Below are 72,089 nucleotides of genomic sequence, written 5' to 3'. Positions count from 1 at the left end.
TTCGTTGTAAAATCGCAGTAAGCAGAAAACACCAGGAATATCGTGTCATAGGTCAATATTGTAACGAAAGAGAAATCTTGGCCGACCGCCGTATAACAGTAAACACCTCGAGAATGACGTAATCGAATGATCTAGGCCTCGGCGGAGAGGAGGAGAGACTTCTCGAACGTACGTCCCGTAGGCGGAACAAGCTGATAGCTAGAGATGGGCGTCGATTGTTCCAGAATAACAACTGGGTATAAATACGGGCATATTTGTAAATAGAGTTTAGTCTTAAGCTAAAGTTTGTAAAGTAAACTTGTATAAATAAATAATAAAGTCGTAAATAAATACCCGAACGCTCGTTTTTGTTACAGTAAAATTATCGGTCACAGTGGCTCTGTAACGTCATCTGTCACTATTACGCCACCTGTCTTGACTAGTTAAGAAGCTTACGTCCGTTTATTTCCTCCCTACTACAGGTATAGCCGTTCAAAAGATAAGAGTGGGGGTATGGACTTTTGACTAGCACTGTATAAGGATATACACTGCGTTTGGATTTCGATTAGGTGTGCCGACTTGAGGTATCAGCACTGCCTGTTTTCCACATTTAACAAACTATGCGTTATTATTATAATTTATGGACATGTGATTATATACATAAGAGTGTAGCCGGCATAGTCATAGAGTGTCAATGTCATTTTTAAACTAGAGGTGACTATGTCTTTACTTTTTGACTGTTCTTTTAAAAATACTTGGATACTTGTTAATTGATTGAATTATTTATTAATTTTAGTTAATAGTTTTAATAACATACTGGTACTATCGGAACGAGTAGATAAATATATAAATTTTGAACATATTTGACAGTTAAAACACAATTGTAAATGTTTGGTAAAATGCTTTGAAACAAATGGAATTTGAGAAGCTCGTTTATTTAACCACTTGCCGGTAATTTAACAATCATATTACGTCACCTACTCATTGTAAATTAGTAATTTCATAACTTAAAGTATTATTTGTTTAAATCCGTCGATGGACGATTACGCATCGATATTATAGTGGAATAATAAACACTGTTGCCGATTTGAGCACTTGCTTCAATGTGGTATATCTGGTTGAGTGGTGATAAGCTCTGTATAAGCTATCCAACGTGTAGTATTGAGCTTATATTGCATTATTTAAGTTCGAGTGGTTGTTCAACGTGTAGCAACAGACTTCTCTCAATTCAACTTCGCAATTTTAATCGAAAAGCATTAGTATAAGTATGTATTATTATATTAAGTATATTTATATAAAAAGAAAACAAAAGCAATGGGTCGAAGAAAGAGATCCAGATCAAGTTCAGGGGTGTACAACGTGGTGCACCCTGGGTAACGCCAAATGATCCATCCTCCCAATCCTAAGGTGTAAGGCCCGGCGCAAATTAAACCTAAGCGAGACACAACCTGCACCGGCGGACTGCGTAGACCGTTCTGCGCATCCTACTATCAGTGCATGCGTTCGCAGGTCTAGCTTGGGAAGGTTTGTCATCGGCGTACAGTTTTCTTGGATCGTGGGACACGTGACTCAATTCTCAGTTGTGTTTTTGTTTGCGAGATGGACGTTGAAAAGGTGATAGAACTAGTTCGAAATTTTCCCATCGTATATGATACCAGCCACGACGATTATATGAGGACGAAATTAAAAGACGAGGTATGGGAGAAGATAGGAAACGAACTGAATACGAATGGTAAATACAATTTACTGTGATAAATAAAAATATTAGTACATAATAATCAAAACCCAACACCGCTTTGTCATTAAAATTCTGCTAACTTTATTAGGTACTCGTAGACAAAATAAACGGCGATACCAGATATGCCCTTACAACAACACATTATTAGAAAAAAGGTTACTTAAAACGAATAGGCCTGGATCCCGCGTAACAAAAAAAGTTGATTAATAGCAAGCTGAAAATTTGTTAATAGCGTAACGGTATCTGGTCGGCATAACAACTTTAATGTATGGAAACACTGGAACAGGGGAAGTATTAATTGTGGAACAAGTCAACTGTGGAACAAGATTTGGAACGTCAGACTACAAAAACCTCCCATGTATTTTATCGGATAGAACTTCCAATTGATTTCTTACTCTTTCATTAAACTCTCATGCAAAAATTAGACTGCTATTTATCACCTGTCATAATTCCTGTCATTTGACATGTTCTACGTGTCGGACTTATTAAAATGCATAGTTGGTGATAAATACCAGTCTGATTTTTACATGAGACTTAGGGTAACAAATCAATTGGAAGTTCTGTCCGACAAAATACATGGGACGTTTTTGTAGTATGACGTTCCAAATGTTTAACCTGTTCCACAATTAAAACTTCCTCTGTTCCAGTGTTCCCACACATCAAAGTTTGTCTGACGAGACACCGTTGAGCTATTAGGTAACAAATTTTCAGCTTCCTATTAATCAACTTTTTTTTGGTACGCGGGATCCAGGCCTAGAAATACAATGTCACAAATGATGGCGTAATCCCCTTTATTTAGGTATAAAATTTTTGTATTATTCATTTCTTAAATCTACACAACATTATCATTGAAAAATGATTCATTATTTAAAAACCGTTAAGGATATCTGTGAATATCGCATTACCCTCAAATAAAATTTGTCATAATATTAGGTATCTACATTTTTGTGTATGCTTAAAAACAAAATATGTAGACGAGATATAAATATTATAATAGGTAAGCAGTTTTGACTATAGAAAAATGCACTCATGCAAATAATGCGTTGTTGATGTGGTAGTTGGTAGTAATTTATTAGACAGTTAAAATCATAATTGGAGATATTACTAATATTTTAAATACATTGAAGATATAAAATTAAAAATTTAACGGAGGGATCATTAAACAATTCTGATTTTAAATATATATTGTGTGCAGAAATAAAATATTCAGTATAAGATATCTTTTTATGCGCCCTATTATGATCAAATTCGATGTTTTTGAAAGTCATGCCGCTACGAGTATTAGGGAGATGTTAGATATTTAAAACGTTACAAGTATGGAAATACGGATTTAAAGTTGCCTACTCAATTCAGTACAAGGATCAGATACATCAGTATTTGTACTCAAGTATATTCAAATGGGAAATAAGCCACAATTTTACCTAAAAATGATTTTATTAACGTTTCGACGCCCAAGTCGGGTGTCGTTGTCAAAATACAAAATAATACTAAATAAACAAAAATGTTGTTGCTTAGTAAAAAATTCTTCTAATAATTTATTTAATCTGACTCATTTATATCGGCAATTCAGACACGTATTATACATTGTAAAGTAGACGACTTTAAAATGATATTGCCAATATTGACGAGTTGCGTTCCTGGGACGACTTTACTAAAAGATAGTTCATTCGATTACATGAAATCAATCCCAACTCAAGAATATCCGCCACAAAAAATCATAGCATGTGATCTGTCTTTAAAAAGACAACCAAATGCAACGGTGGCACTGAAATTCTCGCGTTAGAGATTCCGTAGTAAATCACGAGGGAAAACCAGGAAAAACCTCGTGATACTATCCCGACATCGTAAGTATTTGGGTTTACATTTAGTTTACTCTCAAAACTAATACCAAATTCTGACTTGATATTTTAAATTTTAAATAATACTAAAATACTAAATATGTACTAATTCGATATGTTACTGATTTACTAATTGTGGTATTTTCTTTCTATTGACTTCCTCCTTTAATATTGGTAACCACATCCTACTGCATTCTACCGAGGAATTTGCGACACAATTGGTTTCATTTAGCATAATTAGAGCCGCTTCTTTGATGTTTATCTTTTTACTATCTGCTTCTTTTAGGACTATATTTGAATCTCTCCACTGAACTCTATGTTCATTATCCCATGCGTGTTGACATATTTGAGATCTATCAAATTCTCTATTTTTTATATAAGACTGATGTTCATTTACTCTAACGTCTAATGGTCTTGACGTTTCACCTATATAAAATTGTTCGCATTCACAAGGTATTTTATAAATACAATTCTTTGTTCTTTCTTGTTCACTGTTAGGTTTAGTTTTAGATAGAATTGTATTTATAAAATACCTTGTGAATGCGAACAATTTTATATAGGTGAAACGTCAAGACCATTAGACGTTAGAGTAAATGAACATCAGTCTTATATAAAAAATAGAGAATTTGATAGATCTCAAATATGTCAACACGCATGGGATAATGAACATAGAGTTCAGTGGAGAGATTCAAATATAGTCCTAAAAGAAGCAGATAGTAAAAAGAGAAAAATCAAAGAAGCGGCTCTAATTATGCTAAATGAAACCAATTGTGTCGCAAATTCCTCGGTAGAATGCAGTAGGATGTGGTTACCAATATTAAAGGAGGAAGTCAATAGAAAGAAAATACCACAATTAGTAAATCAGTAACATATCGAGTTAGTACATATTTAGTATTTTAGTATTATTTAAAATTTAAAATATCAAGTCAGAATTTGGTATTAGTTTTGAGAGTAAACTAAATGTAAACCCAAATACTTACGATGTCGGGATAGTATCACGAGGTTTTTCCTGGATTTCCCTCGTGATTTACTACGGAATCTCTAACGCGAGAATTTCAGTGCCACCGTTGCATTTGGTTGTCTTTTTAAAGACAGATCACATGCTATGATTTTTTGTGGCGGATATTCTTGAGTTGGGATTGATTTCATGTAATCGAATGAACTATCTTTTAGTAAAGTCGTCCCAGGAACGCAACTCATCAATATTGGCAATATCATTTTAAAGTCGTCTACTTTAAAATGTATAATACGTGTCTGAATTGCCGATATAAATGAGTCAGATTAAATAAATTATTAGAAGAATTTTTTACTAAGCAACAATATTTTTGTTTATTTAGTATTATTTTGTATTTTGACAACGACACCCGACTTGGGCGTCGAAACGTTAATAAAATCATTTTTAGGTAAAATTGTGGCTTATTTCCCATTTGAATATAATTGATTATAAAAATGCCACAAGAAAATAGCTTCAGAACAACAGTATTTGTACTCAGTACCACTGAGAACCGGTATCAAAAATAACCGTTACACGTCCGCACTGAATTTGCCCGTCTCTATTTGTTATGGCAACAGACAACGGTCGGGTTGGCTTGTGTTCAATATGCGGTGAGCTAGAAAAATAACTGCATGGGTCACCCGTCCCGCCGGCGCAGGTTGTGTCTCGCTTAGGTTAAATTTGTGCCGGGCCTAACACCATCGTGCCGACGGGATGAATGTACAGGGAGTAAAGTGTATCTGAAGCGATGCCCTAGAGAGCTGGAGAGCTCTAGTGGAATATAGCCTTGGTGCGGTAAGGGCGCACTGCCGTACTCGACATTTATTTCGGCCCTACTCGTGGGAACAATCGTGGAACCAAAGAGAAACATTAAAAAAGCGGAGAGGGAATCAGAAATGGGCGACCTCTCCGAAGAAACAAGAATGGAAGCTGCGGGAACAGCAGACCATATAGAACACACGGACAAGGGAGCTGTGGAAACAGCAGACCATGCCGAGGAGAGAGGTATGGAAGCTGACCAGCTAGAGACAAGCCTCGAGCCAAAGAGATCCAGATCAAGTTCAAGTTCAACATCAGAATCTAGCAGTAGTAGTAATGACTATAATTACAAGATAAAGAGGACAATATCGTCGACATCATCAGGCAAGTTCCAAGATTCCCAGATCTAGAGAAACGATTATCGTCCGGAAAAGAAAATTGAACAGTTGGGATCTATTAATAACTAGAACGATATTCCACATCTAAAGCAGACTAAGTGGATTGGCTAGAACAGGGTACAATAATTTGAATATAATATCAGCTTAGTTGAGTTAAGTGAATCTCAGATCCTACCAAGAGGCGTTAAGTATTTCTTCTGATATTGGCATGTGTTATTTAATTCAAATTTATCTGAGAAGCAAGCAGTAAATCTCCTTGACTTACTGAATCAATGTAGGTGCTGTTTTGCCCAAAACACTGGTAAATTGGGTAAAACAGATATTCTTAAAATGCAAATCCATCTTACTGATCATTGTCCTGTCGTGTATCGACCTTATCGTTTGTCTTACAATGAACGAAAAATTGTACAGACTATCGTAGATGATCTACAGGCTAAAAGAATAATTCAAGACTCTAGTTTACCATATTCAAGTTATATTCTATAAGTCAAAAAGAAAAATGGAGAAAAACGAATGTGTGTAGATTATCGAGCAATTAATTCAAAGACTGTTAAGGATCGATTTCCACTTCCACGTGCAGACGAGTTCTTAGAAAAATTAAAAAATTGTATGTTTTTCACAAGTTTGGATTTGACAAGTGGATATCACCAGATTCCAATGGAGGAGTCATAAATTCCAAAAACTGCCTTCGTCACACCAGATGGCCATTATGAATATTTACGATTGCCATTTGGATTAGCTAATGCACCAGCAGTCTTTCAACGAACTATAGCAAAGTTCTTAGCAATCTCCGACATGGTAATGCACTTGCTTAAGTGGACGACGTGCTATTACATGTCCATACTATACGCAAATTTTTAGGTTTGTCAAGTTACTTCAGAAAATATATAAAGGACTTTGTTACGATAGCAAGACCTTTGACACTTCTCACGAAAAAAAACATGTCAAATTTGTATTTTGTATGGGGTGACGAACAACGTGCAGCTTTCGAAAAACCTCAAGAGTATATAAAGGACTTTGCTACGATTGCAAGACCTTTGACACTTTTGACGAATAAAAAAAAGATGTCAAATCTGTATGGGGTGACGAACAACGTACAGCTTTCGAAACCCTCAAGAATAAATTGATGGTCTAGCGTACAAAGGTGCGAAGTGCCAATTATGGTCAAAATGTGTTATTTGGCACACCTAAACCGCCTAAGACATCTTGCAAACACATGTGGTAAGTAAAATATGTCCATATTTTTTTTCTATCGCCATCTTTCAAAAGGAATAAGTACTACGCACCTGCAGGTTTCTACAACTTCTGTGTCAAGTGCACTTTCATTTGTACTACTAATCGAAATTCGTGAAACCTTCAGAGTGAATTACTTAACACATTTGTGCTACACCAAACACAATTAAAAGTGAGGTTAGATTACGTCAAATTTGTCGGTAAACGTTAAGAAAAATAGTGGTCTTGATTGTTAGCAGTTTAATTAGTGATAATGAGTTCCAGAACCATTCGCATATTAAAAAATGCTCTTGAAAATCAATGTGGAACCCCAGAAGTAATGCAAGGTAAATAACATGCTTAGTATGTATAGTCGGTTTTAGTGGTAATTCTAGTTGTTTTAGTGGTAATTCTAGTTGTTTTTCGTAAGTTTAAGTAGGTATATGATAAACTTTTCCTTTGTGTTTACTTGTAGAAACCAAGAAAAACCATCTCAAAATAAACATTTTGTCTAATGTTGTATTTACACCAAGCAAAAGTGAAACTACACAAAGTTTGCCAGCTGCAGAGGGTTTTGGCGTAGGTAAGATAATTTATTTATAGTTTTAACAATGTAGGTGAAAAGAAACTTTCATTAGACGATACACTGCAAAAAATTCGTTTTGTGTAAATTAAATTAAAATCTTTGTAGGGCTCTTTAATTTTTGTTATTAATTTCATTTCAAAATTGTGAGAAAACTGGTTTGTCGATTTTGGCTAACTTCTACTTTTCCGATTATCCTAAAATTTGGTACCTATAATTTCTTTTTATTAACTAAACATAAATATTAATTTTGGGTAACTATTTCAGTACCTAATGTTACTAAGGATATTGAAAAAGAAGCAAGAAATGACATAAGTAACGAGTCTTCAGTCGTTTCACAAGAGGAAGAATGTTTTGAATTAGGTAACGTTATTTTTAGATTATCTTGACCATGATTGTTAGTCTCTAAAAAACTGTCTTTTTGAATTATTTTCATAAATTTTACCTTTTAATATTACTAGTTTTACGTTATAACATTTAGGTCGTAACACCAGTCGCGATGTGAATGAAAAAAGACCTAACAATAAGCAAGAAAATAATTTTATATAATAATTAAAAAATAATTTTTCTCAAATCCAAAATCACCAAGAGTATGACAACCGAGCCACATTTTCCGGCTTCTCATAAGGTGAAGACGATCCCTTCGAAAGTTCTTCAAGCTCCTATGAACCGGAAAGGTTATCCAGCAGTGAAGAGGAAGGAGAAAATCAAACACAAAGAAAACGCATAAGAGTTGAAGTAAAACACAAAAAGAACGACGAAAAAAAAAAAGAAAACGAGGGTGATGAAAAGCAGGTAAGAAAAAGAAGCAAGAAGGCGAACAAAGAATCGTGGAAGCAAACAATCAATAAAAAACTGAGACTAAGTGGAAAAAAGTACATTAATGGAAGTGCCAAAGAGTTACAAGAAAAAAGACCTAAAAAAGTTGACTGCAATAGATGTCGGTTTAAATGTCAAGAAAAAATAACGGAAGCACAAAGAGAAAAATTGTGTATGGAGTACTATAGTATGGCTGATGATGCAAAACAGAAAATGTACTTGTCTAGCCTTATGCAAAATGTTGCTGTCGCTAAAAAGAAAAATAGCCCCAAAATAAAAAATAGGCAAACGTCTAGAGTTTTCTTTCTTAAAAATGCAATACAGACTTACAAAGAGTTTGACGTAATTTTTTTTGCACCACTTTAGCAATTTCACATAGAATTGTAGAAAATTGTGCCAAAAACACCAGTGCTGATATCGGTTTATATACTGGTTTCGACAAAAGGAAAAACTCTTATCCACCACATGCTACATCAGAGGATGCAAAACTGTTAGTTCGGCAACATATAGGCTCATTTCCGAAAGTAGTCTCACTATTATAGAAAAGACACCAAGAAACTGTACTTGTCACCAGAATTGAACATTTAAGTCATGTACAGGCTGTATAAAAGCGATTTTTGCATGGAGAAAAAAATACAGCCCGTTTCACTTTTCGTGTATCAAAAAATATTTCATAAGTTTGAGCCAGGCCACAAACGGCAACAATTATTATCATTATTATTATTTCGGGACTCACTAACATTTTAAGGCTCTAGAACTTACAAAAGGTCTTCAGATGTCACAAAATATGTGAGCAATTATTAATAGGTACATGATAAAAACTATAATCTTAATAAGATTTAAAAGCTTAATTTTCAATTATTGGAAAACCAACAAATTAGCACTTAGCACATTTGCATGCTAGGCCATCGAAATTGACTTCGCGGCCTGTCCTTGCTGTTTACAATTCTGAGTTAGAAACTGAAGTACATACAGATGCTTCCAAGTGGGACATTGGAGGGATTTTACTTCAGAAACTTGTACTATAACGCCCGTTATGTATTTTTCAAGGCAGACCACAAAGGAAGAACAAAAATATCATTCTTACGAGTTAGAAACCATGGCGGTAGTGAATTCGTTAAAAGATTTTCGAATTTATCTCATCGGAATCCACTTTAAGGTGGTCACAGATTGTAATACAGTGCGGACAACATTGACTAAGAGAGATATAATTCCCAGAATAGGAAGATGGTGGTTAACCATTCAAGAATTCACTTTCGACATTGAATATCGTCTAGGTATGAAAATGCCACAGGCGGACGCTTTAATGGTAGGGGAGCAAAGTATGCTAAATATGCAGTCACTCGAGCGCTTTGGGGACCTATTGGGTTGTGAAGGGTAGGTCCTAAAACCAAAAAAAGTTAAGTAAAGTTTTCCATTTTAGTGGGCGCTTGCCATTTTTTAATTTAATTTTCCATTTCCAACAATCGTTTTTTCTGATTATAACGCCATCTATCCATAATTCGAAAAAATGTTTCGAATAAAAGTTACTTATTTTTACGTAAGCAATCCAAATCTGCAATAAAAAATGAGGGCTCCTATTTAAGATTTTAAAGTAACCCCCACCCCACCTCCGTGGGGGGTCGTGTTCGGTGACATTCGATAGATTTTTCAAAAATAATGAATAAGTGTATTTTACAGTTTTTCGATCTGATGTTCATTTCGCGAAATATCGCGGGATTCGTATTTAAAATATTAAATTTACCCCCCACCCCTCTCCGTGGGAAGTCGTGTTTAGTATCATTCGATAGATTTTTAAAAAATATTGAGCACATATTTTTTAGTTTTTCGATCTGTCATTCATTTCGCGAAATATTCGCTTTTTCCTTGTGAAACTTTGGGACTCACCCATTTCCTTACGCCCGGCTCAAATCGTCAGATTTTTGAAATATACACTCTTTTGCATGTACTTAACTTACCTTATCTTAATCTGACAATTTCGAGTTTTTTTAAGGATAGATTTTTTAAGGATAGATTTTTTTTTCGGGCCCCCCTTAACGAACTCCCCTGTGTTAAGAGCCAATATATGGTAGAGGTACATCTGCAGGGTACCAGATTTTTCCCCATATGATAATTTGACGCGCTCGAGTAACTGCAAAAATCCCCGCTTGGGCTCCCCTACCATAAGCAGAAATCCTGTCGCAAAAATTCCAGAGGAGGCACTCACGGTTGAGATAAACCTTGTGAACGTCGATCAAGAAGATTGGATCTTACATGCTTAACTAAAAGATGAAAGATGCAATACTATTATAGATCTGCTGTTGAAATCTCTGTCAGATAAGGAAGAAAAAGATATCCATTAAAAACTACTGCATTGTAAACAGTCGACTATACTGAAAAACTTCAGGAGGCAAAAGGTGGGTTGTTCCAAGGCAAGCCCGCAGGCAGGTTGTTTTGCATTATCATGATGGAACTGGTCACATGTCAATAGAAAAGACTATTTCGGCAATATCTCAATTATACTGGTTCTCAGGTATGAGAAGATATGTTAAGAAATACATTGGATGTTGTCTGGAATGCTTATATAATAAAGAACCTGGTGGGGAAAAAACCTGGATTTTACCGTTTGGTGTTGCAAACGAATGACTGGTGCAAACCAGGTCAAATAAACGCAAACATTTGACAAAGTGATTGAATTCGACGAAGAATTCACGGACGTCAAACGAATGACTCCCTAAATATTCTGGTCCTTATATCATTAGAAAGGTTTTAGATCATGATCGTTACGTAATGGAGGATCCTCAAGGTTCCGTGAGATCTCAACAGAAATATGAAGGTGTGACATCTATCGATAAGATGAAACCTTTCAATATTGACGTCAGCTCTGAATCCGAAGGGGATTTGGATCCTAACGAAACGGATCTCCAATAAGATAGCTGGCCACAAGAGTTCTAACGAAACGAACTTATAAGAGTCCTAACGAAACGGATCTCAAAGATAGCTGGCCACAAGAGTTCTAATGAAACTAACTTGTAAGAGTCCTAACGAAACGGATCTCCAAGATAGCTGGCCACAAGAGTTCTAACGAAACGAACTTATAAGAGTCCTAACGAAACGGATCTCCAATAAGATAGCTGGCCATAACAGTTCTAAAGAAACGAACTTATAAGAGTCCTAACAAAACGGATCTCTAAGATAGCTGGCCACAAGAGTTCTAACGAAACGAACTTGTAAGAGTCCTAACGAAACGGATCTCCAAGATAGCGGGAGAGATTAAATATCCAGCAAACGACGGCACTGTTGCCAGATTTACTTTTTATCTTTTAGCGAGAATTTTAAAATTTGTCTAATGCCACTTCGGTTTTAAAAGAGAGTTCTGTATTCTCGAATCTTAATATAGCCTTACTTTTACAAGTTATTAGGATTATTTTATTTATATGTAAATATTGAAACAAGTTAACAAGTATTGTACTGTGTCATTTAAAACCATTTAAAACTCACGTTACAGTCTTAAAAAAAATGAAGCTCAAAGGAAATATACAATACTTGTTTACAGTCCAAATTATTTTTTAAAGGCAATAGAGACTTGGGATTTCAAAAGTGGATATGTTGGATAGTATAGATCAGCGTTTCCCAAACTTATTTTTCCGTGGCCCGGTTATTTTTGTGTTTATCTTTCGTGACCCACTATTTACATACTACATACTCGCTACATACACTGATGTGTATGAGTGTGTGTGTGTGTGTGAATGAGAGGTGCGAGGTCCGAGGTGCGAAGTGCGAGGTGCAAGGTGCGAAGTGCGAGGGGCGATGTGCGATGTGCGTGATGCAATGTGCGAGGTGCGTGATGCAATGTGCGAGGTGCGTGGGGCGATGTGCGTGGTGCTTGGTGCATGGAGCTTGGTGCATGGTGCGTGCTGCGTGTTGCTTGGTGCGTGGTGCTTTGTGCTTGGTGCGTGATGCTTAATGCGTTGTGCGTGGTTCTTGGTGCGTGGTGCTTAGTGCGTGGTGCTTGGTGCGAGGTGCATCGTGCGTGGTGCTTCGTGCGTGGTGCTTTGTGCTTGGTGCGTTGTGCGTGGTTCTTGGTGCCTTGTGCTTGGTGCGTGTTGTGTGGTGCTTGGGGCGTGGTGCTTGGTGCGTGTTGCTTGGTTCGTGGTGCTTGGTGCGTGGTTCGTGGTGCATGGTGCGTGCTGCGTGTTTCTTGGTCGGTGCGTGGTTCTTGGTGCGTGATGCGTGGTGCTTTGTGCTTGATGCGTAGTGCTTGATGCGTAGTGCTTGGTGCGTTGTGCGTGGTGCTTGGTGCGCTGTGCGTGGTGCTTAGTGCGTAGTGCTTGGTGCGTTGTGCGTGGTGCTTGGTGCTTGGGGCGTGGTGCTTGGTGCGTGTTGCGTGGTGCTTATGGCGTGGTGCGTTGTGCTTGGTGCGTGGTACTTGGTGCGTTGTGCTTGGTGCGTGGTGCTTGGTTCGTGGTAGTTGGTGCGTGGTGCGTGATGCGTGGTGCTTTGTGCGTGGTGCTTAATTCGTGGTGCTTGGTGCTTGCTGCTTTGTGCGTTGTGCGTGGTGCTTGGTGCGTAATGCGTGATCCGTGTTGCGTGGTGCTTGGGGCGTGGTGCTTGGTGCGTGTCGCTTGGTGGGTGGTGCTTGGTGCGTGATGCGTGGTGCTTGGTGCGTTGTGCGTGTTGCTTGGTGCGTGGTGCTTGGTCCTTGGTGTGTGGTGCTTGGTGCGTTGTGCTTGGAGCGTGGTTTGTGGTGCTTGGAGCGTGGTTTGTGGTGCTTGGTGCGTGATGTGTGGTGCTTGGGGCGTGGTACTTGGTGCGTGGTGCATAATGCTTGGTGCGTGTTGCTTGGTGCGTGGTGCATGGGCACCTTCTCTTGTACTTTAAATACAGTTAATTGCTACCTTGTAATGTTATATTTAGATTGTTCGAGTAATAAAAAATACCACAAAGATAGGCTACCTTGATTAACCAATTGACATAATGAAAACTTGAAATATTGCATCCATAGCCGTTGGTGGATGTTGTTCTAAGAATAGTGAAATTTCTTCCATTAATTCAATAAGTCTTTTTAAAAAATTCTCTCTTGATAGCCAATGAACTTCGCAGTGTAAAATATGTTCATGTTCACTTGAAGATCTGAAGCGACGAGGCGAGGCGACCCGGCATTTTGCTTTCATGGCCCGGTACTGGGTCGCGACCCACCGTTTGGGAAACGCTGGTATAGATGAACACTTTTTTATTGTAGTATTAAGTGGTTACATAATTATTTAGATTATTAATAAAATATGTACTAGTAACTAGTAATTTATAATATATTAGTTTTAGTAGTATTAATTCTCATCATGTGTCTGGCTAAATAGCTAAGCGCTAAAGCCACAAAATAAAAAAAAAATGAAAAAAAAAACATTCTTAGTGGCGTAGCACCTTAACTTTACCTGGGGGCGAGGCGAGTTATTAAATTCTATTTTCTAATTGCGGTCATTTTGTGACGTCGTAAGAAGTTATACAGCGTGTCTACTTAAGTTGGAAACATATGGGAAACTTTTTTATTATTAATTTTACGAAAAAAAGTTATTCTTTATAAAAAGTTCTGCATGCCCCAAAACCTAAGATTCAATCATCAGATATAAAATTTTCTCAATATTATACGAGGTATGTCAAAAAATATGAATTTCGGTCAAGGGTAAAGTACCTTTATTTCTCTCAATATCGAAAAATCTTATGATAAAAAGTTGTTTGGAATTAAAAACTAAGATCAATATGCAATTACATGCTTCTAATTGAAAAAAAAATAAAAAATTTTTCTCAAATTTATGGATAGGTATCCAACGTCGTTTTTAATTATTAACTCTTTTATTATCCATTTTACGAAAAAAAATTATTCTTCATAAAAAGCTCTGCATGGTCTAAAATTTAGGACACAACCATGATATATCAACTTTTATTAATTTTATACGAGGTGTGTCAAAAAATATGAAATTCACTCAAGATTATATTATGTACCTTTAAATTTCACAATATTTTAATTAGAAAGATGTAATTGCATATTGAAACATAGTTTTTAATTCTAAACAACTTTTTTTAATAACCATTTTCAATATTGTGAAAAATAAAGTTACTTTACTCTTGAGTGAAATTCATATTTTTTGACATACCTCGTATAAAATTAATAAAATGTGATATCTGATGGTTGCATCTTCGGTCTTAGGGCATACGGAGGTTTTTATAAAGAATACCTTTTTTTCGTAAAAGTAATAATAAAAAAGTTATCGTATGTGTAATAAATAAAAACGAAGTTCAGTATCAATAAATTTGAGAAAAATTTAGAAAATATTTTTTTCCAATTAGAAGCATGTAATTGCATATTTGACCTTAGTTTCTATTTCCAAACAACTTTTCATAATAAGAATTTTCGATATTGAGAGAAATAAAGGTACTTTACTCTTGAACGAGGTTTATATTTTTTTACTTACCTCGTATAATATTGACAAAATTTGATATCTGATGATTGAATCTTAGGTTTTAGAGCATGCAGAACTTTTTATAAAGAATAACTTTTTTTCGTAAAATGAATAACAAAAAAGTTTCCCATATGTTTCCAACTTAAGTAGACACGCTGTATAAATGATGTCTTTCGGCTGTGAAATTTTAACCATAGAAAGACATATTTATGACGTATATTTACATCAAATTCAATTGGTGACATCAGGATATTGCTGGGTGTACACAACTAAACAACACTTTTTTGATTAAAAGTTTTATTTCATTAAATCAAAAATTAACTGGATACAAATTAAATAAGATAATAATAACAAATATGATTTGCTACCTACAAATGTGTTAGTGCTAAAAAATACATAAAACATGACATTACATAGGTAACACATTAACCGCCCAATTAAAAATTTTGTTTTGATCTTCAGGCTCCATAATATATATTATGGATACATAAGATAATATATGAGATATAATATATTTAAGTACATATAACTCCCCTTCAGTAACAAGTTTTAACACGTTCGGTGGCCATGACGCATGGGTAGTGTATCGAAGGGTTTACCAAAGGTACTGACGATGCATAAGTTGTGTCAGTAGTACTGTGTAACTAAATATATGATTTAAGTATGTGGTACCAGCCAAGTGGTGCTTGTTCAAGATGGGCACCGAACGTGTTAATCTGAGCATGCATAGAGAGCTATACTATAATATATGTTATATCTCATATAACTCGCTATAGTAATGAGTGAGCCTGCATACACGGAACTATACTATTATATTATGGTTCTGTGTATACAGGCTCACTCACTACTATTATAGTGAACGATATAGTGATACAGTCGAACCCGCTTATTGGAATAGCCTTCGTGCTAAGCAAAAGTATTCCTATAACCGTGTTATTTTAATAACCGATCATTTGTGGCTAGTAGAAACATTTTGGAGCCTCAAATTTCTATTCCTTAAAGCGGGATATTCCTATAACCGGTATTCTAATAAGCGGGTTCCACTGTATAATATATATTATAGTATAGCTCTCCATGCATGCCAAGTTTTAAGCTTAACTGATAACAACTGATGGATACTCTTTTATCCAAAATTTTATGAACATTTTCAATGGACATATTGGTATTAATTCCACAACCCTTCCCATAACAACAGGCTCATTGTTGGATGTTATTGCAGTAGTTCTACTGGAAATACTTATTAAAATTGTATGTATCTGCAGAATTTAGAATTCTACCCAAAAAGCTATTAATACTCTCTAAAACATCATTAATGCATCTTGTATACATAGGATTTTTTTCAGAATCAGATATTTTATTAAGATTTACTTGCCATGCCCTATCTATGTGCCAGGCATTTAACAGTCTATTAGGAACAGAACTCATTACATTTGACCAGGCATTGTAAAAGGCGTTAGTTATGTCTGATATGAAAACACTCGACTGTACATATAATACCAACACATACGTGTATTTAAAAAAAAATTGGTAAATAAAAGTAGGTATATTTTCTATTTGAAAATAAGAAAGCAGTACGAAATCCATTACCAAATTCATCTTTTACTAATATTGTTGTAAGTTCAAAGTCATAGGAATTGAGCCCATGAGTTCCATCTATTGCGATAAAGGATTTACCAAACTTAATTAACATGTCCTTTTGGCACAGCATTCATGAAAATAAGACAAAAATCATAAATGTTAAATTTATAATGAATATCCATTAGTATGCCCTGTTGTTTGTAAAATAATATTGGACATAAGTCTGTAAGCGTCCAACCCAAAAATGAACACTGGTTGTGTCATCTTTGTACCTATATCCATCTTTCTTGTACTCTTCCTGTACCATCTACACACTCCAGTAAAATCTACAAAAACAACATAATAGGTGATTAGATAGGCAGTTATAGTACTTATAGCTTACTTTGTATCTACTCTATTATCTAATATTACTCTATCTACCTACATAAAACTACCTTTGAAATCTAAATTTTTGATATCAAAATCAAACTTAATACTTAAAAAATAAATTAATAATAATGTGGAAGTTACAGCTACCTACCTGAAAGCTTTTGAATTGCAATTTTATCAACTGGAAAATACTGCAACAGCAACATAATGAGTTTTACATTATTACACAGTACAATAGTATTTGTTTCAATATTTACATGTAAATAAAATAATAATAATCCTAATCACTTGTAAAAGTAAGGTTAAAATTTTTGAGTCGAGAAAACAGAACTGTCAAATTTAAAACCAAACTGGCATTAGACTATAAAATTTTAAAATTCCCGCTAAAAGGAATCTGGCAACAGTGCCGTCGTTTGCTGGAAATTTAATCTCTCCCCAAGATAGCGGCCACAAGAGTTCTAACGAAACGAACTTATAGGACTCCTAACGAAACGGATCTCTAAGATAGCTGGCCACAAGAGTTCTAACGAAACGAACTTATAAGAGTCCTAACGAAACGGATCTCCAAGATAGCTGGCCACAAGAGTTCTAACGAAACGAACTTATAGTAGTTTTAACGAAACGGATCTCTAAGATAGCTGGCCACAAGAGTTCTAACGAAACGAACTTGTAAGAGTCCTAACAAAACGGATCTCCAAGATAGCTGGCCACAAGAGTTCTAACGAAACGAACTTATAAGACCCCTAACGAAATGGTCTCTAAAATATCTGGCCACAAAACTATAAGAAACGTGCTCTTAGACCACGGCTCTTCCAACCCAAGGTAAGGGGTTTGGGGAGCGTAAGTTCTAAAGAAACGAACTTCTAAGAGCTGTTTTCTTACTATAGGTACCTATTGCATGTTTTGCTTAATGGAATTTACTAAAGAGGCGAACTTATAAGAGTTGCTTTCTTATTACAGGTATTGCATATTTTAGAAGCGAACTTATTAAGTCTTATACTCTTATCTTACAACTCTTAGAGTTGTTGTCTTGCTATTGGTACAGCATGTTTACCTATTACATGAAATTTACTAACTGTAGAGTGCAGGTCTTAAGTTACTATTTCAGGTCCAAATTAAGATGAACTGGCTGTATGACTCCTGTGATTAGCTTTAATGTAAAATTATTAGATAGTAATGTTTAGTATTAATTTAATATGCCATTATCAATATGGTGTATGCCTTGTTTATTTCATAAGTCGTGACTTTTGAAGTTCTTCTTCTTCTTCTTTTATATAGGCAGTACTGCCTGTTTTTCTTCAACGGTGCCTTTCATTCTGCCCCTAAGTTGTCATTCCATCTTTTCCTTGGGCGTCCTATACTTCTCCTGCCTAACGGTGACTTGTCCCTGGCTATTCTTACTATTCTTGATTCAGACATCCTGCTTATGTGCTCATTCCACTCTTCTTTTCTGTTCTTTACCAGGTATTTATATTGTCTACTCCACATATGCGTCTGATTTCCTCACTTCTTACCCTATCCTGTAGTCCTTTTCCAGCAATCCTTCTTAAGATCTTCATTTCGTTGGTTTCCAGATGTCTTCGTGTTTTGCTTGTATCTGGTCTTGTTTCGGCCGTGTAAGTCATAACTGGCCTAATAACTGACTTATATATTCGGGCCTTTGTTTCCAATCTTAGGTGTTTGTTTTTCCAAATTGTGTCGTTTAGGCACCCGGCCGTTCTACTGGCTTTAATTATTTGGTCTTTTACCTCTTCTTCGATATTGTTGTCGGCTGATAGATTAATTCCCAGATATTTGAAAGTCATTACTTGTTGTATAATTTGATTGTCTAACTCCAATTTGCATCTTATTGGTTCTTTGGCAATTACTAAGCTTTTTGTTTTTTGGACTGATATTTTCATATTCATTTCTTTTGCGTTAATGTTGAACTCGTGCAATAATCTTTGTAGGTCGTCTTCGCACTCTGCTACTAACACGGTGTCATCAGCGTAACAGAGTATTTTTATCTCTCTATTGCCCATTTTGTACCCTCTTTTTTTCTTCACTTGTTTTATTATTGCATCCAATATTATGTTAAACAGTAGAGGGCTTAGTGAATCTCCTTGCCGGATTCCTGTGTTTGTTTCTATGGGTTCTGTTATTATTCCATTGACTTTCATCTCTATTTTATTTCTTACATATACTTTTGAAGTTAACACGATTATTTCTGATCTAGGTGCATCAGAGGCAGGCATGAAATCCACGGAGACGTGGATAAAGGAAGCGTGGCCGACTGTAAAGGATATCTGCTATGCCGATGCCTGCCCTGGAGGATGACATAAGGGATACGATGTTTATAATACAAGAATAAAAAACCGCTAAACGCCGTAAAAATGAGTGGCGCATACAATATTCCAACTACAAAAGAGCCTATATGAATATTACGTGGCGCGAAAATGTATTTTCATTTTGATGGAAAATAAAATTCTAGTTTTATTTTGAAAGATTTTTCCATAATTTTACTAAATTTGAAATAAAACGCGCCACAAAAGAGTAACTTTATTAGTTTGCATTTTGAGGCTCTTTTGTGGCGCGTTTTACTTCAATTGAACTCAGATTGCAGAATCAATCTTAGCGTCGTAACCACTACAACTACATAAACTATTTCGGCGATAATGGTTAAATAGATTATGCTATTGGAGCTCGATTACTTCTGTAATGAGTTTGAAACGTATTGACAAGTAGTATCTGATGCATCTAAGGTCAAGTATGATAACTGAAGGTATTACAGGAATTATTGAACTTACAAAACCGTTTTCCCCATAAGAAATAGATTTGATTATACTTATGAAGCCTATAACTTAAAAATTCAAATTTTCCCAGATAAGGTATACACCGTTAGAGGCGTCTAGAGTTCTCCTACAAATGCTCAGTTATTGGCGCAATTCGTAGGTTGAAATTTTGAATAAAAACCAAAATTTTCAAAGTTTAGTTTTTCAGTTTTTCGGCTATACCGAGCCGTATGTATATCTTATCCTAACCGCTTAGGCACCATTTGAAAGCTTAACTCAACGCTATTAATTTGGTGTATTTGCGGGTTTCCTGTCTCTCCTTGAACGTAAGATATATACACCCAAAAAATATGCCATTTTGAATCTACCAAGCCCTATAGCTGGCTTATGGGTGGTCAAAAGTCAAAGTACACCGGTTCTGAATCGGCCCTGACCCCCTCTTGAAACAGAAAAAAAATTTAGATCGGTGTAACTTTTCCACACACATACATACATACATATCCACAAACATTTTCCCCTTTTTAAATAAAAATTGAGTGATACTTCTGAGCTCGGTAACTTTTGAATGGTATTACCGATTTTCAAAATTAGACATGTGTTGGAAAGGTAATGGATCAGTACTATCAGAAGCCGCAAAGGCCAGATTTAAATTATTGAAATTTTTGGGGACGAGAACGAAAAACAGACCCTAAATGGGAAGGGCTGTAAAATCCACACCCTTGGACCAAAATGGAGAGTTAACATATGGATGGGCGAGTCTTTTCCTAAACTTTAAAATGGGATTTGGTCCGATTTTCAATTCAGTCAGATTTAGAAAATCGAAAATTTCGTGTATATATATAGTGTCGCATGTAGTTTGGTGGTTGTGGACTACTTTACAAAATTTCCACTAGTTTTTCCTCTTCGGAATGCTACTGTCCCTGCCATTGTGAAATATTTGGAGGAACAAGTCTTTTTGTTGTTTGGTGTTCCCCAAATTGTGTCTTGTGACAATGGTCCTCAATTTGTGTCTAAGGCCTTTAAGGATCTTCTAACTAAGTACAAAGTTCAGAAGATATTTTATAATGCTGCATACCATCCGCAAGCTAATCATAGTGAGCGAGTGAATCGCAGTATTGTAACAGCCCTTAGATCGTACACCTATCCAGATCACAGAGCTTGGGACCAGTATATCCACTCCATAGCTCAAGCCATAAGAACTTCGGTCCATGAAGTTACTCAATGTTCTCCAGCTTATCTGAATTTTGGTAGAAATATTGCTTTGTCTGGTGATTATTTTGGTTTAATTTCAGACAATTCCACAAATCTCCCTCAGATCTCTGAGAAACTTCATCGTTTAGATGATGTTCAGACTTTGCCCCCAATATTTGCAGACATCAGGAAGAAGTTAAAATCTTCTTACCTTAAGTCACAGAGTCAATTTGAGGAAAAGAGATTTGCGATTCTTTGTTGGTGATCGGGTATTAAAACGTAATTTTGTTAAGTCAAGTAAAGGTGATGCTATTTCTGCCAAATTTTGTCAGAAATATGTCCCATGTGTTGTCAGTAAAGTAATCTCTCCTTTAATATATGAATTAAAAGATAGTTCGTCCAACAGGAAACTTGGTCGATTTCACATAAAGGACTTACTACTAGATAATACTGTCAACGAGTTAGCATCTTCGTCGTCAGAAGAAGAAGATTAACTTAACAATATTGATCAAGTTAATTCCTCTTTCTAAATTTCAGAAATACTCGATTGTTCAATGAATAGGTTAATGATTGGATTTTGATTTTAGTCACCGGATAGGGACACTATGTTTATCTATTATAGTAATCTTTCTAGCTTTCCATATTCTATACATCTTAGATGTCATTAGTTTATTATTGAGATTTAGCTTAGTTTGGCTTATTATTGAACTGGTATGGAACTGTTAACACCTTGTATGTGATTATGCTTATATATGTCATCACTTGTAGATTAGTGTATCTACCAAATAGGTTTAGTTTTGTGTTTATCTGGTTTTGTGTTTGATATTGTAGTTTTACTGGAAAGTTTTTAAAATGCTTAGTATGATTCCTTGATACATTAGCTTCTTGTGGTCTAAAGAAATTATCGCGATATTTGTTTGGGTAAATGCAATTTTAGTATACAGTATGAGTCCAAAGTCATACCCCATTTGTCGAATATACAATTAAGTTAATTGATATGAAAGTTATGGTAAAGACTATGAAACCATTTCATTATTTATTGTAGTGAACATTTCTTAGGAAAATGGTTTACCTAGCTTGGCTATGCAAATACGTGGGTTCGAGACTTGTTGCTTATCGACTGTGCACCTGATAGGAAGCAGATTTCATTGCTCACAGTTGCCTAGTTCCAAGCCATACCTCAGTTAGTTCAGATGCTGAATCTTTATGATAGAATGTTTAATCATCATTTTAATCATGCACTAGGCATTCTTATTTGATTTTCAGTTTACATTCATTCTGAAGAGACTTAGTCTTAACTTGTATGTTTATCTATCCTTCTTAAGTTTTTTTCTTAAATGATGGCAACTTCTTTGATATATTGAAATATTGTAGCTTTTGCATTCACCAAGGGATTATTTTGTTCAAGCATCATCCTTCCGAGGAACTAATTTTTTTTTTGGTTCATATGTACCTTAGGGTCAGGATCAATATCCTGTTCTCTGTGAGTAACTAGGGAACATTTTCTTAATCTGCAGTTTCTTTAGAAATTGATTTACTTGTTCTCTAGTATTTCCATAATTGGTTTTATTTATAAGTTATTAATATGTGACTTCTTGAATTCTTTCATGAGAGATGACTTCGAAATATTGGTTAGCTTCTTCTGGCCATTCTTGTCAATCTGTTGTAGCTATAGCTATAGTTAAAGAATCCCAGAGTAAGCTAACTTCTGTTAGGTCAACTATTCGATTGGTTACCCTTAGATAGATCTTCCATTGAATCTGATACAAATCTGATGATCAGTTGAGTTAGGGTCATGGTAACAAATATGTAATCATCATTAGTACATTTAGTACTAGGTTGTAGCGTTGCTCAATTAAATCTGCCTGATTGTTCCACCTTGGATATGTTTCAATATAAATCTCTTGTCCAATGTCGGATCAATTTAGGATAAAAGGCTTGCTACAATAATTCCCTTTCTTGTCCATAACTCTTATATTTATTTTGATATACTATAGTCTACGTTTTAGCTTACTGCGAATTGGCTACGAAATCTACTAATTGTTCACTTTGGATATGCTCTATTTAAGTCTGTTGTCCATCGATAGAACAATTGGGACATTTTTTTTGAGATTGGAATTTATCCAAATTATAGAATTTAGCAAAGGGTTATAATAAACCTTATGTATGTATGTTGGTACCATATGAGATATATGGTTCATTAAGACAACTCCATTTACATGACTCATAATTTGCGGTTAGGTATAATCGATTGAGTCAAATGTAAGTGTGTATAAGTTAGTCGTTGTATAGGTTATGTTTCGCTTTGCATTTATGAATATGGTTGTTATGGTGTTCTTGTTGACTATAATTTGTGGTTTTATTTAAATCTACTAAATCAACTTGAACGCAATTTGGTCTTTAGGGTATATGTCACAGAGGACTGGTCCTACGAGTTTGGACGATGTCCTACGATAGGTTAGTTTAGGGTAGTGAAGTATTCTTAGGTTCGTAGTATATTTTGGATATTGGGTTTGTTCACGCCTGTGTTGGATCACACAGCGTGTGATTTTTCTCTATGAATACTTGTATTGAGTATCTATATGTGTATATATGTATAATAAAAAAAAATTGTTCATAAGATCAATTTTTTTCTCCAAGTAAAGGGGGAATGTAACGATAAGCGTTACAATCGTTACTAAAATATTTATTCTGATAGGAACTAGGTATACAACCAACTATGCAACGAGTAGTTTAAAGTGTTGCGTTGATTTTCGGTGCGACTTGATGGAATATCTGGTTACTTTGGAATTGTTAAGTTTACAATCTGTCAAGGATTTTCCGCCGAACGTGGTTGACAGAAGTGAAAGACTTCACTCTTTCGAAGGATTTGGTAGAAATAACATCTCCAATCTCCAATGGCCGGTGATTCTATCTAGAATAGAATTTGTGTTAAAATTTGGTTTTATGTGAATGCTGAATATAAGTTAGAAGTTGTGTTTTTTTTTTTGTTTTGGTGAAGTATAGGAGAGGAGTTTCGTTGCTTTTTACAGCATCACCGGGTATGTAAAAATATCTTTCTATTTTTTTTTCCTTTCTAAAAAAACCATACCATCTTTACCTTTTCCTAAGACGAGATTTATATCATATTAAAATAAATATTACACTACAATAAGTAAATTTTCCATGCTTCACTACGTCTAATCAATGTTTTACAGATTAAAAAATTTTTGAAATTTACGTTTTCACTCTAAATAAGTTTAAAATCCTGACATTTTCATTCTCTCATTTAGCTAATTCTGTAAAGCAATCTTTTATTACAATATTAAAATTTATTTGTTCAAATACATACTTCCTTACATGTGTTCAAAAGCCTATTTTAAGTGAAAGTCATACCAAGGTCAATGATATGGCACTTATACACATCCAAACGTCACTTTTTATTTAGTTTTTTCCTGTCAAGTTCTGATAAGGTTTTATACCTTTTTGTAAAGGCCCTCTGTCATGTGTACTAAAAAGCACCCAGCTAATCACCGGTTTTGTTTTCTTTTAGTCATTGGAGAAGATGATAGAGTCCAAGTAGTCATTAATTTATTCTTTTAAATGGAAAAATAATAAGTTGGGAATTTTGGGTCAATTTTGTTGGATATGGGCATGGAATTTTTGTGAGTTTCCGGTACTAGGAAGTACATCCTCGTCGAGACAAGTACCCTCCACCCCTAAGGTTGGGAAAGCCTGGAAAATACTGTACTTGGGTCTCTTCCGATCATCACTCTCGAAGGAGGTTGGATGAGAAACACACCTTCACTTGTGTAGAAGCGACAGGTTTTATAAGTAGAATTTGCATGTCAATTTATTTAATAATACCTTTAAATTTTACTCTTTTTGTCAATAACTGTTAATAATAATTTATCTTCATTTTTCTTAAAAATATAATTAACCTAATAACATTCAATATTTTCGATACATTTAATCTTTCCACTGTTCCTATCATTTGGTTACAATAGTTTGAAGGTTGTAAACCATCTTGTTGTAAGAGTGTTGTGCACAATATTCGGGGTTTTAGAACCTTATTTCATAACCTATTTAATAAAATTTATTTCATCGGTTAGGCATTGTCACCTCCGATCAGATACGGGATTGTCGGCTAATCGTGTATCCTTCCTTAATCATAAGTTGTACACACTGTTGGATAGAATTAATTTCTTACATATTTTCATGTTGTAAAACCTGTGTTATCGACAGGAGCGCACTAGCCTAGTACGTCCGGTAGGTAAGCTACTTTGTATAAAATTGTATATAGGGGTTATAGGTTTTTTTTTCATTAAATTTGTTGGTTGTACATACTTATATGTTTTATTATCCTACCATTTTAATAGTATTAGTTAGGTACAGCAATATAGGTCACGTGGAGAAGAATATATTCAATTTTTCCTGGCGCCCTTATAAATTCTCCATAATATCTTCTCGGTCAGTAGTTCCTTTCATTTCTTTCCTTATTTTAATTTAGTTTCTAACACTCCAGTACTTCATTAGGTACCGTCTTATTTCGGGCGTGCAAATACGGCCTGATCCTCCCCTGAGCCCTACTGTTTAGTCTCTTAAATATCCAGCTAGCCTAGTTTGAGGAAACTTCCATAACTAAGTAACTGCCCCTTTAGAAGCTATATCTATTCTGCCACATCAGATCCTCTTTTTGTTACACCATGTCATCATGATCCCAAAACCTGGCAAAAACCACACGTTCCCGCAGAACTACAGGCCAATCAGCTTACTCCCAGCGATCAGCAAAATAGTGGAAAGAATCATCCTCAGAAGACTGCAAGCGGAAACAAACAGACTAGAGATAATCCCAGAAGCTCAATTTGGATTCAGAGCAGAGCACTCCAGTGAGCTACAAGTACTCAGACTAACTGAGTACATAGCAGCTGGTTTCAACGATAAGCAGTACACTGGAGCAGCATTCCTGGACGTAAGCAAGGCTTTCGACAGAGTGTGGCATAAGGGACTCATAGCGAGGGTATGGGTACAGCGGGGCGATGACGAGGCTGATCTCTTCGTACTTGGGCGACCGGAGCTTCAGGGTTCGGATAGGACAAGTCCTGTCACCCCTACTGTACACAATATACACCGCAGACGTACCTAGAACTCCGGGTACCATTATGAGCCTCTATGCAGACAACACAGCGATAGCGGCCAAACATAGAAATGTAGACACAGCAGTGACTAACCTGCAAACAGCGTTAGAAGACATAGAAGAATGGAGCATAAAATGGAAGATAGCCATCAACTCCGAGAAAACACAAGCGGTATTATATAAGAAAGGAAGACAACAGCCCTCAGAACAACTGACGGTGCAGAACACCCCCATCGAGTGGAAAGACGAAGCCAAATATCTAGGAGTCATCATGGACAAAGGTTTAACCTTCAAGAAACACGTAGAAGCCACAGTCCAAAAAACCAACATGACAAGAGCAACACTCAGAGGACTAACAGGAAAGAGAAGTAAACTAAGAATGAAGACTAAAATAAGGCTCATAAATAGCATAATACTTCCGATATTAACGTACGCATCTCTCGCATGGGGACACGTGTGCAATACAACAAAAAAGAAGATACAGGCGGTCCACAACAACAGCTGTCAACAAGAGAAGCTGCCAAAGTCCCAAAATACGTTGCCGAGCGATTCCTCTTCAGAGAACTCCAGCAAGTAAGAGTCACGGAGATGATGAAGACAAGGCCAGGGTAAAATTTGCAGAACTAGAACACCATCCAAGTCCAATACTGCGAGAGATGCTAAGGTACGACGCTTTCCACCGGTGGAAGCACAAACGTCCAAAGCAACAAATATTGTAAAGTGGGATAAATAAATAAAATAGTGTAAACAGTGAACGGTTCGTAGCTCGAAAACAAGTGCCGAAGAAAACGTAACACACGTAGGTCCAATACCACGATGACCTTTAAGGTAAGTCAGAAATAGAAAAATAGAAAAAGGCGTAAGCCCCCAAAAAAATATAAAAAACCAAAAAAAAAACACCCAAAACAACTCGAGCAACAAGTCATTGGACAGAGCTCAATGGGGCTCGGTACAATGACTTGGGGCCCAAGCAAGCAAGCAATTTTAGTTCCGCGGATAAGTAATTAAGAAGATAAAGGCATAGAGCGCTTCACGCTGGCCTAGTTTTTTGCATTCGATTAGGGTACCACATGGAATCTTATTACCCAGGATTCCATTGTGAAGAGCATTTGGCTACGATAGTTGTGCCCTCATCGCGCATCAGCGTGCTCTGGGGGGGAAAGGGATGGCCTGGGGCATTGGAGCGAGGTGGGGGTGATCCCTGTTTGTACTCGAGTCAAAACACCTCGCCCCAATGAATTGTTACACCCGAATGTACTTTTTCGATAGGGTGGACATCTCCCACAGGTCGGGTTGAATCAAATTGCTTGCTTGCTTGCTTGTTTGCTTGCGAAGCTCTCTCTGACTCTCTAGCAGTGTTCTCAGACCTCCTGAAATTTCAGGAGACCTACTGATGGCGACCCTCGCCTACTGATCTACTAATAGCGTCCTTAAACCTCCTGATGAAGTGATGAAATTCTGAAAATCATCTGGTTTTGTTCCAACTCGATACAAAACCGTTAATGAATGATTACGAGGATGCGCAGTAACGAAAAATGTATTACTTACTGCGCAGCATTATTCGTCATTGCGCATGCGCGTAACGATTCAAGAACGGTTTTGTATAAAGTTTGAATTTTTCAGAATTGTATCCTATTTTATTTTTTTTTTATTTTTATGCTTTAGCCGCCATCTAGCGTTGCCACAGCCGTCCCTTACAGATTTTATAGAGTTGCATTTCCGTTTGACCCTTGGCTTGGTTGGTGAAACGTTGGCAGGTTGGATTTTGGATTTCCCAAATCAAAAAAACGTCATGGGGAATTTGGGAATCTTTGGTGGTAATTGTTTCCTCATGGTACAAAGACAACAGAGGAACATTTCAATTATTTCAATTTCATTTCCTCGTGGCTCGTCTTCGCGTTGGGAGCTTGTGACTTGTTGTTGTGGGTTTGGACTTCTTTCGATTTTGGTAACAAAAACAAACATGAGGTAAGGTGTAAATTTTTTTTTTAATATTCATAATATATTACGATAATACTACAACTACATACATAAACTACAACCTTACTTCAAGTTAAATATTTGAAATTTTGAAATATATCATATAATCATATAGTATATTATAGTTCACTTTAAAATTTTAATCTCAAAATTCTGCTAATCCTCTTGCTTCCAGTTTGTTTGCAATATTTTTTTATTTTTGAAATTCAAAATGATGCTGAATAGGATGATTAATTTCAGTAGTTTACATTTTTTTAATTGTACATATATTATATATTAATTCAGCAATTTCTGTACTGTGACTGTGTTCTAAAAATTTTTATATAGGTAGTTTCAATTTACTTATGGAATACCTATAAATTGAATATAAAGGACATTAAAACACTTTTTGTACTCTATATTTAAAAATGTGTTGGGCATGTTTTTATGTTAATTCTATTTCTAATTTTTTAATTGGAATATGAACTATTTAAGTACAACTGTTCGTTTTTCTTACATCTTCAATATCTGTTAAGTGTTGCTAAAGAAGTTTTGGTGTCTTATTTTCAATATGGTCCAATTCATCTTTTGTTGTTGTCGAATATTCTTCAACAATTAGGATCTTAGAAAGTTTGTTAAAAAAGATACATATTATGAAGCCGTCATTTGCAAAAGTCTCTAATCAACAAAAAATCAAAATTAACTTTTTTCACTAGTTTGGGTAAGTTAAACAAGTTTTCAGTTTAAAAACTTTCATAATTGCCTCCTTACCATATAAAAGAAGATACAAATTTGCTGGTTATTTGCATAACTCCTTTGCATTCACAGTTTATTTGCAAAACTACTTGTTTGTCAAAAAGGGTATTCGGATAAATAGAAAAGGAAATAAAAAAATATCTGTTATCAAAGAAACGAGTCATTATGATGGCATAATAAGTATTACGAGCATAAATACATAAATGCTGACATTTTGAATCAAGCAATGCGAAATGAGTTATATTTCATAAAATTTCATTCAATCTGAAATTAATTACTTAAGTAGCAGAAATGCATAGCCTAAAGGTGTGTAAAAAAATCGTTTTCATCCATTTAGCCAATTGAAGTACCACTAAGCTTCTGAATAAGCATTATGGTGAAAAGAATAAGAAATTAAAGTTACCAAGATTTTTGTAAAAACGAAAACTTCACTAAAATCATTATATTTGTTTACCTGTTATGTCTTAGTTGTTGAATAAAAGATACTTAAACTGAATTTTGATATTTTTGAAAACATTTTTTTAATAATTGTTGTTTAATTAACATATTTTTCTTTTAAAAAAGGTTTAATGAGTTTCAGTCATTAATTTATTTGCAAAACTCTCTCTTTGAGGAAAAAAATTGTTTTTACAATAAAAGATTTAAATGTATGACCATTATTACTTATTTTTAATGAACATATTGTATTGGTTCAAAAATGTACTTACTTACTTACTTAGTCCTAAGCCTTTCTACCCTTAGGTGTAAGGCTGGTCAAATATGTAATAGTCTGAAAATATGATTTACATGAAGGCTGCAATGTTTTTTTTGCTCCTGAAAAGTAAATCAAATAGCAAGGTGGGTGTTAAAAAATAACGGCCTCATGTATACTTTATGTAAATAATCATACATCTTAACTTTCTTTGTTACTTTGCTCTTAATATTTTAATACTTGGCCAGTACTTGATCCTGTGTCATGACAAAAAATTTTTGGCATTAAAATTAGCCACAATTAGCCCATATAATTTTTATTGCATATATAAACAAAATAACATATAGTAAAATCTAACCTCATTCCAATTTAGTTTGTTGGTGGTTTTACACTCGATATTATATTTGTATTTAGAAACTTCCTCAATGAAAAAAGCTCCTCCTCTTGTAGTAAAATTCACAGAACACGGAACAGAATTATTTTAGGCTACAGACATGATTATCTAATAACTAAGTATCTTTACAAACAACAGCTTATACACAATTTAAAATACAAAAGATATAAGAATATATAGATGGTAAAATATTAAGATATTTCGAATTAGACAAAAACTTTATACAATTATACAAAAAAATCATACTTCTTCCACTCTATCTTTGTCCATGCCATGCATGAAATTATTCACGAATTAGTTTTTATACTAGGTCTCTTTTTTACTCACAGAAACTATTATCGCAAAATTGAGCAGCTTGTCCATAGAAACCACAATAAGTTAAACTAGGATAAACAATATGACATGTCTTTGATACCTTGTTTACTATGAATTTATGATTCAGTAACAGTGAAGTTAGTGCATTTCTTGTGTTTGGAATGTATCACTTATATTGTGTTTATTTTATACACTTATATTGTGTTAAATATATTATCATAATCAAATATAAAAGTACAATATAATTTTGTAAAATATGTCCAACGATAATAGCCATTTCCTAATTATTATCACTGACAGTATGTATCAATATTACACATCAATATCCGTTTCATTTAATGTTTTGATTTAGTTTGTTTGAAAATTAATCATGACATTTGGGCAAAGGTAAAATGAAACAACTACACCATCCTATCAATTTAAACACTTAAGTTTACTTTTACTAATGAAAAGAGCTGTAAGCATTATTAAATCAGATGTGACACTAAAATGCACTTTAGGCTAAATAAACATAAGTTAAAGTAAACTTTAGGTTATCATTGTGAAATTGAGCGTAAGCATTAATGGTTAGAAATAAAAGAACTCATTTTATTTTAGGAGAGCACATGAATCCGATTCTGATTCAGGGAGCGAAAGACCCTCGGGGAGTAAAAAAATTAAATACATCCAGAAATTCAGCAAAAAGTGGTTAATCGATCCTGAGTTCAAAGGTTGGTTGGTGGAAGGGGAAGACGAAAGTGGATACTGCAAAGCTTGTAGAAAAAATATTTCAGTGAAAACTACTGGAAAAAAAGCGCTTATAAGGCACAATGTTAGCGAGATGCATAAAAAAATGGTAAAAACTATGAAAGGACAACAAACACTAGGATCCTTCACGAAACCTTTGAGTACATTAGAAAAAACGTCAAAACAGACAGAACTGTACCTAGCAGCGTTTGTGTCAGAGCACAATTTGCCTGATAATATATTAAACCATTTTGTGCAAATTCTTCCAAAACTGTGCCCAGATTCCGAAGTGGCAAAAAAAGTTACCTGCAAGCCTACCAAATGCACGGCAATAGTGAATAACGTAATTGGTAAAAAACAGTTGGACAACATATGTGCCGTTTTACAAAACACTAAATTTTCATTGATTGTGGACGAGTCGACTGATAGAGGCTGCACAAAGCATTTATGTTTAATAGCGAGATACCGCCAAGATGACAAGTAAGTTTACAAAAATGATAATATCGATTCTATGCATTTTTATATTTTACACAGTAAAATTACTCCTCCAGTCAATACACAGCATTATATATAGGACTTTTCATTCACAGTCATTTGTTTCGAGCTTCTGTCATATCTCCTATAATCCGTGTATATTAATATTATACACAGATTACACAACATATGATAGAAGCTCGAAACCAATGACAATCGATGAAAAGCCCTATTGAACAAAGACAGCCATAGATGGTCAGTGATTGATTTATCTACTGACAACTGTAAATTTTATTTTGAAAGTGTTGAATTTATTAGGTTAATAATAATATATTCATTAGCTGATTACAAATAATATATGTTTTTAACCTCTAAATTGACATTTCATTGTTTCTTCTTCAGTCTGTTTGTATCCACTCTTGGATAGAAGCCTCCATATGAATTCTCCATTCTTCGCTGCTTTGTGCTATTTGGTGCCAGTTTCTCCCCATCCACCTTGGCGGGCGAAGTGTCCTACCCAGTTCCATTTGCACAGTTCTTCCAATTACATCTTCCACCTTCGTCCTGCTTCGCACATCCTCATTTTGTATATGTTCCCTCAGAGATATTCCTAACATAGCTCGTTCTATCGCCCTCTATGTCGTTCTCAATCTATTGGCTGATATCTCCGTAAATGTCATCGTCTCCATTCCATAGATCATAACTGGTAGAATACAACTGTTGAATATCCTTTTCTTTAGATTTATTGGTATCTTCTTGTTTTTTTCAAAAAATACAAAAAAATAGATTTATTTGATTTCTGATGTTTTTGTTTTTTAGAATTACTGACAGTTTTCTTGCCTTGTTGCCTCTCCAAGGAGCTACAGCTGACGATCTGTACAGCAAAATAGTGAACTTCTTTAACGCAACTGGGATACCATGGCAAACCAATTTAATTGGTTTTACCTCTGATGGTGCCAATGTGATGGTTGGTAGGTTCAATTCGTTGAAAATAAGACTACAAGCTCAAACGGAAAACTTGTTCACGTTGAAATGTATATGCCATAGTTTTAGTTTATGTGCATCAAATACCTGCTCAAAATTGCCTAGGGGTGTTGAAGACTTAGTTCGGAATTTATATAATTTTTTTTTCAAACAGCCCTAAACGTATTGATACTTTCAAAGAGTTTCAAACATTTACGGACACTCCTATACATAAAATATTACAACCTTCTCAAACAAGGTGGCTAAGTCTAGAGAGTGCAGTAAACAGAGTTTTGGAACAATATAATGCCCTTATTTTATTTTTCACCGATGCAGCTGTATCTGAAGGTGTTTTAGCTTCTCAACATATTTTAAACGATTTGCAACACAAATTGACAAAACCATTTTTACTGTTTTTACAGTTTATTTTGCCCCTTTTCAATAACCTAAATAAAGAAATGCAATCTGAAAAACCCAAGATACACAATTTATATAGCTCTATCAGTTCAAGCTATCAGGTTTTATTAGAATACTTTATAAAAAGAGATATTATCGGGACACAACCTTTAAAATCCATTAATTATAGGGACCCTGCAAATTTCTTACCGCTCGAAGAACTTTATTTAGGGGCTAAGATACCTTTGCTTGCATTAGATAGAGACTCTAATTTAATTTTAAGGAAAAGATGTTTAGATTTTTTTTATAGAAAGTGCAAACCAGATATGTAAGAGGTTTGACTTTAATGATGAGATATTAATTAATATGAAGTTAATTGATCCTACAAAAATCATCAACGAAAAGCCACCTAGTGTCCTTCCCTTGGCAAAACATTTCCCAAATTTAATTAATGAAAATCAAATACAATGTTTAGATAACGAATGGCGCTTGCTTAGGAGTAGTGATGTTTTAACAGTTTTCTGGCAATATAAATGCAGAGGAATTTTGGTCAAAAATTAGTAAAATTCAATATGGGGATGACTCTTTTATGTTTCCTCTACTATCTAAGTTTGTATTTAATATGCTGTCCTTACCACATTCATCTGCGAATGTGGAACGCACATTTTCACAAGTTAATCTTATGAAAACCAGCCACAGAAACCGCCTTTCGAGTACATCGATAGTGGGTAGCGTACACACAAAAAATTATCTAAAAAATCAATCATGTTTTTCTGCCAATTTTGGAGAGGATATTTTAAAATAGCATAATTCTAATATGTATAAAAAACAAATTAACAACGAAGATCTTTCAGATGAAGAGTTAAATTTATGATTAAGACAAAGATTTATTAATATGCATTTGTGATGAGTTGTTTCGTTTTAAACATTTTGTTTTGATTTTGTTAAGGTTTACATCAGTTTTTTGTTTAAAACACTTAGATTTTAAGTTTTTTTTTTTCATTTTCTTTATTAATATAATAAATAAACAGGGCACACATTTCTCAAAATACATCATACAAACTTTTTAACATATTATTCTAACATATATCTTTGTAACATATAAGTAGTATAGCTATAGTGGTTCTGGGCCCAAAATATCGGGCCCAGAATTCCTAGGACTTTTCCATGTTAATTTTTGGACCCAGAATTCCTAGTACTTTTCAATGTAAAATATCGGGCCCAGAATTCCTAGGACTTTTCAATGCTTTTTCTCTCTAGGACATATCGTCGAGGTTCGGTGAGGCTCGGTGAGGCTCGTGGTGGGGGATTTGGTTTATTAGCAGAAATGTGTGAATTGTGTGTTAGCAGTAACAACAAAAAAATGGTAGAGAATTATGAAGTGCGAGATAGAGTGTCAGAGTTGTATAACGTTTTTTGGAGCCTATCAAGAGAAGCATGGCATGAGTATAAGGTAACGTCAGATCGTTCAAAGTTGTATCTAGCATGTGATTATGATGAAGCGGTAGGTGTTTGTGCTGCGTTCCTGAGCAATGATATTAATCTGAATACATTATGTGAGGACATAACTGATTTAGGATATGGTCAATATTGTAATGCTCTAATGCCAGATGAAGGGTTTTTTAGTGAAGAGGAAGAAGAGGAGGAAGATGAAGTCGATTAAGAATAGTAAAGAACAAAAAATGTTACTTTTGTGTGTGTGTATGTGATTTTAAAATAAAATAAAAATTTCATACTATTGTTTTTTTATCTGAGATTGGTTTTAGGTAAGAAGTATGACTAAGAAAGAAATAAAAGACATATTTTGTTATTCTTTTATTAAATTCATAGGTATACAAAACAAATGTCATTCAAATGTAGTACAGTGGAACCCCGATAAGTCGGCCCCCGATAACCCGGAAATCCGGCTAACCCGGACCGATTTTCATCAGATAAACATTTTGATTTTCAATATTTTGTATTTTTCAATTTAATTGTGGCTTATTTCCCATCAAAATAGTTAATTATCAGACAAACCTTTCAATAATAAAAATGTATGTAATATAATATTTGAGAGATAATGTGTATGTGGGTAATTTGAACTATACGATATTAAAAATGACTCATAGCACACGCCGCAGAAACAACAGCCACCTGTCTGTAGTATCTATTCCTTTTTATTTCAAACTGTCAGCATTGTTTAGGAAAGACTATTTAAAAAATTCTTTTAAAAACAATGGTCTTTAGTTTTCATTGCTCTAATAATAACATTACATCGTTGTAACTGTATTGTGTGTCTTGTATTGTTCGCTTCCATTTGCTTAGGTTTGTGTTTGGTGTTTTTTTAGTAATTTTAATGAGTAGGTACTGTGCATATTTATAAATATATTTCATGTTATTTCAATTCTAACGGAGTTTATCTGTAAGTATACCGTATTTTATTAATTTTTACCATATTCTCCGGCTATCTCGGATTTTCGATAACCCGGATCGGTCGCGGTCCCGATTAATCCGAGTTATCGAGGTTCCACTGTATATTTATATAGATTCGTGATTTTAAAATAAAATAAAAATTTCATACTATTGTTTTTTTATCTGAGATTGGTTTTAGGTAAGAAGTATGACTAAGAAAAGAAATAAAAGAATTTTTTTTTATTCTTTTTATTAAATTCATAGGTATACAAAACAAATGTCATTCAATGTAGTATATTTATATAGATTCGATATCTTCAGAGCAGCAGCTTGTTTGTAAAAGCTTTCGGCGTTCTTCCAAAAATAATCTCTGTAGCTGATAGGTCTATTTTGAAATTGTGTAAGTTTATAGTGTCCACATAAGATTGGGCTTTTGAATGGAACAATAGGATAATAATGGTCATTTGATCCTATTGTAAAACCACAGGAATAGTTTCCTACTTTCTCATCTTTACAGGTAACTGAGGAATACATTGGTACTGGATTTTCAGAACGGAACGCTAAATATTCATTTAAAATTATTTCATTGTGATATACTTCTGCAACTATAAAGTCACCATCGTCAATTTGGTATTCAGTATTAACAAACACAGTTTTGGATGCTGGAACTCCAATAATTTGTGTAACAAGAACGATAGCAAATAATAAATAAAAAAAATACATCTTCATTGTTGTGGCTCTTCAATACACAGTGAAATTGAAAATCTCTTGTAGCTGTATATATCTTTTAAAGAGAGAGAGAACTGGAGGGGGTAGTAGCGCCTTCGCATGAACTAAAACAAGAAAAAAATATAAAATTAAAAGTGATTCTTTTTGTATTAATTTTTTTATATTCTACGTTTTAGTGTGGATCTTGATGTATTCTTGTATGAAGGTCTTCTAAAATGGCAATTGAGGAGTTCATTCTTCTTCTTCCCACCCCCAAGGGAGAGTATCAGTTTCAAAATAATTGACTATTCTTTTATCATCAGTAGGTCTTAAGGCAACTTTATTTTGTTGAATTGTGTAAACCTCATGTTTTTTAGAAATGATAAGATTTTGGGTAGCGTTCGTAACTGTGTGATGAAATAGACAATCAGAATAATCTTTAAAGGTTATAGATTTTAATTCACTTTTTTTATGCCTTTAGCTTTTTTAATACTATATTCTTCTTTTTCATTTAATACTTTTAATGCATACATTTTTGATCGTAAACCTACAAACTCAGTCATAATTCGACCACCATTTTCATCTTTCATTAATCCTAAAACTTTTTTATTACATAGTGGCATGTTATAGGCATTATTTACTGAAAAATTTGATGTGTCAAACTTATTTATATCAGCCCTCATATGCTCATATACATTTTCGTCGAAAATATGATAAATTAAAGAGTCAGTGTCACAATAAAGGAGTTTTGCGTTATCTCCAAATTTGTTTTTAGTATAGTTATAATGGAAGTCGTACAACCAAACTTTAGATAAATCTAAAATAGAAAAACCTATAAAAAGAGGTTTATTAAATGTTATTTGCGTTCGCTTCATTTCTACAACTACAAGATTTTCATTAATAATAGATAGACTATGAAAATTGGGTTTTGAAATGTAATTTCGAACACCATAACGGCCTTCCCACTTTGATAGTAATTTACAGTCCTTGTATTTACGTACATTTTCACAGGTCTTACCGAAGAAGGAATTTGTCATCATTTTGTAATTATTTGATTCAAATTCATTTTTACTTTTTTTCCTAAGTTCTGTATTTAGATCAACATATTTCTTCACCCAAGGTGCCTGATTGAATTTTAAGACTCTGTAAATTTTATCAAGTTTTAAACCTAGTGTTACTGCTTGTTGAAGAGCTCTGTAATGAATTATATAGTGTTTTTTATCAAATAAAGTTGTTAATAATTTTGTTACTTTGGATTTTGATTTTGGTGGTATTAGATGTTCAGGACATAAGGGTAAATCTTTGTGTATATTAAATAGTTCTTTTGAATAAATAATGTCACATTCTAATATATATCCGATATCAGAGTTTTTATCAACGGTTGTAATATCTGGCATCACATTAGGATCTATCCATTCAAAACCTCCATAAGGTAGAGAAAAACACATTATTGTACCATATAAATTTACAAAATCCCAATATATTAAGTAGGAATCACGATCTTGTTCATTATAGTCTTTACTCATATATTTGTTATTTGCTTTGCCATATCTATTGGATACTTGTGAAATTCCTCCTCGTAGACCTCGTTCGATAAACATTACTTTATCTATGTCATCTAATAACTCAATTTCTACTCCAGTAATCTTAAGACATGCATCAAATGATAATCCTGGAGCTGTGTAATAGTGAAGAGGATCTAAGCCATATGTTTTTAAAGAAGTTTCCCGAAAATTTTCAACAATATCACCTAATAATAATACGTCTGTAGTTAGATAAATTTCCGAAAAATCTTTTAACGTATTATTATGAAATTCTGTCCATATGTTGCATGCATGATTGTAATCATCATCACTAATATGTGTTTTAGTAAGAGTGCTATAAAAAGCATTTTTAGGAGGTAAATTTTCATCTTTAAGTTTCTCCCAAGAATCTAAATACTCATAAGGAAAAACACCTTTTCGTGTCAACAAATTAAATTGGATTTCATTTGGGAAAAACGATTTTAAAATTTTGTTTTGAGAAGTAGTCAAATAGGAGGCAAGCTTATCGATACTTTCAGACATAAATCTATAGGAATCGATAAATCGTAAACTGCATTTAGTACCTTGTACAAATTTTGTAAAGGAAATATATCTTTCTTTATTTAGAGGTAATATTTGAAAATTTCCTTCAATGTCCGTATTTAAATGTTTAATTAGGAAGTGACTATCATATCCCAAATTATGAAATACTATAGGTATCATAAAAGTTTCACGTAACTGTAAATTGCAACATTGATGTGAAGGACCCCTATAGGTTCCAGTCCTGTGGCAATGATCTTTGCATTTAATATCATCATCTGAAAAGGGTTGTGTGCAAATATAACATAATTCTGCATTTAAAAATTGATTTTCTTCTAGATTTGTCAAAGGTGTCATTGGAACAACGTTTGAATAGATATCATCCAGTTTTTTACTGATTAACCCTAATTCTTTAACAAACCAGGATATACAGTCCTCTCCTGTATAAATTTTAAATTGTGTTAATGAATCATCATATGAACATTTTAGTAGAAAAGCTACACTATAAGGTACATGATGTTGAATTTTTCTCATGTTCGCCGTTGGAATGGTAGGATCGGAATACTTTAATAGGAGACATTCTATATCTGCGTAAATGACAAAGGAAACTTTAATTTTGTTCTTAAAATTAGAAAATTTCAAGATTCTCTTATTCCAATTGGGAATTATCATTTTAGTATTATTCATTGTAAAACAGTCCACCCAATGTTGTTGAAGAAGAGGTTCAGATGAAAAATAATTTAAACATCGATCACATATCCACTTTTTAGTATTACTATTATTTAATTGTGTAAAAACTAATTTTGATAAATTTTTTATAAGGACATAATGGTAAATCTGATAGTGATCAATACAAATATTTTCAAAATTAATATTATTATCTCGATTGTCATATTTAATATTTTCATTTGTATAAGGAAGTATTAGTAGATTGACACGTTTTCTAAAGTCAAATTTACTTAAACAGACTGGTGCTATGCTGTTATGTTCAAAAATACCAAAAACGTTTATGGATATATTATTCATTTGTTCAAATTTCCCTATATCTTTTAATCTCATTGGGAAATCAATGTTATCATATTTTAGAACACTTGAAAAATGTGGATATGAGGATATTCTACTAGAATTTGTATTTGGTTGTACAGGAAACAAATATGCCACAACAGACCAAAGGAAACAGTAATTATCATTGTTTTTAATATTAATACAAGATTTTTTATTTTTAATAAAATCAGGTAATTCTATGTAACTAGAACAACCTACTGCTATGGGTATATACTGATTTATATTTACTTTTAAATTCAAAATTTCATACAATGCAAATCCTGAATCTCTCTCCTGAAAATCTTCAATTTTTGATAATATTCTATTAATGACGTATTCCTCATACCACTCTTTTAAATTAGTAGTGTGATCAATTATTTCGTTTTTTGTTGCAAAATGTTTAATATCAGTTTCTAAATTATGAGGTTTAATAAAATTTGCTAAAAATACAGTATTGACTTTTAAAAGTGTTTGTTTTAGTGCCTCTTTAATTTTTAGAGAAAAACTTCTAAATGCCTTTTTCAAAAATGTTTTAGGATCTTTAAAATTTAAATTAATAATTACACCAGTTTTGATTCTTTTATTAAAACTTGACTCTAAATCACGCCATATTAAATTATTATTAGTTTTTTTTTAGATTTTTGTTTTTTTGACTGTAGTTTTAATAATTTTCGATGTTTCAAATTGTGTTTGTGATAATTTAAAAGACCCAAACCCGTTTCAATTCTATTACGATGTTTAATATGGTGAGACTTATTTTGAATTGCTTTCTTAACTAAATTTATACTTATTTTGATAAATCTGATCCACTTGTTGAACTCCTCAATTGTTCGTAACAGCATTACAACTTTTTCCACTTTCTTCACCATATCCAAAACAAACATATCCAAAGTTTGTGAAGACATGGTATGTTTTATATTATTTTCAAAAATACTAACAACTCATTGGCACTTCTGCTACACTGAAGCTACCGATTCTAAATGAACCACAAGCAGTACGTAAATGATTGTTTGATCATGTTTGTGCATAGTAATTATTTGTAAGTAGGTATGCATGGTCATTAGATAACAACAATGTTGCAAATAACCATTATTTTAATTATTCATTAAAAAATTTTTCTTCACAATTAGATAGATAGCAACAAAGTAATAAATAAGGTATTTTTACAATAATTGGATTCTAATTATATATATGCAAAATTATTCATTAAAACATTTTTCTTGTCAATTAGATAGATAGCAACAAAGTAATAAAATAAGGTATTTCACAATAATTGGATCCTAATTATTTTAAAATAAGTGGAATTGCATAGATATGCTTAAACAAAAAAACAATTTGTAATTAATGACCATTAGATAACAACAATGTCACAAACACCAATTATTTTAATTATTCATTAAAACATTTTCTTGCAATGCACTTATTAGAAAAAAATATGTAATATAATTGCTTTGTTTTCTAATAAGTGCATCTCATTAAAAATGTTTTATGTAGTATTTTAGTAGGTAATAGATAAAATTTTGATATATATATATATATATATATATATATACAGGTGCCTGCAAACGGATATGATATTATACCAATAACAGGTTGAAATAAGTACTAAGTGAGTAACATTTTGTCATTGTTGGTGTATTCATCGTGGTCTCATTTATTGTCACTGTTTTATTTATTGTTTATTGTTGTTCTTTTCTATATATAAAATGTCTGGTGTACCATGTACAATTTTGGTATCCATAGAAGATAGATTAAATTTCCCCACGAAAATGGCTCTAGTAGTCATAAGGCAGCTATTCAGGTATGTTTTTTTTTTTTTTTAACAATCAGTTTTTGCATTCCATTTCAGATATGGTTTAAGAAGCATATCTCTCCGGAATGATAGAATCTTAATAGACTTAGTATATACCCCAAAGTCCACAACGCTGTCGAGAAAATTTGGTAACTTATCAGTAAAATATATCCGTATGCAAATAAATGATTCTAATGAGATAGGATTGTTTGAAAAAGCAATGAAGAGATACTACTTTGACTTAGAGGAGGAGACAGAAGCTCTTCCTCCTCCTCCTACTACTACTCCTTCTATTAAATCAATTCAGAAGGAACCTTTAAAGAAAAAATTGAAGAGGAGAGTAACACAGCATGTTGAGTCCATTGATCTTGATCAAAATTCACAAGTGTGGTCATTTGATGAACACATTATAGATGACGATGATAAAGAAGATCATACCAGAAGAGCGACAATAAGTGAGACCAGAAATGACTACGGCGACGACGATGACGATGACTACACCACCACATTGATACCTCCTACGGAGTAATTTTGTATTAATATATATATAACTGCAATTTATTTTTTGGTTTTTTTTTGTTTTAGAGGTACAGTACTGTGTGGAGATTGTAAAATTTTTTTTTGTTTCTGCAAACTTTCCTTAAGAATTCAGTGAGGAAACACTTCCAACAAGTGCAGAATGGTAAATGCATCAGAAACTGAAGAACGAGCTAAAATTCAGAAAATAGCAGTTGAGATTATAAAGGCACCTATGATAAGACATATTTTTATAACACTACTGGCAGTCTGTAAAAATCCACGAACGTTAAGCCCTAACGATTTAAGTAGGATTATTAATCACCACTTCAACTTCAACTTACCAGTTGAACCAGAGGAGTCCGATTATGATTCTGATGAAACAATTTGTGAATAATAATAATGATAATTGCAGCTATATTATACATATATATATATATATATATATATATATATATATATATATATATATATATATATATATATTTGTTTGCGTTATGCTTTGTACATGAGGAAAAAAAATAAAAAAAAATTTTTGACAATATGAGTTTTATTTGTCACAAGTAACATTTTCAATATTAGTAATAAATTTATTCATTAACCAATCATGTATTACATTTACAATTTCTAGAGAACAACTTAAGGTATTGATAGTATGTACATTGTAATGGATTAACATATTGCATGAATTTTGTTTTAATACACATAATTTTGGACAGTTCATTGTAGCTTCTATATCTATAATTTTATTACACAAAAACTTTTGGAGTGTCTTCTTTTTCGGACTTCCTTTGACTACAATTGTATTGGTTCCAATAATATTTTTAATGTACTCACTAATAGTTTCCATTGAAATATTATTGGGATGTGAACTATTCCAATTTATTCCATGTATATTGTCGGTTATCCACTGAAGATGGTGTTTATGTTTTTCTGCAAAACAATCCAAACTCACAGGATAATTGACAAATGTATGATGCCACACACGTGTATATATATTAAATATACATATTTCTTTAATAAAGAACTCGCTGTCTTTATATTGGAAACCTTGGATATCTATAATAAACATTATTGCACTTTTACTAAATTTGATAATGGATTGTAGATAACAGTACGATCATGAATTATTAAACAGTATACTGAAGTGTTGTCTGGAAAGTTTTCTGATGATTCTAGTTCTAATCGCACATCTATAGCACCACCTTTTACTGCTTCGTTTTGGTGACTACAATCTATGATGAATATCGGTGCTTTTTGTATGAAATTGGTTAAGGATAAGCAAGGTTCGCTTTTACCTTGAAAATAATATGATTCTTGAAACCTTGCATACATTTCATAAGCAATGGCATAGTGTTTCTTTTTAAAATCAATATTTAAATTATCATATGGATAAACCTCAGAATTCAAATACACTTTTAAATTAGTCAAATTACAATGATCAAAATCGCTATTATCTCGTGTTTTACTATTTTCTCTATCTGTCTGAAAACCTACAATCATGTATCGAGGCACTTCGCTTTGTTTAACTGTCATGATGGTCCAATCGTAAGATTTTGTTTTTGGTAGAACTGGTAACTTTTGTAAAGACCAATTTCTGAATGAAATTTCCAAATTATTTTGCATTTCCAAGTGTTGTAATAATACCAATTTTTGTTCATCAGAAACAGATATATGAGGTACTTTCCACATAATTTTTGTAATTTTAACTTTTGGAGTATCAGTAGCACCATCTGTCGTTATAGTTGCGTTAAAATCAGTATGACTGCGAACCAATACGAGTTCCTGCTGTAAATTAATAATAATTTTTTTAAAATCTTCTCCAAAGCCTAAAATTTGTTTCAGTGGAATGCAAACGTTAAAATAACCCGTTGTCGGTTCAACAATTTTAGGATGCTCCGTTATGGACCAACCAGAATTGGCATTTTTAATACAATCATTGGGAGTAAATGATGCATATCCTTTTAATGTTGATGTGATTCCAGGAAATCTAGAACGCGCAATTATTGTTCCTCCAAGTTCATATCTACATTCTTCAAATAAATGAAGAAATCCATTATTGATAAAACTGAGTTTCGTACTGTAATGGCCTTTTTCTTGTGATATCAAATTTCCCTCCAAAATTATATAACTCTCGCTGGGATATGTATAAATATTTTGTGATTCAATTGGTATTCTAATCTCATCATTATTGTCTAAAGATGTAGCTGAATATGGAAGGTGTGTATGATATTCAGAGTTAATTATAGATTCATCTACAGGTACAGTTTTATTGACATTAAGTATACTACCGTTCATTTTTTTTGTATGTAACTGTACACCTACAAAAACACTTTATAAAATATTCTTTGATAATAGTAAATAATTTACAGCGACACAAAAATCTTTGCTTCTTCTCCTTCTTCTTCTTCGTTTTCTTATTCTGTTTCTGTTTCGTAATTTTTAACTTTTAATCCTAAGGATATTAAGAATAAAATATTTTTCTGTGTTAATGGTTTGTACGTTGTCTTTAGACTAATAGGACTCAATATTTTTCTTTCTTTTATATTGTTCCACTCAATAGGATGTACATTATATAATACAACCATGTTTTTAAATCTTTTTTAAATGTAGTCTTATCGTTACCACCTCACCATTAAAATTGATTATATTTCCATCTTGGTCAACTATTTTAAGGTTAATTTCTTCAATATGACTTTATTGGTAAATAAATGACGTTAGCAGGAATTTCCACAATGCGGTGTCCAGGTGGAACTTTATGAAAAAACATATGGATCATATGAGTACTCTTTTCATTATTATAAGTATTTGTAACTAAATTGCACTCAACCCCTATAGAATTTACTCTTGTAATATTTACAGGATACTCTGAAATATGTTTGTCTGGTTTTGTATGTAAGAGTGGTTTAAAACCGAGAAGAGAGCCAATGTTATTGGGTTTTTTGAAATCCACGGTCCTGTTACATTTTAATTCACTTCTTAACGTATTTCTATTTGCAACTAACGTGAAGATTGTTTTATCAGTTGCAGGATTATTCCTTTCAAGCCATTCAATGTGTTCTTTTAAATATTTTTCAATATCTTCAACCTCGTATGCTCCATTTGGAATCGTAATTTTTTGAGATTTACCAAAATAAAATGTGTTATTACTTTCATCAACATTCGGAATAGAATTATAACTTACGAAATCAATAAGACCTAACACATATTCATTTTGATCACTTAACGTTATAGGAGGATTGATTTTAACTGAAAGGATAGAACTTCTCCCTGAAACAGTGAAAGTATATGACATCGTGACGACTTTCGTTCAAATGAAAACACACTGGTAAAATTATTATTTTTATTGACATAGAAATGATAAACATAACTGACCACAATTATAACTATTATATGATTGATATCTATCATGATTATATAGTACTTTACAAGGTCCATTTGATAAAAAGTAATCTCTTACTTCCAGAGGAGGACGAAGGTTGCCAAAACTATCAAAATAAATAACTGTTTTTCCAAATTTTTTGTATGCTGTCCAGTGAGTTCCAGAACCTGTATCATCATCTAAGTTTATAACAGCACATTCATTATTTCGTATTTTCTTTGGTAACTGACTTTTCATATATACACCACGAAAGTATGGAATTTTAGCACTAGTAGCAAAATATTTTATATCAATATTAGTTAAAGGACGTTTAGGCATGTTTATATTACAGTTTTTCCTAAAAAAAAGACCCATTCCATTTTTATGAGGTTTAAGATAGAGTCCTTTTCCCATTGCTACGGCTTCCATGGTTATGTTGTGTCTTTGTGATTCTTCTAATTGTTGTTTAGCTGCACGTGCCTCATTTATGACTTTTGCCACTCCTGCAACGCCTCCTGTAACGGCTCCTAACGCTGAGAGACCTGCAAAAATGGGAATCAAGGGAAGAAAACCACCACTTTTCGGTACTGGAATCACACGAGCGGGCAATACTTTTTTCTTAAATTTTTCAATAACTTTAAGAGCAAGCGAAATACCGCTATATAAATCTCTTGGTTTATGTCTAGTTAACGCTTTTCTAATTTCTCTTAATAATACATTAAATTTTATTTTTTTTTGTTCTTTTTTTAACTTTGACATTTTTACGTTTTTTCGTCTTAGCACTCGTTCTTCCTCTTTTAATGTTTTGTACTGCAACCATTTCTATACGATGTTTCAATATATACTACAACATTGTTCTACACAAACTATCTTATATATTTTTTTTTTCGTTTCACATTCCTATTGAAGTCATGATCCTCACGTTTTCGCTTTTTTGCTACTGCTAGCACTGGATATGTGCTAATTTCATTCAATTTTATTTTTTTATCTCTTGTGCTTTCATTATTATTATTGTCATCATCATCGTCATCATCTGATACCGATAATTTTCTTTTTAAACTTGTATGAACATGTTTTGGTACAGTTAGAGATTTCTGTTGGGCTTCTTCTTCTCCTTTATTAATTCTAAAATTAATTGGTGGTGGTCTAATTTTAGGCATAATAATTTTTTTAGGTTTTCTGTTGATTCGTTTTAATGATTTATTAGCCTTAAAATCATCAATTTGTCTTAAACAATGTTCCATAGTTTCCATTGATTTATTCATTATATTTCTAACAGTTGATATTGACTTATAACAACTTTCAAGTACTTTTGGACAACTTTTTGTATACCCCATTCCTAATTTGACTTTTGCATGCATAGCCCCACTTACTCCTAGAGCTGCAATTTTTTCACCTAAAGAAGCATCTTTTGACTTATATCTACCATAAGCATTTTCAGCTAAAATTTTATCAGCTTGGTGGCGTTCGTTTAAATCATTTGTAGAACTATAGGCTATATCATGATTCTTACAAAAATCATCAAGAGGATTTATACCAACATCTCCACGTTTTAGTCGTTTTCTAAGCTTAGTACCAGGTCCACAATATCTGTATCCTCCTGGTATATGAAGTTCAAATGGTAGTTTATTAATTAAACTGTTTACAACACCAGTTCCTGAATAATACTTCATTATTTGACCAACTTCTACATAATGATTATAAAACTAGTGTATTAGATATTTATAGTCATTTTATAAGTTAGTGTTTGACGATATCGTTGTCTCTTATGAACAAATTTAAAATTATTAAACAAAAAACTAAACTAAATATATGCAATCATGATGTTCTAACAGAAAATACACCGAAACATGGGTTACTTCTTCCAAATACAATTCAATGTTTAATTGTCGGAAAATCTAATTGTGGAAAAACAAATTTGATGATTAGTCTATTAGAACATGAAAATGGGTTAAAGTTTGAAAACATTTATTTATATTCAAAATCTCAAGACCAACCAAAATATTTATATTTACAAGATTTATTAAAACCAATTAAAGGTATTAAGTTTTTCACGTTTACTAACAACGAAGATATTATACCACCCTGTAAAGCGAGACAGAATTCAGTTTTTATATTTGATGACGTAGCTTGTGAAAAACAAAAAGTAATTCAAAAATATTTTAGTATGGGTCGACATAATGGAGTTGATTCATTTTACCTAAATCAATCATATGCCAAGATTCCAAAACATTTGTTACGTTATAATGCCAATACTATACTTACGTTTCGACAAGATGAACGAAATCTTAAACATATATTTGATGACCACGTAAGCCCGGATATTACTTTTGAAGAACTAAAACAAATCTGTTCACTGTGTTGGCAAGAACCGTATGGTTTCTTTAGCATTTTTAAAGATAAACCAATCAATAATGGACGATACAGAAAGGACCTTGATCATTTCATACAAATATATAATTAACAATTTGAACAGATCAGATCAGTACCCTTTAAGAGAGGAACCGTTCAAAACAGTTCAAAGCAGTTCAGACACTTGTTATGATGACAGATCGTATTTTGAAAAAACAAATTATTGCAAAACGTAAAATTATTAGAAATAAATTAAAACTTTTAAAACATGGAGAAGTTATAAAAGAAAAAATTTTCTCACCAATAACAAGACACTTAAAGGTTATTGAAACAAAACTTAACAAACCGAAAGATCCATATAAAGAAGAGAAATTTGGAACCAACTATGATGAACCATTAGATCGAATTAACAACGAAGAAGAAGAAGAAGGAGAAAGCGAAGAAAAAGAAGAAAAAAACGAAGAAGAAACCGAAGAAAAAAGGAATGATGTTGATTTAGAAAATTTTCATGCACTACCTAGAAAATATTTACAAAATATGCAATCTGATAATAAAGAATTTGATTCTAAATATGGTGTGAGATATATTAATGATAAAAAACAATTCTTTATAGGAGATTCACAAATACATTTTGACAATTCCAATATAGTACTTAAACATAAACAATATAAAGGAACTCCCGGATTATTTGAACTTATCTTTAAGAAAAATCCAAAGAATTATTTAGAAACAGACCTACAAGTATATAAAGACATAGTATCTAAAACTCATGCCCATAAAAGACACTACCATCCTTCAAAGCAGATTGATGGTAATAAATCCGAAAAATATAAAAACATTATAGCGCCTATGTTTGGATTGGGTATGTTAATGGAATCCACTAATACTCCAATACAATATGTATATTTTGATGACCCAAACGAGCTGGTTAAACGATTAGAATTGCTTATAGCTTCAACACAAGCAGGACATACGGGTCATACTAACGAAATAAATTCGATTATCGAGGAATTACGTGAACTTAATATAATTATCTAACAATGTCTTCTAACCAGAATGATACAAAAAGGAAGGTAGTAAACGAAATACATAAAACAGCACGAATTAATTTTAAACGTCGTAAAGTTATCTTAAAATCAATTAGTGATTTATTTCAAGCAGATCTCATTGATATGCAAAAATATCAAGATGTAAATAATGGATATAAATACATTTTAGTGATAATTAATTGTTTTTCAAAATTTGTTTGGACATGGCCGCTTAAAAATAAATCTGGCAACAACGTTGCAATTATGTTGGAAAAAACTTTCAAAAAACAGCATCCAAAAAATTTACATACTGATATGGGTACTGAATTTTATAACCCACATGTCAGAAATGTAACTAAAAAATATAAGGTTAACCATTACAGTACATATAGTGAAAAAAAGGCATCAATAGTTGAAAGAGTAATTAGAACTTTAAAGAGAAATATATGGAAAGAATTTAACTATCAAGGACATTACAAATGGATTAATATTTTAGATGATATTGTAAATAATTATAATAATACAAAACATACAACGATTCAAATGAAACCAGCTGCTGTTACTAAACAAGATGAACCACATCTATTACGTACAGTATTCAACCGAATTAAAATAGCACATAAGAAGAACAAATTTAAATTAGGAGATCACGTTCGCATATCTAAACATAGAGGTGTATTTGATAAACACTATACACCAAACTGGAGTACAGAAATTTTTACAGTAAACAAAGTTCAACTTACAAATCCTACCACCTACCTTCTTCAAGATTTTGAACACAAAGATATCAAAGGAGGATTTTATACTGAACAGCTCCAGAAAGTTGAATTTCCTGATGTATATCTCGTCGAAAAAGTTCTCCAAAGAAGAGGTGACAGATTATTTGTAAAATGGTTGGGATTTTCCGACACACACAACAGTTGGATACATAAAAATGAATTAATATAAAAACATGTATACATTTTATTAAATAAAAGAATAGAAATGTTAGATTTTTTTTATTTACAAAATTACATTAAATTTTCATTACATGATTATTCATTACCATCTTTCTTTGCACCTTCTTCTTCTCTACTAAAAAAACTGTAATCATTTTCCACTGGCACTGAGTTATAATTTTCATGATTAATGAAACTAGGCCATAGGTTATTACAATATGACATAAATCCCAAATAACATAATTTATCATATAAAGTACTCAAATTAATTTGATCTTGAAGGAATCGATTACAAAATTCTACAGCTTCATCATAATCGATTGCTAATAGTTTATATACATGGGTATCTTTTTTGAAATACTGCTGCCATGTTTGTATTGATAATTCTGAAAAAACTTTACACAATTCCAATACTCTATCTTGCACTACCTTTTTGTCTGTCATTTTTGGTGGGCTACACATAGACTTAATTTTTAATAATACTAAACTGAAATATTCTTATGTTTCTGCTAATAAACCAAATCCCCCACCACGAGCCTCACCGAGCCTCACCGAACCTCGACGATATGTCCTAGAGAGAAAAAGCATTGAAAAGTCCTAGGAATTCTGGGCCCGATATTTTACATTGAAAAGTACTAGGAATTCTGGGTCCAAAAATTAACATGGAAAAGTCCTAGGAATTCTGGGCCCGATATTTTGGGCCCAGAACCACTATAGCTATACTACTCATATATTTCTATAAATTTTATTTATTAATAATGGGAACACAACTAAATTTGGAAGGCTTAAGATGACTGTTCTTTCATATAAATATTGCTATGAAGCTACTATACTAGCTGTAGACAACGTATTACAGTGATTTGTTTTTAATAAATTGATTTGTGAGAAAACGCTCTCATCCTTTGCAGATGAATTAGGAAAGCGTATTAAATTAAGCACAACATTAGATAAGGTTAAAAACATACGAAAGTTGTCTCCATAACACATATTTTTCACATAAATCCAAAAATGTTCTACATTTTCAATGTTCGCATCAATTTTCGTATTTTAAAATAGTCTCCATTCGTTGTCCAGTTTTTGTAACTTATGACAGCTTTACTAAATTAGGAAAGTGTTGCGCTAATGGCATGGTGTCACTAAAAGAATCTGTGGTTAGATGAGAAGGATCATTTATTGATTTTTTTAAATATCATCAGAAACCTGTATCTTCTATTAATCTGGGTACAACTTTCTATAAAAAAAGTCTAAACACTGTTTAGACTGAAGAATATGCTTCTGTTCACTAGTTAGATTTTGCTCAGAAGAGTACATTTTAGCACCCAGATAAATTTCATTTTATGCTACAAAAGTATGCGGATCTCTAAAATTGATTTTTTCCACAGGTACAGGTGTCATAGAAATAATATCCCTTTTTATAAAAAAATCTAAAATGGTTTTATATATTGAAGATAATTGTAAATGTGATGTATTAATTTTAGGCTTGGCGTACTGTATTTCTTTGTTCATATTGTTCTTTATTCATCATTGTTATATTCACATTCACTGGTAGAACAAATTCTAAAAATTGTAAAAAGCACTTTGTTAGAGGATCTTGTAGACGTGCCAAAATTGTTTCTGCTGCAAGTAGACTTTCACTATCTACCCGGTCTATAAAAAATAAAGTTAGACTATTATATTGTTCTAATAACCTTACCACAGGACTTTCCAGAGAGACCTAGTTTGCGCTGCATGTAAAATTTTATGAATATTTGCGTTACAAAAAGTTTGAAATTATTTTAAAATTTCTGTTTCAATATAAATATATACATGTACTTCCTACCTTGATTCTACTATTAACTCACATTAACCTCCCCTGATTATATATAATATATACAGAGAGAGTCTGTAAAGTGAAATAAATTCAATATCTCAAATACTAATTGTTTTTTTGGAAAATGCTCAGACCCGTCGATTAGTATTTCAAATTGTCCTTTTTGACATTCACTAATAATGTATACAGGGTGTCCCAATTTAGAGATATGACGTCATCGTCGATTTTCTTAAATGGCAACACTGTCATTTTGATAGCTAATTTGATAGGGTTTGTAAAGTTATACATAACTGCAAAATATCAAATTTTTATTCTCTACCATTTACAAGATAATAGAAAATAACAAAGTTATATCTGTAATTTGGAATATATTCAATAATTAAAATACTAACTGTTTTTTTGAAAAATGCTCAGACCCGTCGATTATTATATCAAATTGTCCTTTTTGACATATAATAATAATGTATACAGGGTGTCCCAATTTAGAGATATGACGTCATCGTTGATTTTCTTAAATGGCAACACTGTCATTTTGATAGCTATTTTGATAGGGTGTGTAAAGTTATACACAACTGCAAAATTTCAAATTTGTATTCTCTACCATTTAGATGATAATAAAAAATAACAAAGTTATGAAAAAGAAGTAATCAACTAATAATTGAATTTAATTATTTCAATAAATTAAGCAAAAACTCATAATGTTGCCCTCAATTATTGTCAAATTGTCAATGGGCAACGTTATGAGCATTTGCTTAATTGAAATAAATAAATTCAATTATTATTTGATTACTTCTTGTTCTTCATAACTTTGTTATTTTTTATTATCTTGTAAATGGTAGGGAATAAAATTTTGAAATTTTTCAGATGTGTATAACTTTACACACGCTATCAAAATAGCTATCAAAATGATAGTGTTGCCATTTAAGAAAATCAACGATGACGTCATATCTCTAAATTGGGACACCCTGTATACATTATTATTATATGTCAAAAATGACAATTTGATATACTAATCGACGGGTCTTAGCATTTTTCAAAAAAACAGTTAGTATTTTAATTATTGAATATATTCCAAATTACAGATATAACTTTGTTATTTTCTATTATCTTGTAAATGGTAGAGAATAAAAATTTGATATTTTGCAGTTATGTATAACTTTACAAACCCTATCAAATTAGCTATCAAAATGACAGTGTTGCCATTTAAGAAAATCGACGATGACGTCATATCTCTAAATTGGGACACCCTGTATACATTTTTATTGAATGTCAAAAAGGACAATTTGAAATACTAATCGACGGGTCTGAGCATTTTCCAAAAAAACAATTAGTATTTGAGATATTGAATTTATTCCACTTTACAGACTCTCTCTGTATAAATATCCCTGACTAATTATTCAACTCTCCTGGGTAACTTTTCACATGCTGTAGACGCGCATAAATGACAACTAAAGCATATGCATCGCATTAAAAAAAATATTGCCAAAAGTTCTAGAATACATGTTTTTCATCTTTTTAAATTTGGGATGTTCAATTAATTTAATTCATTTGTTGCATATAAAGATTAAGCTCTTTATATTATGTTTAAGAGGAAACAGTAGCGATCAACAGGTAGCCAAAACGCGTTCCAAGATTGTGGCTGTAATTTTGAATATTTTTTCGAGAAATTTGGCACACGTATTCGTAATATAATAAAGAATGGCGGTACAAAGCCCAATTTGAAAAATATATTAATATGTGGAAATTACTCTGTAATTAAATACAATATTAAAAAACGAGTGTGTACCGCCATTAAGAAGGAAAAAAAATACACTTTCTTCAAATACACTTTTTTATCCGATGCCTAGATTTTGTGTCATTTTGGAACTACTAAAATTTTTTATTTCATTAGTAGTTCCAAAAGACACAAAATCTAGGCATCGGATAAAAATCTTTATTTGAAGAAAGTGTATTTTTTTTAATGGCGGTACAGGCTCGTTTTTTAAATATTGTATTTAATTACAGAGTAATTTCCACATATTAATATATTTTTCAAATTGGGCTCTGTACCGCCATTCTTTATTATATTATGAATATGTGTGCCAAATTACTACGTAACAACATTATTATACATGTTTAGTTAAATATTTAGAGAGATTTCTTACATTTTTTTTTTCGTTCAATTGAGGTACTGAATAACTTTAAAAATATTTGAAAATATTTTACAAGTTCAATATAACTTTAATACATTTCATATTAATAACATTTTCACATGCTTTGACCTGTATTATCTTAGAATACATGTTCTCTACCAATTTTTGCTCATGTATTCTGCATCTTACATGCATTTTAGCAACTTTTCGTTCGATACACGTAAAAATTTGCACCCTTAATCGGCAATACATGATGGCTTGCCTCATAACCGGCAAAATCTTATTTTGCCTACTTTCTTGTGCTTTAAGTACAATTTTGCGATATATTTTAATAAGTATAGTAACTTTAATACATTTTTATTAAGGTGATTCAGTAGCGATCAACAGGTAGCCAAAACGCGTTCCAAGATTGCGGCTGTAATTTTGAATATTTTTTCGAGATATTTGGCACACGTGTTCGTAATATAATAAAGAATGGCGGTACAGAGCCCAATTTGAAAAATATATTAATATGTGGAAATTACTCTGTAATTAAATACGATATTAAAAAAACGAGCCTGTACCGCCATCAAGAAGAACAAAAAAATACACTTTCTTCAAATAAACTTTTTTATCCGATGCCTAGATTTTGTGTCATTTTGGAACTACTAAAGAAATAAAAAATTTTAGTAGTTCCAAAATGACACAAAATCTAGGCATCGGATAAAAAAGTTTATTTGAAGAAAGTGTATTTTTTTTCTTCTTCTTAATGGCGGCACAGGCTCGTTTTTTTAATATTGTATTTAATTAAAGAGTAATTTCCACATATTAATATATTTTTCAAATTGGGCTCGGTACCGCCATTCTTTATTATATTACGAATACGTGTGCCAAATATCTCGAAAAAATATTCAAAATTACAGCCGCAATCTTGGAACGCGTTTTGGCTACCTGTTGATCGCTACTGTTTCCTCTTAACTTTAATAATACACTTTGAGTACTTTGCAACATTTTGAATTTTACACATACTTTCAGATATTTTACAAGTACATACCTAATATTTTATTTTTATTTTATATATATACTATAAAAACTTGTTGACTTGTCCAAGCACTTATTTTCTTTTGAACGAACTTCTATATATACACTAAATGATAACATTTTTATATATATCGTAACTTTACTTAATTGCACAAATTTCGTCTTGAGACATCGTCTGTCGAGTTTTCGTTTCTTACTCGTTTAGGCCCTTTCGTACACCCTCTGCTACATATTTTCGACTCTTGGCTGAGGTACTCGTCTTGGTAAATTGCATCTGTTCTGAGTCCGGCCAGACTTAGATTTTGGATTTTCCATAGATGTAGTATCTCACATACAAGGGGAAAGTGTTGGCTTTGGGTTATGAATCCTACCTGAGCGGTTTTTCACGTAAAACTTAAGAATTTTTGCCGAATTTTCACAGATTTTTGTGAAAAGTTGGGCAAAGATTCTCCAAACCGGGGGGATATCGCCAGGCGCATAAGGTCCAATCTGACCAACGCCCTGCGCTCATTTCCTCCTCTTCTTTCACATTTTCGATGTACAAAACACATCAAAATCTTTCAGCTTGCCTTCTTTACGGCTTGCCCCCTTATTTCTGATCTTCGAAGTGCCAGTTCAAGTAACAGCTTCAATTCAGATAGTTTGAGACGTCTATCAAGTAACAGCTTCAATTCAGATAGTTTGAGACGTCTATTGTGGACACGAAGGTGTAAACCGTGTTTACACGTACATAATATTCGAATAACTCTATTCTCGTTTTCTTGCAAACTCTTGGGTTATCTTCGAATATCAATTTTCCACCTCAGTATCTCTTGTTAAAACACAGTTAACTTAGTGCAACTTTTCGCACGACTTTCGTTTTTTCTTATTTATTTTTCGTGCTAGTGAACGTCCGTTCTACCGTGTAATGTGTACAGCAAGTGTAATAAACTACACGTGCACATTATTTCGAGATATCTCGGCCCGCTACCACATAGGGAACCTACACCCTTCTCATTACGTGTTATGGGGAGCAGCACCCCCAAAATATCATGTACTTTTATTTTTGTCCTCTATGAGTGAATTGACAGTTTTCGCCGCTAGAAGCTGAAGTTAAGCCTTCCTAGAGCTCTGGCCGCATGCCACCTTGTAGGTGATGCCGTCCCGCGGATGATGTACTTCCACCGCGGATACGTGATAAAATTTTACTTTCGCTGTGCAGAGTAGATGTAGCCGAGCTACGTAGACACAGCCGATCTTATATATATCTTACGATTGTATATATATATATATATATATATATATATATATATATATATATATATATATTTTAGTTTTAGCAAGGGTTATATAAACATAACCAATTTAGCCTTTTAGTCATTTTCATTATACTTACTCCCTTTTAGCTGTTGTTAGAGTCCTTCTGGCATGCACGGTCTAAGTCAACATTGTCTTGTCTTTTCGCGTGTGTAAATATTTTCCTCTAACTCGCCCTCCGTGAAAACTTGCATACCGCGGTACTCTCTGTGGAAAGGGTGGTCTTCCACAGGAGTACAATTTTCGTGTTGGCTTGGCGTGGACCCAGAGGGAGGAAAACTCCACTAAAATAGTAGTATTCTGACATTTGTTTTTCTTTTATTGACTTAGAAAAATTTTTTCAATTTTTCAACTTAGAAAAATTTTCAATATTTTACATTTTTTAACTTGGAAAATTTTTCTCAATTTTATCCCTTTGTGGACTTAAAAAGATTTTTCAACTTAGAAAAATTTTCGATATTTTACATTTTTTAACTTAGAAAATTTTTCTCAATTTTATTCCTTTGTGAAATTAGAAAAATTTTCTCAATTTTTCAACTTAAAAAAATTTTCAATATTTTACTTTTAACTTAGAAAATTTTTTCTCATATTTTAATTATTATTAATAGAGATTTGTTCAACCTTGTTACACTTTCGCATACCTTAGGGACAATAATAAAGGCCTCGTCCCTGTGTGCTCCCTAAGGATGCTATTTATATATTTCTTGTTTGCCAAGTATTTTACCTTACACACTTTACGGAACAGCCAATAAAGGTAGTAACCCCCTTTGCTCCGTAAAGCTGTGACTGTACATTTTTATATGTGATAAATGTTTTGAAGCACCATGCTTCGCTTTTGTACATTTTTATATGTGATAAATGTTTTGAAGCACCATGCTTCGCTTTAGTACCATTTGTTTTCTTTTAATAAAGATATTTTAACTGCAGCACAGATTCTCCAAACCGGGGGATGTCACCAATGGCACGCAATTGTTCACGGCTTGGGCTCCACCCACAAATCTCTTTGTTTCGGTAGCGATTCTAAACCATAAAAGGCGGCGAATCTCTACCGAAGCTCTCTCAGGAGTTCAGCGTCAGACGTTGAACAGTGCAGACGCGTACGGAGCTGTAGTACCGAGGAGAAGCCGAAGTAGTGGGGACGACTCGACCTTGCTGATCTTTTCTGATCACCGTGAGTAAGACACGGTAAGCGGGAAGAGAAATCCACGCGCTTAGGCAAAAACCGAGAGGCAAAAGCGACATCTGTGGATGTGATTAACCGAGGGAATTTCATCTTTCATTGAGTTCTCTGGGAGGTCACAATCCAGGACTAGCCAGTGAAGAAGCGAGCGGGCCTTGTGCCTGTCGGGAGCTATCTGTGCCTCCGTAGGAAGGACAATGTAAGGTGTGGATATTTTGTATTTCACATCGGACAGACCCGGACACCTGGGCCAGATAGCTGAGAAAACGCAAGTGGAACCCTCCCTAGCGCAAGTTAGGGCGTGAACAGCCGCGTAGGTCCCTGGGACGGCACCCAGAAATTGGATGAACAGCGGTTCATCCAACCGCAAAAAACAGAGTCTTTTAAGTAGAGAAATAATGTCTTCTGAAAGCACTGAGCTTTCACAGAGCAATTCCGCTCAAATCGTTGAACCCACCCTACCCAAATCCCCCTCGAAGGCAGAGCATGAGTCGTCTGACGACAATGCTTCTGACGACGAATCCGCCCTTAGAGCCTCTTCCCCCAAATCGGAGATGGAGGAAGAGTACTCTAGTTCTGACGAATCTATGATAAGTTCTCCAAACAAGAGATAAATGAAATCTATGAAGATCTCCCCAAGGTTCCAGATACCCCTCAGGTTTCTGAAACAACAAGCCATACACGCGATTCCGAAACCCTTCAGGTTTCCAATGTATACACCCGGCGCACCGAGGACAAGCAGTCTAACAAAAGACCGCGCAACCCCGCAAGCCCCACCCAAGAACAGCTTAAAAAAGCTAAAGACGTAGACGGCATGCAGCGAACAATAGAGGAATTGTTTGCTAAATTGCAAGAAAATGAAGTCGAAAGACGACAGGACCAAGCAAGGCATAGCCAGCAAATCGCCGAGTTAATGGCCGAGCTGAAAAAGCTCAGACTAATGCTCGAACAAAAGGACCAAGAAAATCGCGAACTAGTCGCACAGCTGGTGAGACTGTCCGATAGGTCTAACCCCACCCCAACTCCTTCAGAGCCAGAATCTATATCTGAACCCAACCAAGAAGTGGAAATGGACACGGAAGAGGTTGTGGACTCAGGCAGCGAAACCACCTATCGTTTTCCGAAATACAGGAAAAAGAAGGGTGGTAACAAAAACCCAATCCATGCAACAGAACACGGCAACCGCAGTGTTACAGACGCCCAACCTGAGGCAAAAGCAGCTGAAAAGGTAAAAGAGTCTGCCCAAACCCAGAAACCTGAAAACAACTTAGAAGTGGCTACGATGGACACGGAAGAAGTTGAAAATTCAGGAGACGAAAACGCCTACCATTTCCAAAAGAGCAGGAAACGGAGAGGCAACAAAGTCGCACGCGAAAGCAATGACACTACCCAACCTGAGGCAAGAAATGCTGAAAAGGTTCAAGAGCCCAAAAAGCGTAAAGAAAATCCTGCTACCACTGATAAAGATGGAATAATGCATCCTGCTGACGGAATAAACAAGCCCACTGGCGTTGGAGAAATCCAAATGGCCATAATCCAGCAAAGGGAAGAAAAAAAGATAAACGATCGCTTAAATCAACGACATACAAAACCAAAAGAAACAGCAGAGGTAGCCAGCAAGGCTACGACCAGTCAAGCAGTGGTAGCGACTACGACCAAAAAACCACCAGCGATCATTCTAAAATCTGTAGGCGAAAGCCAAAGGATTTTAGCAACAGCAGCGAAAAAAGGCATAGGCTCCGTGAATAAATTCGCGAAGTCTGGAAGGTCGATAGTCATACAGACCAATGAAAGAGAAGGTTACCTTGGTATGCTTAAAGTCCTTGAAAACCACAGACCCAAAGTGGATTTCATAGCATATCCAATCGACGCTGAAACAAACAGGGCCAAAAGAAAAATAATCAGAGGGCTAAACACAGGCTTAAACCTAAAAGCATTAGGCCAAGAAATAATGGAAGCCGGTGTAGAAGTCCGTGGAATGGAAAGAATGATTTCCAAGAAACCGGACAAAAAAGAACTTCCCCTTTACATCGTCACAATCGGTGAAAAGGATGAAGAAAAAATGGCCAAAATAAGTAACCTCTCTTACATGAAGGTAACCATCGAGGATGAATTACGCTCTAAAAAAGAAGTACTGCAATGCTACAATTGTCAGAACTTCTACCACGGCTCAAGGTCATGTCATTGCAGTTCGCGATGCGTCAAGTGTGGAGAGGGCCACAAAACAGAAGACTGCACGAAAAATCGTGAGTCTCCAGCAAAGTGCGCAAACTGTGGGGAAGCGCACACAGCTAACTACAGGGGATGCAAAAGAGCACCCCAAAACAAACCCAAAGTCCCAGCACCCCCAAAAAACAAGCGTGCACCAAGTGCACCTGCTAAACCAAACGTTAGCTATGCTGCAGCTGCACAAGCCAAAGCTCCAACCACCAGAGCACCCACAAGCGCTCCACAAAACCCCAACCCCAATCAACAAGAACTTGTTAGCTTGATTAACGCCGCTATGGCAAATTTCGCTAGCATGTTCCAAACTATGACTGTTGCCCTCGATGCGCTCAAACTCTCTAACACCCAGTAATGTTGAACAACCAGTTGGACGAACTTAAAATTGGGTCATGGAATTCGGGCGGGCTACGCTCGAAAATTAACATTCTAGACGAGTTTTCCAACAGACTCGATATAGATGTCATGGCACTGCAGGAAACCAAACTCACCGAGAGAGTGAAAACCAAATTCCCGGGCTATGATATCTATAGAACTGACAGGACAGGGAGATCCGGTGGCACGGCCATTATGGTGAAAAAAGTAATTGAACACCATCAAGTTCCAACACCAGATGGCCTGGTCACCATGGAGGCTACCCTGGTGCGGATTACTGCGGCCAACCATACATTGAAAATTGCTTCGGTGTATGTGAGGCCGCTTGATCCAGTACTAGGAGAGGATCTTGATCTCATCCTGGACTCAGATGAGCCCACTGTGATTATCGGTAACTTAAATGCGAGGTCGCCCAACTGGTTCGACAGACTTACAAACTGCAATGGCAGACGGCTCTGTAGCTATCTCGAAAATAAGCATAACACTATCGTAACTGGACCCACAGACCCAACATGCTTCCAGGGAGATAACATCCCAACATACTTAGACATTGCAATTCTTCACCATGTGGGACTACAACACGAGATAATAACGGCAAACGAAGGAGACTCCACACATAACGTAATAGTTATGACACTTGGGGCAATAGATTTGAACCAAGTAGAACCACGTAAAAAGAAGATAATAAATTGGCAAAACTTCAGAAGAGAGATGAGTGAGAACATAGGGTATATACCCACAATAAATAACATAAATGAATTGGACGAAAGCATAATAAAACTAGAACAGACAATACAAAATGCAATGGAAGTTAGCACCAGAACCGAAAGCATAGCTACACAAAGAGGAAGATTCAGAGAAATATCTACTGAATTAAAAGCGGAGCAGCAGAAGAGAAGGGAAGCCAACGAGAAGTGGGGATAGCTCGGCTGTGGACTTTTCAGTCCTGCCTTGAATGTAAGCAAGGCAGCAGTTGAGCGTTTTCACTCTCCGAGGCGTGAAGACGACGAGCCAACGGTGGAAGAAGTTGTACGGCTAGCAGGAATTTTCATTCCAATCACGAATGTAAGCGTGATAGCGAAGTCGTGCACTTCAAAGCCTTAGGCGAGAAGGAGAGGCAAAGGCCGATCGGCTGGATGTGGTGAAACTGAGGGAATTTGATTTTATTGGATTCTCTGAGACGCCACAGCTAGAGATCGGCTAGCGGAAAAAGAATTAGCGGGCTCGACGTGAGCCCGCTACGGGATATCTACTGTGCCTCCGTAAGGGATGGGTGCAATTTAAAACATTGTACCTCGACACTGCAAGGTGTAGTTTTCTAGAATCCTACATCGCGCAGCCCCGGCCCCTAGGTCAGTAGATTGAGAAACGCAAGAGGAACCCGTACCTAGTTCTGTCTGGGTACGTGATCTACCGCGCTTGGTGCAGGGAGCCAAACCTGAAGTCGAGCTGGCGTCGGGCCAGTCGGCAGAAAAAAAGGCTTCGTCAATATTAGGACCGTTAGCCCCCAACCCGACGATTGATCGAGCTAGGTCTCGATCACGGCCCCGATCCATGGCGCAATCCCCGCCAATCTATGAGGGCTCATGCAAAGTGGGCCCAAACCTGTTTCAGGGATTAAGCTCCGACACAGACGACTGCTCATCCATGGATGAAAATGGTTTCAAAAAACCTAGGAGCGAGAGGACAAAGCAGAAATCCAAAAAGAAGAAAGAGTAGAAAACGAAGAGCGAAGTAGAAGCGAAGAAGGATGGGGAAAATCCAAAACAAAAATCCCATGGACGACGAAGCAGAGCAGGCAGTCAGAGGCACCACCAAACGAGCCAAAGAGAGTGAAGCTAACGAAGACATGAAAGAGAAGTTACTAAAGACGAATGAACAAGAAGAGATGAGAAAGATGCTGGAGGCGATGACGGCAGAGACCAACAAAAGGCCGAAAACGAGAGATTGATGATCAAAATCTCTCAACAACAAGAAGCGATGCTGAAAATGCAAGCCCAATTGGATGCTCTGCTAGAACAACAACAGAACTCTTACAGAATCTCCAACAGACGCCAGTCACTGAAGTCGAAAAATCGCAGCCACTCCCTGAAGCTAAAAAGTCACCCGCAGAGGAAAGACTAAAGAAAATTCGAGAAGATTTCCCAAAATTGAAGACACCAATCTCAAAAGACGAGACGACAGCATGGGAACTCCAAGCGAGCAACGCCATGAGAGCTGCTTCACCCCCAGCAGAAGAATCTTTCAACCTGCCCCGAGGGAAAGCCCCACCAATCCATCCATCTACGAGCACGGGTGGAGATACGCCTGCCGCACAGCATCCCAATGTTTCAGAGTTGGACCGAATGGTGACGAATCAAGAAGAAGCTGCCGCGTTGCCTGAACAACAGGTAACCCGTCAACGAAAGCCGCCTGTAATTAAATTACAGAGCGTGAGCGAGACAGGGGCTATCCTCAGTATAGCCCAGAAACAAAACGTGATCACGATAAACAAGATCTCCAGAAGCGGAAGGGAAACCCTCATCCAGGCGAAAAGCCCGGAAGATTACCGAAAGATGACCCATATTATCGAGTAATATGCGAAGACCCTAAAGGACAAGAGACTACAGTGGATAGCCTTCCCGTTCGAGGAAGAAGTAAAGCCTAAAATGGTAACAAGAGGGCTACCCACGAACACCAAAGAGGCAGACATCAAGAATGACATGGCAGAACAATATAACATTGACTGCCAAGCAGCCAAAAATATGTCAACAAGAGCCGGCCCAAGAAGACAGCTACCTATGTTCGTCCTTACTCTGGAACAGGGGGGCGGCGAGGCGCATAACCAACCTGTGCCACATGAAGGTCGTGGTAGAGGATCTTCGAAAAGCGACAGGACCAACGCAGTGCTTCAACTGCCAGGGATACCACCATGCCCAGAACGCGTGCCACAAGGATCCCAGATGCGTCAAATGCGGTGAGGATCACCCCACAAAGATGTGCAAAAGGGCCAGAGATGTCCAAGCTACATGTGCCAACTGTAAAGGCATCCATCCAGCCAGCTACAGAGGATGCCCTAGATGCCCTACATGGGGAAGACCCCCACCAAGGAGGCCACAACAGCAACCACAAACAAGACGACCACAAGCTACCGGCATCTCCTACGCCCAAGCCACGCAGAATAAACAACACCAAGCAGCGATCTCTGATGAAGACTACATAGTCAGAATAGTGACTAGGGTAGTCAAAGAAGTTATACTAGGCACCAGGGAGACACAGAAGTAATGCTGACAGACAGGGGATATTTGAGGATAGGCTCCTGGAATCCGCGCGGTATATCAACAAACCAAAACATCATGGATGAAATCGCCAACAGATATGAGATGGACATCGTAGCAATTCAGGAGACCAAGCTAACAAACAACTTCAACCTAAAGTTTCCTGGGTACGATGTATATAGGAACGACCTCACTAGAAGATCAGGAGGAACGGCCATCCTAGTTAAGAAGGGAATCACACACACCAGATTCACGACTCCACCACTAGTTAACATGGAGGCAACAACAGTAAAAGTGAAAATGAGGCAAGGCGCAGTCAGAATAACATCAGCCTACGTAAGACCGCAAGACCCATTAATGGACGATGACCTAGATGCGTTCCTTAATATCGCTGAAACATCCATCATAATAGGAGACCTGAATGCAAGATCCCCCATCTGGAACGATAGAGCTACGAACAGAAATGGAAGACTACTAAATAGCTACATAAAAAATAACGAAGATACAGTGACAATGGGCCCAGAAGAACCAACACACTTCCCAGGAAATGGACTTCCCACCCATATCGACATAGTTGTGGCCAAAAACCTAGGACTACAATCAGAACTAATCACGCTAGATGAAGGATCAACAGATCACAACCCCATTCTACTAGAAATTGGAACATGGGAAGAGACAAACACACCGAAAAGAACAAAAAAGAAAACAAAGTGGACGAACGATTAGTGAGTGAAGGAATAAATATAGTGCCAGTTATAAATAACCCTGAAGAAATAGAAGTAAAAGTCCTAGAGCTCGAAAACATCATCCAAGAGGCAATTAGAAACAGCACAACAGAGGAAGAAGTCGAGATCCACATGGGAAGGTTCAAAGACATACCACAAGAAACTCAAGATTTGATAAGGGAAAAAAATAGAGCGAAACAAACAGCCAGAAGAACAAGAAACCGAGTAGACAAAACCCTGGCAAATACATTAAACAGAGAGGTCAAAACGGCCCTACAACTCCACCGTAGCAAAAAATGGGACAACTTCGTACAAGAGATGGAAGAACTAGACTCAAACATGAAAAACGTTTGGAAGCTCCAAAAAATGTTGAAAAGCGACAGAAAACCCATCCCCCCATTACATGGAAGATACGGCATGGTATACACCATAGAGGAAAAAGTAGAGGTGATGAGGTCTACACTCGAAAGAGAATGCGACCTAAACTTCCATCAAGACGAAGACGACGACTTCCTGGAAGAAGTCGAAGAACAAGAAGAAGGACCAGGAGACCCAGAGGACATCATTCCCCCAACATCAACGGAAGAAATCAACGTACACATCAGAAACAGTTCACCTAGAAAAGCGCCTGGTCCAGACGAAATAACAAATAGAGCCCTAAAGTATTTGCCCAGAAAAGCTATAGTGTACTTCACAAACATAGTGAACGCGATATTAAGATATAAGATATTCACGAACAGGCTTACTACAGGCCAATCAGCTTACTTCCAGCGATCAGCAAGATAGTGGAAAGAATCATTCTTAGCAGACTGCAAGCGGAAACAAATAGATTAAACATTATCCCAGAAGCTCAATTCGGATTCAGAGCAGAGCACTCCAGCGAGCTACAAGTACTCAGACTAACCGAGTACATAGCAGCTGGATTCAACGACAAGCAGTACACTGGAGCAGCGTTCCTGGACGTAAGCAAAGCGTTCGACAGAGTAAGGCATAAGGGGCTTTTATACAAAATGCGGGGTTACGGGTACAGCGGAGCGATGACGAGGCTAATCTCATCGTACTTGGGCGGGCCGGAGTTTCAGGGTTCGGATAGGACAAGTCCTGTCCGAGCTCGGGAACCCGGAGGCTGGAGTACCCCAGGGAGCGGTCCTGTCACCTCTGCTGTACACGATATACACCGCTGATGTACTTAGAACACCAAGTACCCTTATGAGCCTCTACGCCGACGACACAGCGATAGCGGCCAAACATAGAAACGTAGATATAGCAGTGACCAACCTGCAAACAGCTCTACAAGAAATAGAGGAATGGAGTATAAAAAGGAAGATAGCCATCAACTCGGAAAAGACACAAGCGGTTCTATACAAGAAAGGAAGACAACAGCCAGAGGAACAGCTGACGGTACAGAACAGCCCCATCGAGTGGAAAAACGAAGCTAAATACCTAGGAGTCATCATGGACAAAGGATTAACCTTCCAAAAACATGTAGAAGCCACAGTCCAGAAGGCCAACATAGCGAAAGCAACACTAAGAGGACTTACAGGCAGAAAAAGCAAACTAAGACTAAAAACAAGGTTAAGATTGATAAACAGCATTATACTACCGGTATTAACATACGCATCTCTCGCATGGGGACAAGTATGTAACACCCACAAAAAGAAGATACAAGCGGTCCACAACAGCAGCTTGAGAGAAGCCGCCAGAGTCCCAAGATACGTAGCAGAAAGATTCCTGTTCAGAGAACCACAACAGGTGAGAGTCACCGAAATTATGACAGACAAGGCAAGGGTCAAATTCGCGGAACTGGAGCACCACCCAAGTCACGTACTGCGAGAGATGCTAAGGTATGTTGAGTTCCACCGATGGAAGCACAAACGTCCGAAACAGCAAATAGTGGAATAAAGTGAACAAAAGTGAAAAGTGATAGTAGTCAGTTCGTAGCTCGAAAACAAGTGCCGAAGACAGCGTTACACACGAAGATCCAACACCACGATCACCTTCAAGGTAAGCCAATTATAGAAAATTACAGAAGGGCGCAAGCCCCCAAAAAAATATATATGAAATATAAAAAAGGCGTAAGCCCCCAAAAAAAATATAAAAAAACCAAAAAAACACATAAAAACTCGAGCAACAAGTCATTGGGCAGAGCCCAATAGGGCTCAGCACAATGACTTGGGGCCCAAGCAAGCAATTTTAGTTACCGCGGATAAGTAAGTAAGACGATAAAGGCATAGAGCGCATCACGCTGAGCCTAAGATTTTTACATTCGATTAGGGTACCACATGGAATCTTATTACCCAGGATTCTATTGTGAAGAGCATTTGGCTACGATAGTTGTGCCCTCATCGCGCATCAGCGTGCTATGGGGGGGAAAGGGATGGCCTGGGGCATTGGAGCGAGGTGGGGTGATCCCTGTTTATACTCGGGTCAAAACACCTCGCCCCAATGAATTGTGACACCCGAATGTACTCTTTCGAGAGGGTGGACATTCCCACAGGTCGGGTTGAATCAAATTGCTTGCTTGCTTGCTCGAAGCTCTCTCTGACTCTCTAGTCTCGACGAGCACCGTACGTGCCTCTAGTGGGCTTCGGCCTACGCCGTGGCGGCCATGTGGCCTACTTTGTGGGCACGTTGTCCAATATAACAGAATTCTGTGCTGCAGTTCCTGTTTTTCTACATCAAAACTGTGTTCTCTCTACCCACTTCCATGATTTAAAATGTAATAAACGAGATGAATTCTCAACCTCAGAAACGCCAAGAAATGGCAAATAAAACGTAGAAATATGGAATAAAGATATCAATAACGACTTAGCAGAAAACACAAGTCACAACCCTATCTAATTCAGATAGGTAATCGTCTAATCGGAGGATGGTCTAAGGGTCTACTTTCCAGACCAAGCTGACTTTCCTACTGTTAAAATTACCCCGAAAGATGATACAATCTTGAACTTTTGCTTAGACAATAATCTGAATATGGACAAGCTGGTTGGTTTGGGATTCGATGGTTGTTCAACTATGGCAGGACATGAAAACGACGTCCAAAAAATTGGGAGCCATTGCGCTTCTCACAAGCTAAATTCAGTAATTAATGACCTAAATAGGATACAAGATATTTAAAACACCGCTGCGTCAAAGAAATAATCAATTTCTTTCGAGATAGTCCATTACGAAGAAAATATGTTTCTAGTTTACCACTATTTTCGGAAACGCGTTGGTCAGCAAAATATAAATATATTAGAGTGTTTGCTTCAAATTTTGTAGAAATCACGAACGCCCTTGACACATTAGCGTTTAGTTCAGTTGTTAATATACAAACAAGAACAAAAGCTAACCAGCTTTTGACGAGCGTATCGGCTTCAAAGTTTATTGTTTGCTTGTATATTATGGCAAAATATTCAAGTAAATTGAAACCAATTTGCAATATATTGCAATCTAAAGAAATGGACTTACTTTTGGTAAAAAATCATGTAGAAGAACTTTTCAGATATTGAAGTCACAAAGAAATGATCAAGATAAATATTTTCATGAAGTATATGAAAAATGTGTGGATTACGCCAATACATTTAAATTAGAAATTTCAGTACCACGAATAGCATCTAAACAAACACAAAGAGCTAACTATATATTAACGACGTTCTACACCTTCGGCAAAGAATTAAGAATTTGCATGAAATTTTAGTATGTTATAGTTTACTTCAAAAAACTAAGACTTGATTTTTAAAAAATTGTTTTACCGTGCCGTTTAATTACTATTAAGGGTCAAAGTTAAGTTTTAACATGGGCTCTTATGGGAATTCTTAAAAAGTTAATAGCTTTTGACCCAAATTTACGATTTTTAATTATTTGTGCTTAAATGAAAGGTTTTGTTGTAAGGAATAACATATTAAAAAATGAGGATTGTTTACCGTACCATTTATTTTTAATTTATTTATTATAAAATTGGAAAGAAATCCTTTGTAAAAGGTATAAAAATTTTTTATTAAAAATCCCTTAAAGGGCTACATCACAACAAAACGTTTTCGATTTTTATAAAAAATCATCATCAGTGTTCGATAAACTGGATGCTAGCTGAGCCACAAAAGAAAAATATCTGGGTAAAAACCCTTTACATAAAATATAGATGCCTTAAAAGTGCATACTTCAAGAAAAAGGCCTGTGATGGTCACATGGCAAACAGGATAATGCCCTAAGGTAAGGTATACAGGTTTCCCAACACGTGGGATCCAAATTGAGTTGATCACATTTCAATGACTTAATGGCAACTGTGATCAAATACCCAGATATTTTTCTTTTGTGGCTCAGCTAGCATCCAGTTTATCGAACACTGATGATGATTTTTTATAAAAATCGAAAACGTTTTGTTGTGATGCAGCCCTTTTAAGGGATTTTTAATAAAAAAATTTTATACCTTTTACAAAGGATTTCTTTCCAATTTTGTGATTGATGGTATACAGCCAACTACAGGAAAACTTTTTCTTTTCCTTGTGGATTTTATTTATTATAATTAATTCCGTAATTTCCGTAATTTATTATAATTTATTTTTATAAAGTATTCAATACTGAAACATATGATTTGAGTATTCTGCTATAAATGCGTTGCTACCAACTTTCGCTTGCATATAAGTTTCCCCCCCTTTCCTCTGAGAGGCATACCCCGGAACGAAGGTGTAGAACGTCGTTAAATGGATCTGAAGAATGCTATAAAGTGTCCCTGTTCATCCCATATATGACTCTATAATACAGTCCATTTCTCTCAGATTCTCTGCCGATACTAGTACCGTTGATTGATAAATATAGAGGGGAAGATACGAAAGCCTATGTAATATTTTGTTCGCTTTAAAATCTGCCCGTATAGTGGCGAGCCTAGCGTAAATCTGTTGAACTAGCCGAGAACTGACGTTTATTTTATGTGGCCCGTATTCAAAATTTTAACGCAGCAGTCGCTAGATGGTCAATATACAAAATTAAATATAAAAAGTGAAGTAATTGCTATTTTGTATTAACTAAACTAGGTACTAATGTATTTGCAAATAAGTAATTTATTATGCATACAAAAGTTTTTACTGTGATCATGAAAATTATAATATTATCAAATAAAATAGCGCATGTTTTTTCATGGACAAATATATTGATTTGGGATGCGGTATTCCTACATTTTAAATGTTTATAAGTTAAGCAGCGGGGTGCAACTTAGCATAATTTGAGTACCAAAGTGGGTGGGGAGAAGTTAGATTGGAGAGTAGGGTAGAAATTTCAACTCCAAAGAAATAGCATAGTATTCAGTCACAGACGTATTTCCTCAGTGAGAGGTAATTTTGTAGGTAATTTCCCTTGAATTGTAGAATATTCAATTATAAATTGTCGTCATTTCTTGGGTCTTTTCCTGTGGGTGATATTATTGATAAAAATATATAGTTAGTGTTTTGTGCTTTAGTAATTATCGGTTCACATAAACTATACGCTTTGAACAATACATGAGAATCATTATCTTATAAAGGTACGTATAAATTTATTTTATATACAGTGTGTTTACGAAAGTCGGTGGCATATTGGAAACCTTTTTTATTATTAATTTAACGGAAAACAGTCATATCGATTGTCGGTCTTAATTTTGGGTGAAAAAATTTAGCATCTCAAATAAAATTAATCGTTGGTGCTTCACAAGTCACTTTACTTGTGTATTGTTTACATGATATACTGCTTCATCGGTTCAAAGTGCTTATTTTTTTGAAAAAAAAAATTGGTATGAAAGTAAATTCTTTTTATTTTTCAATTCGAAAGATATAATTATTTCAAAATAACTTAAAAATTATTAGTGATACCAAAAATATTAAACAGTAAAAAAATGTAGGTTTCAGTTTTATGAATATTCTGGCTGTTTTGTTTTTCTTTAAGACAAAAATAGATATGGCTGTCAAAATGTTCATACTGTCGTGATTATATTGACTCGTTAAATCCCTTTTAACTACAGCCCTTTCAAAAGTAAGTGCTTTGAACCGATGAAACTTACAGATTTGTGATGCGGTAACGATTAATTTCATTTGGGGCGATTTTCACGATTTTTTTACCAAAAAAAAGGGGATAAACTTTATTATAGTTGTTCCATCTTATTTTTGCCCATTCGTCATGATTCATTTTCAAATAAATTAAATCAAAACATAAAATGAAACGTACGTTATATTTTTTTAAAACTTTGTTCGATAAACTAACAACTTTTTGTGTTAATTGCGAAAAACTGTCTAAAAATAGGTTTTTTTTGTTGAAAAATAAACATATTCACTCACAAATAACTCAAAAAGTGTTGACTTAGTGAAAGAACTTTATAGAACACAAGTTGCTTATAATTAGTCAGTTTATACACTTCCGGACTTATTTTGTAAGTATTGATTGACCCCCACGAGAAGGGGTGGTACTCACACAAAGGGCAAAGGTATACATCGGTACAATATCACTTTATTTCTTTGACATGTTAGCTATCTGTATGACAAATCACATGTCAATCCAAGCGGTTCTTTAAATTCGGAGCAAAAACCATGAGTAAATTATTACAAATTTTGTTTTGTCTTTAAATTAACCCATATCTTTGAAGTGGTGCGTTGTACCACTTACTTTACATTTTTTTCTTAATAACAGTATGTATTTCGAAATATCACATTTTGACTGCATATTTGAATTCTTGGTATCGTTTTTTAACAATATAAAAATTGCAGTCTCATTAGAAGAGCCATAAAGAAAATGAAAAAAATAAGTCATAATTTCATGGCTATTTCAAAGCAAGTAAAGGAATGAGTTTTTACTATTTTGTGACAATTATAATCTAAAATAATGACACATTTTATACCGGTATATAATGCTTTTTAAATAATTTTCGGGTTTCTCTATTTACAATTTTAATTTACTGGTGTCTTTTTGCATCGCTGGGAAAAACCAGTTAGGTATTTGATACGATAGATAGATAATCTCTTTATTTTTTGAAACAATAATCTTAATTTGATTTTTGTTCTATTATAGACCTCTTGGTTCTGAAATTGTGGGTACCTAGATATTTTCTTGAAATTTACAATTGAACCAACCAAGGATGAATCTTTTGTCAAAGATAAACAAATAAATCTTTAAATGATGCATGAAAAAATAAATATTTCGAAACCTTCATCTAATTAAGTCCTTTCAAATTTGTGGGCAAATTTTACTACCCAATTTCTCCGAATTTATTCAATCCCCTTCTCTAGATAATTAGACAGGTATTCCAAAATCAGGATTTTGATATTTTTCGGCTAAATATGGGTTAATTTCAATAAGTCCAGTGGATGACTGTTTTGGAGTGTAATTTTCAGGGGCAACACCGAATTGCATGAAACTTATGGATTTAGGTTCTACTTACCCTCCACGTCAAAGTTGAATTTGTGCCGTTGGTTGTTTTTACTTGGGGGTGACAGTCACCCCTCTTCGGGGGTGAAAAAACGCGCGTTTAAAATAAGACCTGTAATGTATAAATTGACTGATTATAAGCAACTTTCGTTCTGTAGAGTGTTTTAGGTAAATACTTTATAGTTATTCGTGATTGAAAATGTTTTTAGACAAAAAAAACTACGTTTTGAGACGGTTTTTAGCAAATAACTCGAAAAGTAAATATTTTATCGAAAAAAATTTTCTTAGCAAAAGTCTAGAACCAAAATCCAAATTTTCATGCAATTCGGAGTTGTCCCTGAAAATTAATCGCCTTAATTTTTGTTCATTTACTGGACTAATAGTCATTTTTATGTTATTTTTAGCAGTGAATACTGTATAAAGTAATATTTTTATTTTCTAGGGAAATCTTAACATATTTTATTTAACCTTATTAAAGTGAGTGTCACTGTTTTGCCGAAATGTCTACTGCTAGGCATAAATGTGTATATTTCAATTGCCATAATAGTGACCAAAAAACAGAAAACATTTGACATAAAAAACATGACATTTAAGGGGATAGGCGCAAACTTTCGGCTCCAATGCTATTTAAGTGCATTAATTTTTTTCGAATCCTGAGAAAACTAATAAATATTTTTAAACAATTTAAACGCAGAATGAAATATGACTTTATTACCGAGGGCCGAAAGTTCCTTAGAATTAATAAAAAGTTTCTTTTGAATGAGATATTTGAAATTCAAAATCACACTAAATTTTCTCTTAGTTTTTCACCCCTGTAACATATTAAAATAAACATTATAGAAGGCTTTCGGGACTTTCGGCACTGCGTTTGAATTTTTCAAAATTACTTATTAGTTTTCTCAGGATTCGAAAAAAATTAATCCCATTTAAATAGCATTGAAGCCGAAAATTCGTACCCATCCCCTTAACTTTTTGATTCGCTTTCACATTTAAATTTCACATGTAAATACAGTTCAATGCTAATAACCCTCTGCGGTTGAAGCAAATTCTAAATAAAAAAATTATCAAAAAAAAGGAGATTTCATTATAACGGCTGTATTTTTGATTTATGAGAAACATGACCTTTAAATGAATGAAAAGAAATAAATATTTTTTTGTTATAATTACTACCTATAAATACTTTTATTTAATTATAGAATCAAATCTATAAATAATAAATTATATGAACTTAAATAGTTCTTAGATAAGTTTTATTATTATCTATACTGAAAGCGTCTGAAAGAATAAGGACATCATAATATAGTTACTATGCGTTCTTAAAAAACGAACGTAATAATAAAGTCTGTAAATACCCTTGGATCTGTGCGCACATCCGAATTCCAATCTCCAACTCACCGGCTACCAGGGAATAAAGATCAACACCAAATTTACCTGAATACGGATCAGGCAAATTCAATCTCGCACCTAAAAAACTGGTAGCGCCATCTATTTTTAAAACCAGTGATGTCGTACATAAACGCCGGTTTAGTTTCGTATCTTCCCCTCTATATTTATCAATCAACGCTAGTACCGCATTTTTGCTCTCGGAAATACATCCCAGAAAATTAGGAACAGAACTTAAACTTAAGGAAGATGAAATTTCTAAGAAATATAATCTTGAAAACTTTTCAGCAGAAATTGAAACGTGGATAGAACTTTGGAAAACAAAGACAATTGATGAAAACCTAGGATTTCAAGAAATTCTAAATCATGATATGCATTTTTCCCATCAATTAAAAAGGCGATAAATATATTTTTAGCGTTGCCGCCAACGAGTGTTACCATTTTAAGGTCATTCAGCACCATGCGACGTGTTAAAACCTGGTTACGGTCAAGTACATCAGAAGATAGATTATCTGATTTGTGTTTGTTAAGTGTACACAGACAAATGGTATTAGAAAATAAGCATAATTTTATAAACAAGGTTATTGATAAATTTGGTCAAGATCGAAGGAGATTACAGTTTTTATTTAACGATTAATCTTTTTTGTATTACATATGATTATTAAAATATA

The 72,089-nt window shown here is 34.5% G+C and overlaps 3 protein-coding genes across 3 annotated transcripts; 1 reads left to right on the top strand and 2 right to left on the bottom strand.

The window, feature by feature from the left end:
* Nucleotides 1-36,010: 36,010 nt before the first annotated feature.
* Nucleotides 36,011-38,290, bottom strand: LOC126891033 (uncharacterized). Its single transcript, XM_050660212.1, has one exon. The coding sequence runs from the start codon at nucleotides 38,288-38,290 to the stop codon at nucleotides 36,011-36,013; it is 2,280 nt and encodes a 759-aa protein (XP_050516169.1).
* A 1,921-nt stretch (nucleotides 38,291-40,211) lies between these two features.
* Nucleotides 40,212-40,983, top strand: LOC126891032 (uncharacterized). Its single transcript, XM_050660211.1, has 2 exons — nucleotides 40,212-40,463; nucleotides 40,512-40,983. The coding sequence occupies exons 1-2, from the start codon at nucleotides 40,369-40,371 to the stop codon at nucleotides 40,981-40,983; spliced, it is 567 nt and encodes a 188-aa protein (XP_050516168.1). The 5' UTR covers nucleotides 40,212-40,368.
* A 1,058-nt stretch (nucleotides 40,984-42,041) lies between these two features.
* LOC126891031 (uncharacterized) lies at nucleotides 42,042-43,268 on the bottom strand. Its single transcript, XM_050660210.1, has one exon. It carries the CDS (start codon nucleotides 43,266-43,268, stop codon nucleotides 42,042-42,044), a length of 1,227 nt encoding a protein of 408 aa, XP_050516167.1.
* Between the last annotated feature and the right edge of the window lie 28,821 nt (nucleotides 43,269-72,089).

This window comes from Diabrotica virgifera, chromosome 9 (genome assembly GCF_917563875.1).
Source record: "Diabrotica virgifera virgifera chromosome 9, PGI_DIABVI_V3a".
In the NCBI taxonomy this organism is placed as follows: domain Eukaryota; kingdom Metazoa; phylum Arthropoda; class Insecta; order Coleoptera; family Chrysomelidae; genus Diabrotica; species Diabrotica virgifera.
The sequence above is the reverse complement of the archived record's forward strand: the minus strand, read 5'-3'. Positions and strand labels throughout refer to the sequence as shown.

What these genes read in the sequence shown, in the direction of transcription:
- LOC126891031 (XM_050660210.1), bottom strand. Translation starts at nt 43,268, where the DNA reads ATGAACGGTAGTATACTTAATGTCAATAAAACTGTACCTGTAGATGAA.
- LOC126891033 (XM_050660212.1), bottom strand. Translation starts at nt 38,290, where the DNA reads ATGATAATTCCCAATTGGAATAAGAGAATCTTGAAATTTTCTAATTTT.
- LOC126891032 (XM_050660211.1), top strand. Translation starts at nt 40,369, where the DNA reads ATGTCTGGTGTACCATGTACAATTTTGGTATCCATAGAAGATAGATTA. An exon ending in GTCATAAGGCAGCTATTCAG is followed by an intron (nt 40,464 to 40,511) that starts GTATGTTTTTTT and finishes ATTCCATTTCAG; the next exon opens with ATATGGTTTAAGAAGCATAT.